Source organism: Haliotis rufescens, unplaced genomic scaffold (assembly GCF_023055435.1).
Source record: "Haliotis rufescens isolate VD_foot unplaced genomic scaffold, xgHalRufe1.0.p SCAF_13, whole genome shotgun sequence".
NCBI lineage: Eukaryota > Metazoa > Mollusca > Gastropoda > Lepetellida > Haliotidae > Haliotis > Haliotis rufescens.
In genome coordinates, this window is record NW_025963813.1 from 14,003,898 (window position 1) to 14,064,845 (window position 60,948).

Genomic DNA, 60,948 nt, shown 5'->3' on the forward strand with positions numbered 1-60,948 from the left:
GTGTGGGCGGGCGGGCGGGCGGCATTTTTGTTTCCTTGTTCAAACTAGTATGTAACCAATAAAGAGTTGGGTCATCAATAAACAATTGTGAACAATCAACCTGGGAAAGGGCCTCCCTACATAAATGTATTCCTTGATGAGTAAAAATATTTAGTACTTGTTATGAATAATTTATATAAATTGTAAAATGGTAAAGTTGTCCATGGACAACTGAAACTGATTTTATTGTTTATGTCCAGTGATGTGACCTTACGAGCTGAGCATTGATTTTCAACACCCCTACCCAGTGTTCCAAGGCAGGCAAAACAATCTTAAGATGAGGTGAGGTGAAATGGGGTAATTTTCAAATCTTTTCATGTTTTGGATAAAGGTGCTCTTCACTGGGCGTTAGCATGTTGTTTGAAATGCAAGTTATATGAGAGGTGGAATCTGATTGGTCAGTAGGAGGGACACAGAAGGGACATAACTCATAATAGCCACTTATGACGCTAAGATCGAACCAAGAAATTCGATCCTAGTTCGGCAAGGGTAGAAACTGGACTGTTATAGTCGGTTAACAAAATACATCAGTTTCACTTTTTTTTACGTCTATACATTTCGGTCAACATGTCTTGAAATTGTTAATTGACAAATTAATAAAATACATGAGGTGAGGTGAAATTGGGTTTAACGTCGCGTCCAAGATTATTGCACTAATATAGCGACGTGCATGCACGTGTATAATAATAATAGGTTTCTGGCGAGACCAAGAGATGCAACTCTGCACAGCGAATTGCTGTCCCTTAGACGACTGGACCACCCATAGCCCCCTTAATAGATGAGGTGAGGTGAAATTGGGTTTAACATCGCGTCCAAGATTATTGCTCATATATAGCAATGTGTATGCACGTGTGTGTGTGTGTGTGTGTGTGTGTGTGCGGCTGCTTGTACTCGTACTGACTGATGCCGATTTATAGTGCTAGCCCACTGAGATACCATGCTCCAGTTTAACGTAAATACCCCACTCAGACACAGAATACTGACAACCAGTCCTTGTTTTAGCCCCTTAATGCCAAGCACCAGACAGGATAACAACAAGTACCATCCTTTAACGTCATTCGGTATGACGCGGCTGGCGATCACACACGAACTTTCCGCTCTCCGGACAGACACTCTACTACTAGACCATGGAGGCGGTCAAATCTTAAGATGATAACCGACTACACATATATAAACCTACCACATGATTTTAAGCGGACATTCTTCTGTTGACTGTCCTCTTCTGTGCTCTTCCGTTTCTCGCCCTTTGCCCTCTCCTCCATGGGAATCTTCGATGATGGCAGATCATCAAACAACCCTTCCCCAGCGTTGCTTGCATTACTGAACAAATCAACTCCACTGCTCTCGACATTCACCTCTACAAATGGACACAAACATTTCATTGAAATTTTAACATTTAATGGACTACTTTATCAAATCTCACACCATGCATTTCTTACTTCTTACAATCCTTCGGAGGAAAGTTTCCAGCTTCTAAAAACAGTTCACCCGAACACATCCCTGCATCACGATGGCCACGACCCAAACAACCGTTTTACACACAATCACCTTCTATTCTGATACTAGAATAACAATACTGAGTTTAGTTCATCGAAAATTAATAGGACGATGAAGTAAATCTATTTCCGTTTCCTTATCAATTCGTAATCTGACATTTTGATCAACATATCTAGGCCACGTTAACACAGCACAATTATTAGCATGAACATTGACTTGCTATCATTCTGCCAATTAAATACTTACGCGAAATGCTTTTGCATTGCATCAAAAATTCCCGAAATGTGCTATCATACAATCGTAAAGCGTCAGTATGTCAGTGTGATGCTGTGTATACATGGGTAACTTGAGCCGATTGGTAATGATGTAGACATCTGGTCAATACGCTAGCTTGCGTCTGGGTAACATGCTGACACTCGAGCAGTCGGCAATAGGTTATAGTCTGCTATTAACGATAACAGACAACACAATGTACTAAAAACAGACCTTGTAAAGTCCTGCTTGCCGGTTCAGGCAAATCTTCAAAGAGGTCCATTTCTCTCGCTTCATCGGTTCGTTCGCTTCCTCTAAACGGAAGTGCGCACAGGGGCTTTCTTGATTAACTCTTTGCCAAATATCAACTATACTGGTAAAGTTGTAAGAGTATCTTACGTATGATACTGCATGCGCAGTTTCTACTTATGTTCATATAGTTGATACTTTTCACTCAGGACGATGGTATTTAAGCGCTGATAAAGCATTATGAAAATATTCTACAATCGTATTTCATTTCTGGTATAATCAAGTACGCCCGTTTTCAATGAGTTAAATTGTGGATCAGGAAACGAAGTTGGATTTCGTAATTAAATATGAGCGTGATTTGAATTACCTGTCAGTGGGTACCTTGGACCAAATGCAACTATCAAAGAAGAACGAACATGTATTTATGCTTTTGGATGTATATCGCTGTATTAAAGAGGAGAATGAATATTTAAACACTCAATTTCATATTTCACAAGTCCGAGCAGCAGCTATAAGGCCTTTTGGGAGAAACAGTGAATTCGAAGCAACTCTAGACACAATCTACGGCGAATTCGTAGACACCTTTTTTATATTGAAATTGAGTTTTCTTTGGCAGGCTCTTTCGTGAATATAGTATTTAAAAAATACGTTAAGTATGATTATTTCTTTTGCAGGATCCATTATTATAAATAAATAATTTGGTTAGAATTCAAAGCCGAGAAGGACAAGAACATTCGGTAAGAAGCGTCGTAGATAGGATTAACTGTATTGATTTTGTTTTGATAGGATTTGCAAGATTCTTTGTAACTACTATCAACAACTCACAAGACACTCCACTCTAAAATCCAATGTCCTCCAATATACAACGAGCACATGTTGAAAACTCCGAAATGAAGTCATAATAGATTTATCTAGTAGCTATCTTATATATACCCTTTATCTAATGACGTGCACTAGATATACCCTTTCTCTGATAAAGAATTGACGTCTGCGGTCCAAAAGTAAAATCCCATGTCCCAACGGTGGCAAAGTATGCACACCGGTTTTTACTTTATAACCCCCTAAAAGCAAAAAGAGTGAGAGTATGGTTTTACGCCGCTTTTAGAAATATTCCAGTAATATCACGGCGGGGGACACCAGAAATGGACTTCACACATTGTACCCATGTCGGGAATCGAACCCGGGTCTTCGGCGTGACGAGCGAACGCTTTAACCACTAGGCTACCCGATCGCCCCAAAAGCAAAAAGAAAAATTTGAAGTCAATAATCAATAATAATAATTTCAAAGCCTGCTTATTTGATCCAAAACATATAAACTGAAGACAACGATATACATGTATACCAAATCCGTTACTCTATTATCAGCCAATTTGAAAACGGTCGTTATAGTTACATGTGCATGGTGAAACATAACGAGGTGAGTGGAAATGGGGTTTAACGTCGCGTCCAAGATTATTGCACTTATATAGCGACGTGCATGCACGTGTATGTGTGTGGCTGCTTGTACTAGTCCGGACTGATGCCGATTTATAGTGCTAGCTCACTGAGATACCATGCCGCAGTTTAACATGAATACCCCACTCAGACACAGTATACTGACACCGAGCCGACCAGTCCTTGTTTTAGCCTCTTAATGTCGAGCCCCAGACAGGGTAACAGCAAGTACCATCTTTTAACGTCTTTTGGTATGACGCGGCTGGGGATCGAACCCCGGATCTTCCGCTCTCCGGGCGGACGCTCTACCATTAGACCACGGAGGCGGTCGAAACATAACGAACGTGTCTTAACTTATGAAGTACTCTTCAGTGCGCCTTCATATAGGGAGTCTGTATATATACGCTTTATGTTATGAAATATTATATTTAGGTTTTATCTTATGATGTACATTGCTTTATATACCCTTTATCTGATTATTTCGACTGTGTATATCTTATGAAGTCAACTATATATCTAATGGTAGACGGTACTATATACGTACATATCTAATGACTTACTCAATTTAAAGCTTTCTATTGTGCACAGGAAAAAAAATATTTAGATCATATTTTTTTTCATTTAAAAAAAGATTATGTATTACGCGTGAGAGTTCGAGCCTTCTTTCTGTATGAAATGAGGTTTAGAGCATTCCAGTTTAAAGGAGTTAAGATACGAGCTTGAGCCTTCGATGTTTTCATGATAAAAACACAAGAGTTAAAAGGCTACAAAATAAGAATGAAAAAGAGAGCGATATTGAAGTTTGAGTGTGGATGGTGTCTGAAGCAAGTACTAAACCATGCGACGATATAAATACTCTCAGAAAGTAATAGCTGATCGATTCCTCGTTTTTAAAGTGCTTGTTTTAAATAAGATAGTATTACCTCACTGAAAATAGCTGAGATCTTTGAAACTTATTGTTTCTCAATCGACCAGCTACCGTGTGATGACAGAGTGAATCGAATCATTGAACGGTTCCGTGTCACAATCAGCAATCTCATCGGTCTGTACCCCATGCCGATACATTATGAACCGAATCACACCAACTTCTTTGATAGGCATTTAGAAGTTGGAGTACTACGTAAGGATAAGAATGTATGCACTTGCTTCATAACGGTGTTAGAACCTACACCGAAACGTCGCTCTTAATTGTAATAAAGAAGTTGTTTATCCATAAATTCTTATCCTTACTTAGTACTCCTTGATAACGGTGTTAGAACCTACACCGAAACGTCGCTCTTAATTGTAATAAAGAAGTTGTTTATCCATAAATTCTTATCCTTACTTAGTACTCCTTGATAACGGTGTTAGAACCTACACCGAAACGTCGCTCTTAATTGTAATAAAGAAGTTGTTTATCCATAAATTCTTATCCTTATTCCGAATCACACCAGTTATATATACAGTACACCAAAGATACAAAAACAATCCATTCTCAAACGATATCTTGTGGAATGGCGGCTACTGTAACTACTTCTCGGTGATCGTGTCACAAGCAGTGACCAGGGCCCCGTTCCACAAAACGATCTTAGTGCTAAGTCGATCGTAACTACCATTCTTTATCACTGACTTACGACAATCATTGCGCTAAGAACGCTTTGTGGAACGGGGCCCTGTTCAGTCTGTACCCCATGCCGATACATCTGAGTGAGTGAGTGAGTGAGTTGGGTTTTACGCCGCTTTCAACAGTATTCCAGTTATATCGCGGCGTGTCAGCTTAATGTGGGAGGAAAGCCCGAAGTGATGCAGGTCTCAGACGTTTATCACTTCGGTGAAACCCATGAGCACGGGTATGGTGCTGACAAACCTAGAAACATAATCGGGGCGAACCGGGATTCGAACCCACAATCATAAGTTTCTGGCGTGCCCAAGGGACGCAACTCTACACAGCGAATCGCGGCGCCTTAGACGACTTGGCCACCCGTGCCCCCCGATACATCTGAACCGAATCCCACCAGTTACACATACAGTACACCAAAGATACAAAAAACAACCCATTCTCACGCGATATCTTGTGGGGCGGTGGCCATTGTAACTATTTCTCAGGGATCAGAATTTCCCAAAAATAATTATAAAACCAGAAAATCATTTCATTTATATATGATATAGTTATGCGGGAACACTTGAAACACACGGACACTGTTTAGTATTTATTCATCTTAATGGTGAGTTATTTCCGAAAGTAACAGCTTTGATCAATCTCATTAAAATCAGATCTTAGTTCTCGCTACCGCTAAACAAATCTCATTAAAATCAGATCTTAGTTCTCGCTACCGCTAAACAAAGATCTGAGGACATCCCATTACGGGTCACGTCAGACCGACCTTGCGCGAACTTTCACCGACAAAAGGAATGGCCAATCAGAAGGCAGCTTACAGCACAAATTTCAATTTGGCGACTACGCTTCGAAACATATTTTGACAAATTCTTGATTACAAATTTGAAACCTGAACAAAAAACCATTCTGGATTGGCTAATATATGGTCTAGATTGTAAGGATTCAGTCGTTAAACACGTTGCTATCGTTCGGAATACCCCGTGTTAAAGTTTTAGAGATTGCATGATTAGAAATCACATTCCGACTGTCACTTTCATAATCTGGTAAGCGACGCACTGATTGGTCGGATGAAAGGTGGTTCTGACGTGACCCCTAATGGGATGTCCTCAGATCTTTGTTTAACGGTAGCGAGAACTACGGTCTGATTTTAATGAGATTGCAGCTTTGATATACCAGAAATATGAAAACTAACATATCTGTAATGAAGATAACAACGTTGTAACAATTAAAATTGATACTTTGTATAATATTTTATTTTCCATCTACATGTATATTTCTGTCCAACATGAGATACGATAACAAACGTCGCTCTCAAAGAGTTAATCCCCATGCGTTGTTGGACAAAAAGAAGATGGTAATATCAAATCGAAACGAAAAAGTTTGAACTCTCTGCCTTGAAACATATGATCGATTAAGACGCAACAACACAAACGACTGCTTTGAGAATATTGATCTGAAGGATATTCGTGACAATATTGTTTTCAAATCAGTACTTATCCCCCTCAAACATCATGCAACGATCAAAGTGCCTTCGAGATATCAGTTATCGTATTCTTATCGAACGTCTTTTGTATCAGAGAATACGCCTAAATATACATTGAACATGCGTAAGCCGTCCGAATATTATCTACTCGTGAAAGCAAGACGGTTACTAATGGGTCTGATGTGTATGGGTAAAAACTCACCTTGTCGAGTTATAGAAATGGGGATTTGGCAATGTTTTATTATTTCGTTGATTTGTTATACAACAACAAATGCTCTGAACTTTTGTTCCGATATTGGAAATATCAATGCTGTACGGAAGAACACAGCTCTCCTGGGCTCAACATTTTTAACTCTACAGAGGACTGGCATCATCGACTGTGCCAAACAGTGTCTGTTGAGAAGACGATGCAAGTCCTTCAACGTCGCCCTTGACAGTTCGGAATGTCAGCTGAATGAGATGTCTACTTCCGGTAGTGTGACCAGCAACATTGTAGGTGTTGAGAACAGTGTGGTCAGTGACATTGACCAGTGGCCAGGACGTGTCATCGGAGCCTGTCAGAATCACTCATGTCCAGACACCTCTGTGTGTAAGATTCACAAAATAGGATCTACTTCTTGTTCAGTTGAGTGTAGTGATCCGTTAAGTCTTGCAAATGGTGCATTCTCACCCACCACAATCGGATATGACGTTGGTGCAACTCTGAGCTACAGTTGCGCGGATGGGTATTTGAAGAGCGGCGAAGCGGTCTGCCAGTCAAATGGAACATGGTCCGACTACAGCTGTGAGATCGGGTGTCAAGGTCTCCCAACAATCGCCAATTCCATAATGGGATCAACCGATAGCCTTGACCAATGGCCAGTCGGCTCCAGTCCCGACATCACATGTTCACCTACTGAAGGACAGATCGGGAAGGTCACATGTCTAGCGGATGGAACATGGTCGAGTATGAAATGTAATCAAGTACGTCCTGGACAACTTCTACAGCCAGAACTCGAGTAGCGCAACAATACCGATCTGTTCGTCCCCGTAACAATCGAAATAGATGACACGCGCAAACCAAATATATAAAAGCTTCCCACGGGGGAATACAAGTTCATGTTTTTCTTTTATTGATCCCACCGAATTATCTGACAGAGTCCATATAATCCCCTCCGAGGTCCACACACTTCTGCCAACGATGGTAGAGTGTCTGCACCCCGCTGGTGTAGAAGGCTTGCTCTTGGGGCTTGGCACAGCGGAAATGACGTCATCATCATTTGCAAAATGATTCCCAGACATCTCCTTCTTCAAATTTCGGAAGAGATGGAAATATGACTGGCCGAATGAATGAATTGACACAGTCATGCATTGCAGCCACATGTGCACAGGTCCGATGTCCTATAGTGAACGCAACCCCCTGTGTTTGTATTGCATGTTTTCAAGAGCTGTCACCCATGTTTCTCCCAGAAATAATCAAGCATGTGATTTGTTGCAATTGAGGTTCAAGGTCATTAAACCGGAAGTGCATATATAATGCTCTTATAAATGTAGCTAGAGGCATGGGAAATCTTCTGTTTCAAAGCCGTACTTCATTTGATGTGTTTTCCTTCACCCGAAGTGAAGTCATTAAACTTTAAGTACGTGAAATTGTCTTCTGTTATGCTACTGGAGGCATGGTTCTTTCTGTTTTGAAGATGTACTTCATTGAACATATGTTTTTCTATACTTGGAGTGAAGACATTAAACCGGAAGAGCATAACACTTTCCTAATAAGGTCGTGTTGAACCGATGATGATGTTATCATTAAATAGGAAGTGTGTATAACTTTTTAATTTATGGAATCACAATGGAAATTGTGTGGTGATTTGAAATGAATTTTTGACTCTTCAAGAGACGGCTGTGAATGGTCGGATTCTGTTTTTTTGTAAAAAAACCAAATACACAATTGCATGTGATTTCTTGACATTTGATTGGTTAACAATGGACTATTTTCTGATTGGCTGATGTCACTGATTTCGTATTGTTGTCCATATTTTTTGTTTGTGTTAATTAATAAATAAGCAGTCTGTGAATTTATTATTCTTGACATGTTTTTAAAAAGAATATTCAATCTTTTCTCGTTAACTACAAAGATATTATATTTCGAATTTAAAGCGGGTTCAAAGGTTCTGTTGGACGGCCTCTAATTTGTTAGATTCCCAGGATGTGAAGTGGTATTTGTACCGACCGAGTATGGTTTAACGCCGCTTTTAGCAATATTCCAGCAATATCACGGCGGGGACACCAGACATGGGCTTCACACATTGTACCCATGTCGGGAATCGAACCCGGGTCTTCGTCGTGACGAGCGAAAGTGGTATTTGTAAAACAAACCTGAATAGAACGTACGTTCATCGCAAACCACCCTAGCTGTCGGGAATCAGGGCTGGGATAGGTACCCATCAACCTATATTTAGCGAATAGTCGGGAGGTCTGACTCAATGACTCAGGATTTTAGGATTTCAGTGGAACAAATAATGTGTCCCCGAAAATCCTCAAAAACAATATTTCTGTTTCCCGTAAAAACTGAAATCAAGAATTCGTTCACTGGATATTATGGGTATTTTGAAAAATAGTGGATTGTTGGGTTTTGGCTCCCCTTTCAGAGAATAACGTCTGAAACAGAAATCTCAATCCCAAGTTCGGTTATCGCAATTTCTGTTTCAGTCTATGTTCAAAGTTTAATGAACATCAGGGACAAAGGGGAACATTTGTGCTGAATTATCTGCCCTTTGATTGATACCGACCCTTGGACTATCAGAGTGACCCAGTTTGGACCTCGTTGTATTGAAAGGTGTGAAAAAGTGTCATATGTCTACTTTAGACCAATCAAATTATGAGAGGTTGCGACCCTTTTCGCCCTTTTTCCCTGGATAGAGGAATTAGGGGAACAGATAACCATCTTAGAAGGTATTTTGTTATGAAAATGAGTATTTACACCGACTAATTGGGATTCGAAGACACAGATCAACAAGGTCAGCGAGTCTGACCATCCGATCCCGTTAGTCGCCTTTTACCCCAAGCAGTCATGGGTTGCTGAAGACCAAAACTAACCCGGACCTTCAGTGGGGATTTCATCGTTCCTGATACGATTCCGGGTACATCAACTTTATAAAGCATAAATTCACAAAAATATGCTCAGACTATGACCTAGTCCAGACCTAATCTGGTCCAGGAGGTGTTCAGTTGGCGACATGTCAGGAGAGCAAGCTGGCCAAGGTGTGTGAATGAGTTAAAATCTTATATCGCATCGGCAATATTACAGCCATATCGCGACGATAACAAGGTAATAATCATTAAATACCTGTGGACAAAGGACAGTAAAACAGTAAGGTAAGTATCACAGTTTAGGTGTAAAAGAAACCAGATCAATATTAAAACAAGTCATTTTTCAGTAGATTATTTGGTATAAATTGAAATCAGGCTTTATTCTCCGGTGACCACAAGCAACCAAAGCTTGACCATCTTGTCATGTGGACCTACGCTGCTTCTGCTTCCTGCGTGGTTCCCAGCAGGATTGATGCATCACCTTGGATACCAGTGCCTGTATGCAATGCTAAACAATATTAAGAAAACAAACTACAATCAATATACTTAAACACCAGTCGATCTTATATACTTTACTTGGACTCACGTGCCACTGTCAGGGGAACAATGATTTTACGCTACTTTAACCCGCTGAGTGGCTCCGTCATCAGTACTCTCCAACTAACTCACTCGCTCTCTCTAAAATTAACTTAATGAATGTTGAAAAATTTACACTCGCAACAAAATCGCAATCATTTGTTTCACTTTACTTGCCCTTTAAACAAAACATGCTTGCCCTTTATTCTCTGATCACAAGGGACAATAAATATGCATTAGTAAAACGTGTATGGCCAATTCGACATCGCCGTAGTACAACTTCATCATGTCTTGAATGGCATCCCACGTAGGTATATCCAACAGTTTGTTTTAATCCATGAAGTTTGTTTATACCGACTTGGGTTTTTCCACTTTGCATTAACTGATATACTCTCCGACAGAGGGTTTAAAACCAGGGTCAACTATCAGAAGAGCAGAGACCTGGCCACTAGAGAGGTCACTGTACAATTCTAAAATGTCAAGTATTAATATACTGAACAACAAAAGTTCCTGTGACATTGAATAAGATTTAATGCAAAGTGATGTTTTTTACCAAATCTGAAACAATTTCGGTTTGCCACATATAAAAGACTCCTGTAAGTGTTCAAATGGTTTAATTTGACATACTGACTTCAGAAAATGCGTGATTTCATAAAAAAAACATGAACATGCCAAAATGTCAATTTACAAATCAATAGCGTGTGTGTCGACCTCTGGTTGCGATGCAAGCAACACTTCTTCGTCTCATGGAATGGACCAGGCGTCGCACAAAGTCCTGTGGGATATCTGTCCATATCTGCTGGAGCATGTTTCGAAGTTCCTGGAGTGTCTGTGGAACACGTGGTTGACGTCGAAGGCGCCGATCTATCTCATCCCACATGTGGTCGATTGGTGAAAGATCCGGGGAGCGAGCCGGCCAGGGGATGACATTCACGTTGTTTTGATGAAGAGAATCCCGAACAAGTCGAGCAATATGAGGCCGGGCGTTATCATGTTGAAAGGTAATGCCTGGGCCATGACGACGCAAAAACGGTAGAACAACAGGGCCGATGATCTCGTCGCGGTAGCGCTGTCCATTGAGATTTCCCTCTACCACTATCAAACGGGTCCTCTGTCTTGCTGTAATCCAACCCCATACCATAACGCTGCCGCCCCCGAGCCGATCTTCTTCCATAACACAATGATTGACGTAACGTTCACCTCGACGTCGGTACACTCGAATTCGTCCATCGCTGTGGCTGAGGTGAAAACGAGACTCGTCAGTGAATAGAACTTGTCCCCACTGTATGGCCGTCCAGCGTAGACTCTGTCTGCGCCACTGCAGACATGCTTGACGGTGGTTTCCTGTCTAAATGGGACGTCTGGCGGGTCTTCTGGCGACAATCCCTGCACATCTGAGGCGACGACGTACGCTTTGTGAAGATATTCGTCGAAGGCCAGGGATGCTTTTCGCTGTCACTGTTGCTGGCTGGAATCGATTTTGTAGGTGTGTTGTTCGAATCCAGTTGTCTTGTCGATTATTGGTTACGCGTGGTCTGCCACTCCGAGGATGGTCTCTGACTGCATTTGTCTGTTGCCAACGTTGCCATAAACACCAAATGGTGTTTCTGTGGACATTAAATTGTCTTGCAACATCACGTTGACTCGATCCTGCTTCAAGCATACCAATGGCTCGCAGACGCTCATTTTCGGACAGGCGTGGCATTTCGTAATGTTGAATAATTGCGTAATTTTGTTGTTTTTCTGAGTGGTTGTTGTCAGCACGATGCTAAACAATGCATATGGAGTCCCGTTAACGCACATGTTTTTATACCCATTCATGGGCAGTGAAATGCATGGGGCTTGCATAAAAGTTAACTTTTGCATGGAATGAATGCTTTTCTGTAGCAGTTGCGTTTTTGTAACTTGATTCCAAACATGTACTACAATATTGAAAACCAAACTTTACTTGTTTGAAAAATACACTAAAATATTGGTGTCACAGGAACTTTTGTTGTTGAGTATAGAAGCATTGGGGATAAATCCCAAAATAAATAAATAAAGTGCCTGAAGACAGGAAAGAGAATCAGCAGATCACGAACTGCTTATATTTTGTTTGCTGATGTATGTATCAGCAGTGAAACTAGAACTGTTGTCAGGTATCCTGGAAGATATAATTTTATGTCGATCGACAGTGGCACTTGAAACCTTGCCACCATCCTTGGATCCATCTGTTAAAATTGAACGATGAGTGTCATGTTTAGTTCGTAACTGCACATATTCCTGTGGACATATTATTTGATTTGTGTCAGATTTTGAGAGAAAGGTCTACTCAAGGTCTGACGAATTGCCAGGGAGGAGGAGTAGACAGAAGCCGGTACGGAGATCTGTGATATGAGGCTTGATCCAAATGGATTTTGTTTCGACAAAACAGTCAGAACAATTCCTCCATACAAGTATGAAACACGCAATGAAAAGTCTGGATTAGATATAGGTTTGTACGTAATTTAGTTATGTGCTGAAGGGATCATTTTAAACGGCGTTGTTTGAGGGAAGGCTCATAGGCCTCCACGTATAACTACGTGGCTTGAGTCCTCATGCTTTAACTGTAATATTTCATGGCAAAACTATACATTATTTCACTACACGTGGATAGAGCAAACTTTATTTCTTAAGTAAGCGGTACCTTGAATTGAAAATCCATTGCATTATTAGGCTGGTCGCAAGGAATTCAGGGTAGGAGAGTAGATAAATTACAGTCGACGTCTTTGAAACATCTTAAAATTCTGACTTCTTGACTCCTGAAGCAATTACGAATACTGTGAGCTGTTTTATACTCATGCTGCACGTGCATTAGCGAATCCATTTTGCACGCAATTCACTGAACAAAAGCAACAAGAAGCTTTTCAGTTGCACCCGTGCCAGCTCCAATCCTCCGATGGGATTTATTTGTTTGTTTTGTTGTTTTACGCCGCACTCAGCAATATTCCAGCTATATGACGGCGGTCTGTAAATAATCGAGTCTGGACCAGACAATCCAGTGATTGACATCATAAACATCGATCCACGCAACTGGAATCGATGACATGCATCAACCAAGTCAGCGAGCCTGACCACCCGATCCCGTTAGTCGCCTTTTACGACAAGCATAGTCGCCTTTTACGGCAAGCATGGGTTGCTGAAGACCTATTCTACCCCGGAATCTTCACGGGTCCGATAGGATTTAAAGTTTTAAGTAACAATATTTTTAAATCGAATCCAAATTCTATATATTCAATTTTGGTGCAGGTTCTTTTGCTCGTTAGTGTATTGGCGACTTAAGTAAAAAAGTTCTGTGAAACCCAGTGTTTTAGCATATACAGCGCCGTACTTAGTTTTATGGCTATTATCGAGGTTTCCTGAATTCAGAATTGAGGTCAAATGGGGTTTAACGTCGCGTCCAAGATTATTGCACTTATATAACGACGTGCACGTGTGTGTGGCTGCTTGTACTAGTCCAGACCGATGCCCATTTATAGTGCCACCCCACTGAGATATCATGCCGCAGTTTAGCATGAATACCCCACTCAGACACAATATACTGACTCCCAGCCGACCAGTCCTTGTTTTAGCCTATAAATATCGAGCACCAGGCAGAGTAACGGCAAGTACAATCTTTTGACGTCTTTTGGTATGACGCGGCCGGGGATCAAACCCCGGACCTTCCGCTCTCCAGGCGGACGCTCTACCACAAGACCACGGAGGCAGTCCCTGAATTCAGATATAACCCACTCAAAATATTGGACACACCTATGCCGCCTCATTTATCTTAGCTAACCCTCAAGAGTTCGATTTTTGTTTTGTCATGGAGAAATGGAAATAGAAAGGACACAAACACACTGATTTATAACATTTAACATAAATTTAACATTTGAAACTTCATTCTGAGCGTCCCGGTCCAAATTCAATTTAGGGGGTGAAATCCACAGGCAACCTAGCTCTTCACTGAAAACAGAATGTTTATATGTCTCTTAAACAAACACAACCATTATAAATCAATACACAGATATTACCAGTACGTGGTGGTGCTGAAGTCGTATTACAAGCAGGACTTGACTATTTCTGAATCTTTTACAAACATCTGAAAACATAATCAGGCGCAATGCCTTACCAAACAGAGTGAGTGAGTGAGTGAGTTATGGTTTTACGCCGCTTTTTAGCAATACTCCAGCAATATCACGGCGGGGGACACCAGGAATGGGCTTCACACATTGTACCAATGTCGGGAATCGAACCCGGGTCTTCGGCGTGACGAGCGAACGCTTTAACCACTAGGCTACCCGACCGCCCCCTTACCAAACAGAACAAAAACAATTATGAAATCCTGAAAGTGTTAAGGCTTGCCAGAAACATATCCCAAAGGTTGAGACAAAGAAAATGTATTGAAAGAATTACCATCAACAAAATCAATAAACACCATGTAAAATAAACCATGTCATATACCGGTTTACCCTATCGGTTCATTTGGTCGAAATCGGTTCATTTGGTCGAAATTATAGAGAATAAGTACTCCTCCGGCAATTTGAGACAGACATTTGTACATGAACCACAACATCAATCAAATGCTTATTTGGGAACATACTTGAATTGTTGGATTGGCATTTCGTAATAGCTGACGGACGACAAAGAAGACTTTGAAGGTTTATTGATAACAGTGACGTTTCTGAAGTTCATTATGCAGTTTTGCTTGACAACAGTATTAGGATCTATTCTGGAACGTCTATATTACAGTATAACAAAGAAGCTATCAATAAACCTTTTTTCTTCTTGGTGGGAACACATTTGATCAACATTCGAGAACTTTCTGATCTCAAATCGATAATCGATTCCCTTCAGCATCGGGTGCAGCAGACAAGCTCCTTTGAAAGCCCCGAGGGGGGTCACTGTTGACTGATTTTGTCCACGTTTTCTTCTTGTTTACACTGCACGCACCAATATTAAATGAGTGAGTGAGTGAGAATGGTTTTACGCTGCTTTTAGCAATATTCCAGCAATATCACGGCGGGGGACACCAGAAATGGGCTTCACACATTGTACCCATGTCGGGAATCGATCCCAGGTCTTTGGTGTGATGAGCTAACGCTTTAACCACTAGGCTACCCAACCGCCCCCAATATTAAATGAAATCAGGACCAGGGAAACTATGCAGTGACTGATATGAGGAACTATTTACTGTTTCTGTCAAGGCAACAATGGGTGGAGACCAGTTTTGTTTTCCGCAGTGATTCTTCTTAGATAAGGGGGATGTAACACTACTCACTCACATTCTGTTGGAGTTCGAAATAATGAAGGTTTGCACCAGTAAATGACATTCCATTTTAAGTTCAAAATATCCCACACATGATGTTAACATGGAGCGCAACCCCACAACTCGATAGCATTCTTTCATCACAGAAACTTTCTTTGGCGAAATCCATTTTCTTTCACAGAAGCAGATGCATTACATAACTGGGGTGGGATGGGGGAGAAAGAGATTGGTCTTTTATGTAACAGGGGTTTTTTTCATGCTGCCCTTCCAATAAATTACCAGTGCCTGAATATCTAAATATTGTTCACATCTTTAAAATATTGTGTTTGGAAAAATTGAACTCTCAGTTTTTCATGCACACCCCCCCTCCCCCATGTGGGACAGTATCTCAGTGATCCGGCACTATAAATCTGTCATTAGTCTGGTTGAGTGCAAGCAAGACACATGTTCACGTACATTGCTTCGTAAGTGCAATAATTATGAACACCACACTAAACCCCATTTCACCTCACCAACATTTGACAGAATAGCATTCTATTCCCACAATGTCATCCTCACAAAGTGACACTATTTCAGATGTATTCTGTACCAACTTTTAAATCTTCAAGTTGATTCAGAAACTTGAATCAGCAATAATAACACAACAAGCAATCTGTTTAAGAACATTTTACTAACAGTTCATCATAAACTTATCACAGTCTTTGCCAACATTATGCTTGTACCATGGTAATTACTTTGACATCTTATCACATGAAATAATAAACTTTTGTCCCATCCTTTAATATTTAGAAATTTGAAGCATTCGTAATGGTTTCAGATTCTTAAAAATCAGATTGAGTATCAAATCCTGACTAATAAACCAAGGAAAACCATTTATGTTCTGGAATAAACACTGGAATATATAGTACACCTTCCCTTCTACAAAATATTAATTTCTGAAACAAACGAAACAGCACTCTTCAAATCCTTGTACGAAATTCGAGAAAGAAAGGTCTTCTTCAGCGCATCGCAAGCTGCTGTGTGTGCCTGGCCGAAGACAGTGGTGAGAGTCAGTTGTGCTGCCAGTAGCACCACCCATTCTTGGATGTCCTGCAGGCAGACTGATCTTCCAGCTTGTATCCACTGCTGCGGCATGAACAGACACAACTGCATCACCGTGGCAGCAACATCCACACTTAGTCGCTGTAATGACAAGTAATGGAATGTTTGTCTTTGTGATGTTACAATGATCAGACATAATCAATGTAATGTACCTGTGTCCATAGTTTATTATATATATAGAGTAAAAAAAAAAATCAGCTTCTTAATCAAAATGTTGAATTTTTCTTTGACCAGTATATAACATGAACAAATGCATGAAGCTTTTCATCAATATTCTGAAAATGTCTGACCAAAATCTTTGACACATACATTCTAAAAAATACAGACAGAACTGTCAACTGATCTTATAATGACTAACAGTACATGGCAGGAGTGAAGATATATATTCACAGACAACAATGTGTTCTCTGAGTCAGGATAATAGTTCAAACAAGCTGACTAGTTTTACTTTAAAATCAAGATACAAAAATTTGAATGTGAAGAGAGTAAAGTGAGTGAGTGAGTATGGTTTTACGCAGCTTTTTGCAATATTCCAGCAATATCACGACAGGAGCATCAGAAATGGCCTTCACACATTGTACCAATGTTGGGAATTGCACATGGCCTTTGACAAGTTAGTTTTCCAAACATCAAAAATGTTACCAAGTCAACATCTTTCCTTTCATGATTAATAAATTGTCAACAAAATATACTGCTCACCTTTAAATAAAGATACCGAGACCAGGCTTAATGTAACAAATCTCAGAGGCAATAATTTATCGAAATGTGAACCTATGTTGACATGAAGCTAAAAGTGCCAGTTCCATGAAAAGTATGAATACTAACTTGTGAATGACAAGCAATCAGTCACATTCAGACACCCTGGTCCAGATTCGATTATTTATATAACGCCATCAAATAGCAGGAATATTGCTGAGGGCAGCTTTGAACAACAAACAACAACAGTCACATACAGCATGTACAGTACCCACATCAAAGGATGAGTAAAAGGTTATCTTCCCCAGGCAAGGGAGTTAACAGGCTATAAAAGTCAAGTTTCCACACTTGCATAGCTCCACCAGTGGTTATTATGAATCATGTCCCTCCTACTGACCAATCAGATTGCACCTCTCGTTTCACTTGCATCTGCGGCACCATGCAGCCGAGACAATCAGATCAAGTTACAGACACCCAGTGCACGTTGATTGTTGCACAACACTTGAGCACGTTGATTAAAAACATGAAAATACTGGAAAATATCTGTCAATGCCAAGTTGAAGTTACATATGATTTGCAAATCCTGGATTCAAACGAAATCTCCAAAGCAGTCACCATGTAGTTTACACACTGGATAACGATTTCATGACGCGATTTTGATCAGACTGTTAGTCCAGCCAAAATATAAGTCCAGCCAATTTCGGCAAGGGATGAAACAGGACTTTTATAGTCAGTTAACTCCCTTGCCTCTGGAAGATGGGGAAAAGGAGACACAACTCTCAACATTTGCAAGGAAAATGCTGACATAAGTGGTCTTTATCGCTTTATCTGAGAAGAGTCTCTGAAGGTTAACTTGCCGAGTCACATGTTGATCATGTGACAAGAGACTATCCTTACCCTTGCAGGATCTCGACAGAGAAGGTTCCTGACCAGATGCTTAATAGCCACAGGGACATCATCTGTTTAACAAAGTTACATTATATGATTAATTAATTATCACATTGTATTTCATAATTAGCATAATCAAAGAAAAGCAAATTCAACTGTTAACTTTGCATCAGCTTTAGACCATAAATAGGAATATTATCAAGTTTACAGTTTCCAAGGACTATCATCTCGTTCATATTAAGACAATTGAAGCTGCATCAATAAGTGCACTCAACATCTAACAAGGTGAGCGAAACATGGCCAACGAAGGCAGTTATTTAGCATTGCTTTCTTCAATCAATCAATCTTTATTTCAAGTACTGAAAAGGGCATAGGCCTATAGTACATATACACATACAGTAGCGATGTGTGCAATAGGAATTACATATATCGTAACTAAATATCACCTCTATAGTACAGAGGATCTGATGTTCATAGCATGATATATATACATGGCAAGATATTTCGTGACCATTTCATTTTGAGATGACATGAGGATATAAAATTTGTCTATTCTAGGATTCAGATAAAAATATGTATGTATGTATTCTTTTCTGATATTTGCATACAATGGACAGACTAGCAAAAAATGGTATTCATCTTCTATCTCTTGGGAAGTACAATATTTACACAATCTGTTTTCCCTTGATATCCCTAAATGTCAACCTTTTTCTATTAGAAAATCATGAGAGCTATATCTGAAACAGGATAATGCTGTTCGAAATTTCTTAACATTTATACCCAAAAGATATTTTTCAGTAAGAATGAATGATTTAAAGCAGGTGTAATGCTTTAACTTATTGTGTAAACATAGTGAAGAGTGCTTTCTACAATAGTGCTATAATCCCACAACACAGGACACCAATGATCCTGTGTAACAGTGAAGGGAACCAAATCCACATACTGTAAAACATGAAATTAATGCGTCTCCAAAAGAATGCAACCGCTGGCCCCTAGCCAAATATGCGACTCAATATGAATGCGACACCCCCTCCTCTCAAGCATTAGTGGATTTATATCTAAACAAAATGTCCTCTGTCAGGTTTACAGGAGAATCCTCACCTTAATCCAACCTTACATTAATCCAATCACACACCAAATAGCACCGCTTATTAGCGCTGAGTAGAGTACGACAGCTAAAACAATATGTGCCCGCTGGCTTGTGTGAGCCTTTGATGCAGTCGCAAAGAGCAAAGACACCGTGTTGGGTGGTGTCTGTCTGGACTTGCAGGTGTGATCAGTGATGACATGAGTGAGTAGAACACTTGTCTTGACCCCAGCAGTGACAATTCACAGGATGTAATTATTGTTTCAATGACATTGTTTATATACTTGTAACAAGTGCTGCTCAATAAACAGTGATAGGGAATACATAGTTGTTTGTTTTCAGTGTATGTCTAAGATGTTTTTTCTGCTATCCAAAATGTCTTATTGTTGATATAAATGCGATGTATAATAATGCGAGCCAAGACCACTCGCATTTTTCGCATTTAATTCACGCTCGCGTTAATATCAAGATTTACAGTATTTCACATGACAGATGGCACTGAAGAACAAGTGACCCAAGGGACTGAGGATAGGGCATGAAATGATCAGCATACCTGGGAGGGGTGGAAGGTCCTCCTCCCTGAACGTTTTGCTGTCCAGCCGGTGTGGGTTGGTCGTGCTGCGGTAGAATGGGTTGTCCTTGCCAAATATCTCGTATGCAAGAGCCCCTACAGCCCACAGGTCTGCCTTGCTGTAATCTAGCATAGAGGACTTGCCCACCCTCGCACAGGCGATCTGAAAATATTGGGTTGTTTATATTTTAATGGTTACAACATTGTTGTCTTCATGTCAATGGTAAAAATATACATTCACAATGAATATCTACTGGCATACACTAGATAAAGATAGATGTGCTGTTATGTGAGTGAGTGAGTGAGTGAGTGAGTGAGTGAGAGTGTATATTTTTACGACACATTTAGCCATATTCCAGCAATATCACGGCAGAGGACTGAGAGTATCTTTCTTGCCCATTTACTGTATGTAAATGTTAATATTACGCTAAGTAGACAAGATAGGTGTATGACACATTTGTTTGGGTGGGGACCATGGTGATGCTGGGATGTGTTCAAGTGAATTGTTTTTTTGGAAGCTGGAAACTTTGTTCAAGCCCGTTTCCACATAGGATTGCAAGAAGAAGGATGAAATGCATAGCGTGAGAAAGGATAAGTAAAAAATCTTAAGAAAGACTGCACTTGGAGGATATTGCATGATATTGACCTACCTCTGGCGCCATGAGTGCAGCATTACCTCCCTTGTTTATTTCACTGGTGTTGTAGGGGACCTGCAGGCTGTCTTCGCACAAACAGCAGCCAAAGTCACTGATCACCAAAGTGGGATTTTCTGCAAAGGCGGTTGCATTAATATCACATCATAAGGGCAACCAAGTATCATATCAACAGCAGACACACGAGGACTACCATGGTGCAGATTGGGAAGGAAACTTTCTTAAAGCCCCCTGCTTACAGTTTTTGTGACTATGGGCAATTGATAATTGCAATGGGCCATAATTGAACATAACTTAATAATGACTGCAGCTGAATAAAACAATTTATGCCCCCTGACAGATTAACTACAGTCATATGAAAAAAGAGTCAATGACAGATTTACTATTGAAAACATTGTATTCTTAACTTCTTTTATGAAGAATATAGCGATGTGCCAACTTAATGTGGAAGGAAAGCTGTAAATGACACAGGTTATAGATGTTTCCTGACACAGGTTATAGATGTTTCCTGACACAGGCTATAGATGTTTCCTGACACAGGTTATAGATGTTTCCTGACACAGGCTATAGATGTTTCCTGACACAGGTTATAGATGTTTCCTGACACAGGTTATAGATGTTTCCTGACACAGGTTATAGATGTTTCCTAACACAGTGTAACCAAGGAGTATGGCATAATGCTAATTCTATCATAGCAATCATGGGTTAGAAATTAATTTTGATTTTTATACTCGTCCACAAAAATGATCTGCTACAGAGATACAATCTGCCTAAAGGTAAAAGTGGATGTCCACAAGGAAATGTCACTAGTCCTGCTACAGAGTTGCCATCTACCTAATGGTGAAAGTGGTAGTCCACAAGGAAATGGACCCTTGAAGATCTGGGGTAGAATAGGTCTTCAGCAACCCATGCTTGCCGTAAAAGGGATCGGGTGGTCAGACTCGCTGACTTGGTTGATGCATGTCATCAATCCCAACTGCATGGATCGATGCTCATGATGTCAATCACTGGATTGTCTGGTCCAGACTCGATTATTTACAGACCGCCGTCATATAGCTGGAATGATGATGCTGGCATTCCTGCTTCATTCTCAATAAATGCAATCATTGCGTACAACAGTTAACACAGTAATCATGGTAAAATCATGGTAATATCATATAATATATATAATTCATGGTAATAGTGTGTTCTTTTCCATTAAGCAAATGAGTACCTGTCCCATTAGATAGATCAAGCAAGAGATTGTCACTCTTCAGATCTCGGTGAGCGATTCTATCATGCTGGAGGCAGACCACACCCTCCAACAGCTGGGCCAGCAGTAGACACCTGGTGGCCATATTGGGCGACTCTTTGTTCAGAAACTCTCTCAGAGTACAGGTGTACCTGGAGACACATAAAAAAAAACACTGAATAACAAAAAACAAAATAATACCCTAATTCTTGGCATTATTTTTGTTCGTTTGTACATTTACGCCTAACTCAGCAATATTCCAGCTTTATGGCAGCAGTATGTCTGGACAAGACAATCAAGTGATTGATATCATGAGTATCGATCCACGCATTTGGGATATGATGAAATGCCTCAACCAAGTCAGCAAGCCTGACCACCCCATGCTGTTAGTTGCCTCTTACAACAAGCATAGACGCCTTTTACGGCATTAAAAACCACCTAACTTGAGGCTCCCTAAACTTTAAGGTAACCAAACAATTATCAAGACACACTGCACATAACAGATGCAATGCCATCTTCTATATGGGTGTATATTTATTACCTAAACAATGAACCATAGAAAAGACGGTCACTTACCATGCTTACCTGCACAAGTAACAAAAAAACTTGTGTTTCAGATAACTCGACCAACCCATTGTTTTACTTCAATCATGTGATACTGCCCCCATGAATGGCATCATCGCATAATTACACCACTAATCTACATGCATCTACAGGACACTCACTTTTTCATGAGGAGGAACATGGTCATGTTTCTTCCAAAGCCATTGGGGTCAATTCTTGTTGGGAGGGCTGCTGGGTAGTGCTGTCTGTTGTCAGGTAGATCGGGCACGCTGTCTACGAACACCCCCTGCATACACACAATGTTCGGGTGCGGAGAGACAGTTTTGTTCTTCACACGGTTCCTGCAATACAACAACAGTTGTATTCTCAAAATGAACATTGTCCTAGTGTGAATAGCCTCAGTACTTTTTCCATGTACGCAACAAGAATCAGGTTGCTGGGGGAGTACTCGATCCCGCGTCCCGACAAATACAGCTACATGATTGTGCGTCACATGAACTTGGGGGAATTTAAGCTGCAGGTCATAAGATAACTCAACTGGTATTGATCTAGATCTGCTAAGAGGCTGATATTTGTCCCTAAATCCGCACTTCCTTTTCCAAAGGGGGCGGTCGGGTAGCCTAGTGGTTAAAGCGTTTGCTCCTCACGCCAAAGACTCGGGTTCGATTCCCGACATGGGTACAATGTGTGAAGCCCAACTGTGGTGTCCCCCGCCGAGATATTGCAGGAATATTGCTAAAAGCGGCGTAAAACTTCACTCACTCGTTCCAAAGTCTGCAGTGACTGTGAAAGTTCCCAAACTGGAATTACAAATTCCAATTTATGTAATCAATCTTATGTTATCGCTTGTAGAAGTGACTTGTATCTCACTGAACAATTTCAGCTAAACAACTAATTGTTTTCTCAAATTGCCTGACAAAGGCACATACCTTAGAATCCTGAATAAGTCCCTGCTCAGGGAGAATCCCAAACACAGGAAAGAAGATGATGACCAAAATGTATTTTTTAGAGTAAAAATATCATTTATACTTATCCTGACTCATACTTATTGCTTATCTCTCTCTCTTCCGAATAGGTAGTGGAAACGTCCTGTGCTGTTCCCAAAGAACAGAGAAAAACAGCTCACCCAAACGCACCCTCACTTGGGGCAATTCTAATATTTCAATCTATGATCAGCAGATCCTGGTCTGACTAAGAGCTGCAACTCTGTAGAACTTTAACCAGTCGGTACCACACTATGCTAACTATGTTTGTGAATTTCTTTTAAATGCAACTGGAGACGATTTCTTTACTTATCTAGTGGGAGTAGGACAGCCTGGGGGTAAAATTGTTCACTCGTCACTTCCAAGGCCCAGGTTCGATTCCCACATGGGTGAAGCCCATTCTGGTGTCACTTATCTTGCAGGAACATTGCAAAAGGCAGCGATAAACCCAACACACTCACTTGCTACAAGTTTAGTGTCGAATTCAGTCTTCATTTTAGAAGTTCAGTCCTATGTCGATGAGATAGTTACCCATTGTGCCAGGAATCCTGTTGCTGGTGAAAATCCGTCATCCTCATGGGCACTGCTTCCTTCTCCATAGCTGTCAATACAGCTTCTGCATTTGATTCCACGTCGTAGTTGAACATCATCTTCAAGGCTAGGTCATATTCACAGGAAGGAGTAGCGTCTAGCTGGGGATCTACAGCAATAATAATCATAACATCACCATCAAATCCAGCAATTGCCCTGTTTGTTATTTTAAAAGCCTCACTAAGCAATATTCCAGCCATACAACAGCAGCCAATAAATAAACAATTCTGTACCAGACAATCCAGTGATTTATATCATTAGCATTGATCCATGCAATCGGGATACTCGGACGTGTGTTCAACCAAGTCAGTAAGTCTGATCACCCAATCCAATTAGTCGCCTCTTATGACAAGCATAGGGAACTCAAGATCCATATTCTTACCCAGAATGCCCTTGGCCTGACACTAGAGACCTGCATATGCAGTTTGATGCAGTAAGCGGGACACACATGCAATTAAGTTACAGCTATTGTCTTACAAAGCTATCCCAGGATCCCCATAGGGTCCCACTTATATCAAACCCAGCAGAAACACAGTACCCAAAGAAATGTACAAAGAAGAAAACAAATGGATATTTGTATTTGATAATTATTTGTGACTGACCTTTATCTTCAGGATCTGATGGCACATCTTGCATCAGCAGCTTCAGATGCTCTTCCACCACCCCAGCCGTACAGCTTCCAGGCGGACCATCATCCTCAAGGATGCTCATGTCGCTGTCAGACTCCTCAGATGCATCTGATGATACCTCCGCACCTGCATCGCCAGTCTTGTATGTCTTCATTATCAAAATGCTGTCATCTTCAACCTCAAGGATGGTGATGTCACTATCAGATTCTTCTTCAGGCACGCTTGGTCCCATCTCTTTGAAGAAAGTTGGCCCCATCTCTTCACACAACTTTGGCGCCAACTCTTCAAAACCAGTGTCTAATGCTCCTGGTTCCTGACCAATACTGCCCAATGAGTCGAGAATGCTGATGTCACTGTCCGACTCATCTATCATCTCTTGATCTGTATCGGTTAGTTCGCCATCTGATGACCAAGCATGACTTTGTTTGAGTTCATCCAATGGTAGGCTGTCTTCTGTATCCAGAATGGTGAAGTCACTGTCCGAGTCTTCAAATACAACTGGCGCCACCTCTCTTTCTGGACTGGACTCAAGAGACATCGGGGAGGCCTCAGGATCGGTCTTGTTTGCAGTTTCATTCCTGGATTCATTGGCAGGTGGTTGGATTGTCATACCATTTGTTGCAAAAGGGGGTCTGATGTCTTCCACTGAAAGGAACAAGTGTGTTTTTATTTTATAATTTTATAGTCAGTTTACTCCCTTGCCTCTGGAAGATGAAATCTACTTTGAGTTCTGAGCCGTCACCAACGACTCAATTTCAATCACACTTATATTTATGAAATACCAACAGATCATTGCAGACTGCCATGTTAAACATGTGACAACAATTACAACACACAAACAAAATGAGATCTCTTCTTACAGATACCTTTTCTTCCTCTTGGGCGTGCTTCGTATACTGCAGCATTGCATCCCTTGTCGATCAAAGGTCCAATGTCCAAATCCTCAAGTCCAAGAATGTGCACTCCGCTCGGCTCAGATACTGTTTTAGACTCATGCAACTCCTGGGGAAAGGTTAACAAAGACAGAGTAAAGAGATTGAAGCCTTCCAGTTGCAGGGCCATTTGTTTGGGTTTTTTTAAATTTCAAGATACTGTTGAAATTTCAAGACCATTATCTTGAAATTTCAACTAAGTATGTATCTTGAAATTTCAACATAACATCTTAAAAATTCAAGTCAGTATCTGGAAATTTCAACGAAAAAACTAAAAAACAAATGGCCCTAAAAGGTTTCCACAGTAAAGACATCCTACATTCATGAAATTGTGTATTGAATGAAAAAAATCTTATGTTGTGATGGCATAAAATCACTGGTAATTATTTCTGCATAAATAACATTCTTTTTATTTGCCATTTAGAATGTGAGTTGAGGTGAGGTGAAATTGAGTTTACATTGCGTCAATGATTATTGCACTTAGATAGCGACTGGAGGTACCACTGATTGTACAACCACAAACTAATTCCAAGTTTATAGTGTCAGACCACTGAGATACCATGCTGCAGTATAACATGAACAGCACACTCAGACACAGTATATGGACCTCGAGCAGTCTTTGTCGGTACATGTGTCAGAGGATCTCGGGTAGAATTATAGGTCTTCAGTAACCTATGCTTGCTGTACGTACATGGCGACTATGCTTGATGTAAGAGGCTACTATTGGGATCTGGTGGTCAAACTCGCTGACTTGGTTGATGCATGTCATCGTGTCCGAACTGCGTGGATCGATGCTCATGATGTCAATCATTTGATTGTCTGGTCCAGACTCGATTATTTACAGATAGCTGTCATATAGCTGCAATACTGCTGAGTGCAGCGTTAAACAACAAACAAACAAACAAACAGCATGAATCAATGTCTAGTAAATGACGGATAGAAGAAACAGCAGTTCATGACCATGACCTTTCAGCTACACTGAAGAATCCTAGTTTATAAGTCAGTGATTAGTTAACTTGTTGTGGCTCTTACAGATGTGGACATCAAAATATTGATATTGAGCATTATATAACAGTGGGGTAGCCAAATATGTACCACTGATACCCTGTCTGATTGTCAAACATCAAGATCAAGTTTGTCCATATCTACCTTGTTTCGGTTGACATAGTATTTCTTTTAATCATGGATCAACTAAATTTCAAAACACGCCCTAAATAGGAGGCTGGCATGAATCAGGAATTATGAACTTGTATTTACTTATAAAATGTACTGGACTCAGAATTAGGTAACTGTGGAAACCATACTTCCGTGTTCTTTCCTGTAGACAATTTTTATTTTGACTTGGCGCCACAGAGCTACGGGCTGTTCACTCTTGTTTTCCAAATAGATTTCTGATTCGGTACATAAAACACTAAGAATACACCATAATCATGATGATAATGTTCATGAATTGTAATCAAACAAAAAATGCACCACAATTTCATTACTTTACAGGACGCTCACATTTTCTGAAGGACACTTGAAATTAGTAATTGCGTGTTAAACTTAAAGGACCCTTAGTTAAAGTCAAGGTAAAAACCCTGATAGGGTAGGCCTAGATCTACCAGAAAAATAACACAACCCACTCTGATTTTAGAAAATACGTTGTCCCTTTCCTCTTGACTTGACAGATTGTTCTTTGTTGAAAATGCCACCGAGACGAAGGCAAACAATGGCAAGTTTCTCCCCCTTCTGCCAATTCCTGCTGAAATCAGTCGCATTGCTGCATCACGACGCAAATTGGCAGCAGCCGTTTTCATGGAACTCTGCGGAAAGATCCCCGTAAAAACTCTCTGGGAGAGACTCTGCTTTTGCACTGCCAATTGGATCTTTTCTGAAACTGGTTTGGTAAATTGTGGCAACTTTTGAAATATTGGTCTCTTTGGCGCCCTTCCTGCTTTCTCAAGGATAGACTCCCATATCTGTCGGCCATGTTGGATGATTCGCTCGGTCCAAACATTTCCTCCGAATATGTCGGCCCCCCTTGTGGCTTTGGACCACAAAGGGGGCGCTAGGTTAAACAACTTTCCGTTCAGGTTGCCGTGTCACTGTCACTAAAACTTGAACAAAATGTCAGCCCAAGAGGGCTCATGAAAGATGTCTCAACTCCACCAACGCAGTGTTGTGATCACGCACCTGCCGCAGTGTGACGTAATTTGTTTTGATCACGTGGTACTGTCAATGTCACGTGACGCATTCCTTCACCTTCTGATCATATGGACAAGCAAGCGTCATTTGAGATTCTGACCAAACGAATATAATTTTGTAACAAAAGACGATACGCTCATTTCTCAATACTATTGGTTCTAAATGGTAACAATATGTACATATTGAATTATGCGTGTTTTGTATATCTTTGAAGCATTTTGTCAAAGGAGCAAACAGTTCTCAAGTCCAGTGAGTGATGGACATACCAGAATGTGTGCTGCATTTGTATGAGGCGCCGTTTTACTATTTAATCCCTATTTCATTTCACCGATAATCCATTAATTGATATCAGAAAATGAGTCATTGAGATCACAAATTCCATTTGTTATTGGTATCAGAAAATATTTGTTGATATTTCAAATTCGATTTGTAGATATCAATAAAAGAATTTATGATATCAAAACAAGTATTATGTGACATCAAACAATGCATTTTATGATATAAACCAATCTAATTAGTGATATTTAAAAATCAGAAGTATTTTTTATATCACAAATTCGATTTAGTGATATCAATTCTTCTTTTTCGTCTTCTTCTTCTTATTATTATTATCATTATTATTATTATCCGACATCGAACTTATGAAGTGGTCCTTAAGGGAAGACAGTTGTGACCAGATTAAAGTTGATATTCAGTGTTTTTAGATGACAATTATTCATATGATACTTGCATTGTTTATTGTTCTTCTTTTTACTTATTATTATTATTATTATTATTATTATTATTATTATTATTATTATTATTATTATTATCCGACATCGTACTTATCCCTAAGGGAAGACAGTTGTGACAAGATTAAAGTTGACATACAGTGTATTTTAGACGACAATTATTCATATGATACTTGCATTGTTTATTGTTCTACATCATTTTCTTCTTCTTCTTCTTCTTCTTCTTCTGTGTGACAAGATTAAAGTTGACTTACAGTGCTTTTTTAGACGACAATTATTCATATGATACTTGCATTGTTCTACATCATTTTATAACGGTACTCTACGGAACATAATGTAATAAATAGGTAGTGTCCGTGAGCCAAGACATGGCTGGATGTTAAACCCCTTATATTGTGCTATGCAATGTTTTAGCTATGTGTGTTTAACTTGTGACACTTAATAAACTGTCTGTCTCTATACAATTCAAAGGGAATTGTTGGACGTGACACTGGTAACAGCAGTGGAAATAGACTTGCACAAGTCTCTAATGCAATAATTATCAATTTAAATCACAATTCTAGAAAATGTAAATAATTAGAACAATTTAAGCTGCCCCAATAAGAGAATGGAGTCCTTATCTAGACCTGCCTATTTGGAGATAGAATTACTGCACATCTATGGACTTATCTTTCAGTACAGCCTTGGAGCAAGGCTACAGTGGAAATAGGACTATTCATGTGTTAATACAATAGATTAAATGGATAGTTGACGGAGTTGATTGACAGTTTACTGCACGTTTATACAGTGAATTCTAAAAGTAAATGTTCATTCCACAAGAGAGGGAACTCCCTGATCACAATTGCGGGATGACTTATCTCGTCTGATCTGATAAGCTTCTTGCAATCTCATTAAAATCAGACCTCAGTTCTCACTACCGCTAAACAAAGATCTGAGGACATCTCCATTAGGGGTCACGTCAGAACGACCCTTTCATCCGACCAATCAGAGCATCGCTTACCAGATTATGAAAGTGACAGTCGGAAAGTGATTTCTGATCATGCAGCCTCGAAAACGTTAACTCCGAACGATAGTTATGGGTTTAACGACTGTATCCATACAATCTAGACCATCTATTAGACATTCCAGAATGTTCTTTTGTTCAGGTTTCAAATTTGTAATCGAGAATTTGTCAAAATATGTTTCGAAGCGTAGTCGCCAATTTGAAATTAGTGCCGTCAAGCACGAGAAAGCTGCCTTCTGATTGGTCATTCCATTGGTCGGTCAAAGTTCGCGCAAGGTCGTTCTGACGTGACCCGCGTAGTGGGATGTCCTCAGATCTTTGTTTAGCGGTAGCGAGAACTTTAAATGAGATTGAGCTTCTTGGAGCTTGCGCTTCCTCCAGTTGTTCATGTTTGTACAAAGGAATTTCGTGTATTGCCAGGAGATGGAGTGGAGTGGAGTGGAGTGGAGTGGAGGCATTGGGATTGTTGATATCTTCAGATATGGCATGAGTTTGGGCAAATTTCCCACGCAAATGCGTTTATATGCCCAAATGTATCCCCAAGGGCAAATTTACGTACGAGGGTAAAAATACCCCCGGGGTAAATCCAATGAAATAGATGCATGTAAACAGGGCTTTGATTACAGACAGCTTCGAGAAAAGACTTGACTTATACCCCGTTCACATGCACAACATTTACTCACATAAGTAATTGTGTACATGTGTAACTATACATACGTTGGTATATGTAAATGTACTATGCGTTCACATGAAAATCAATTAATGTGTGAATGAAGTATACATGTAAATGCTGTAAGGCACACATATTCATCAGTCTTTTCACGACGTTCAACGTGACAAGGTTGTTTTCCCCAAAAGTCACATGAGAAGAGAGTTACGTCACAGAAATCTTCACATGAAGCAATATGTGTTTGATTTAAGCTGCACATAATTTGTTCTCTCCTTGAAACCCAAAGAAAACACGGTCCACCCAGCTCTGAATGTCCTGATAAAGTCGGTATTGCTGTGTACTGAACAGCGTCAACTTCAGAATACACAAGTGTGGTCGATTTTTTTGGTGTTGGAAAATCAACAGCTATATTAATTAGATCATCCTCTGGCAGCATACAGCAACTTCAAGTCAGCAAATGCAAGACAAATACACTGAATTATGGAGGCGATCACCATGACATGTCCTACATTAAGAAAGATACTTCCAAAAAAATTAAGTGTTATGTTATTCTGAAGGAAGAAATAAAAAGACTTACACCTCGTCAGCAATATAATTGTTATAACAATGCAGACTGTGATTGATAGGATGGGAAAGATTAACTGTGATGAACACTTGTGTTTTTTTAATAATATTTCTGGTTGTGAGGCTCAAACGATCCAAGTAAAACAAATTGCCAAAAGTCCAAAACATTACAACATTCAACTTATCACTCAGTGAACACTGATGAACACAATTTGGTACAACAACATTGACTTGATAGATAGAAACAATTGTACCTATTTTTCATATATTTTTGTGTTTAAAATATTCTGCCAATAAAGCCAAATTAAACAAATGAGGTGACTGACATTTCACATTTTCCAGTATTTATATGGACCAATCTGTTTGAAGATTACTGGTCTAGAATAATGTGTATTGGCTATTGTCCAATGAATCAGTGTATTTGCATTCTGAACCCTTATACAGTCGATGCAAAATCAAGACATGTTGATATTTCAACAAAGAATTAATTACCTAAAGCAACAACTGCTAATCCTTTGGTTATGTTTAATATTCATTGGTGGGCATCTGATGTATTTTCTAGGAAGATTTTGACCCATACACTGAAAAACTATTATCATACATTGCTTTGTTATGATATTATATTCAATATCAATTCAGTATCATGGCTGATACCATAAATGTTTAAAAAAAACCTCTCTTTTGTATGGCATTATCCACACTTAAAAACAATAAAAAAGCTATAGATTTATTCAGTAATTTTATTACCAGGTCATGATTACTCTCAAAATATTAAACATTCTTGTCAAATATTCTCAAAAGCCAAGCCTGAACAAATTACTGTGCAAGTGTGAATTGGAATATTTTCAACAGCATGCATTGTCACTAGCGTCAGTATCTAGATTCACACTGGACTTTATATGAGAGTCCAAAGCTGTTCTGCATCACCATGAAACTCCCAAAAATTTCAGCCAGTCCACAGGACTGGCTAGCTGAAATACTTGCCAGCCCTGACCAAAACCTGCCTGCCCACTATAATCATATGTTTCTCAGGATAAGCTAACGGGGTTTCTTTTTGGTTACATTTTATCATTCATCTTTACATGTGAATTAATGCTTATCATCGGGAAATATTTAGAATATTTTCACATATGAAATATAACCCGACCGTCGGGCAGGGGAATTTGAAAATCTGGCAGCCCGAGTTGAAATCAACCCGTCTCGGACGGTCGGGCAGGCAGGTATTTCGAACACTGGTGTACATGGTATATTCTGATGGTCACGGAAATCATTTACAGAACCAGTACTTCAGATAAGACTTTAATATGTTCACAACTGTATACACAACAAGAGTTGTTCCTTCATAGGCAATGTATTGCTTGACCACAAGCTTGACCGCGAAATCTGTTACAGTCCGAGTTGCTTTCTCCCCTCAAACATGGAAAGCTGGTCCAACTGCAAAAGATAGATAACTCTTATGATAAGATATAACATATACTTCTAAAATACCAACAATTTCTTGCAATGCCTACATCGAGATATAATAAATAAATTAAGCATGTACATTGTATCATCAACTGAATATGCTAAACAAATGCTAAATGGGGTTGTAATGATCAAGTCTATTCACATCATACAGAATGCATTTAAGTGAGGTCACCTTTCAGAGATCTTAAAAACAAACATTGCAAGGATTTAATCATCATTATTTACGAATTAGATCAATAGTTTGTTTGTCAAAAAAACCTGATTTTTCCGTGTACATAACATTATCATCATGATATTGGCACATATCTTTTTTATTAACACCAGAGTATGGGCGGCCATTCGGTCAAAAAATACAAAGTTGAAAAAAGGACAAAAGTACACAATAAAGGTCAAATATTTCGAATAAAGAACTAAATGTTACTAATAAAGGTCAAAATACAAAACAACAGACGCCGGTTAAACAAATACAAATTTGAAACAAAGGTCGAAAGTATTAATATCAATAGTCAAATGCTACGAAAAGACGTCATAAGAAAAGAAAAAAACAATGTGTTCGAAAGAACGTCCATGAGCACGAAAGGACGTTTACAATAAAGACCGTCAGTGAACACGAAGGACGTTTACAATATAGAACGTCAGTGAGCACGAAATTACGTTGACAATAAAGAACCTCAGTGAGCACGAAAGGACGTTGACAATAAAGTACGTCAGTAAGCACGAAAAGACGTTTTCAATAAAGAACGTCAGTGAGCACGAAAGGACGTTTACAATAAAGAACGTCAGTGAGCACGAAAGGACGTTTACAATAAAGAACGTCAGTGAGCACGAAAGGACGTTGACAATAAAGTACGTCAGTAAGCACGAAAAGACGTTTTCAATAAAGAACGTCAGTGAGCACGAAAGGACGTTTACAATAAAGAACGTCAGTGAGCACGAAAGGACGTTTACAATAAAGAACGTCAGTGAGCACGAAAGGACGTTTACAATAAAGAACGTCAGTGAGCACGAAAGGACGTTTACAATAAAGAACGTCAGTGAGCACGAAAGGACGTTGACAATAAAGTACGTCAGTAAGCACGAAAAGACGTTTTCAATAAAGAACGTCAGTGAGCACGAAAGGACGTTTACAATAAAGAACGTCAGTGAGCACGAAAGGACGTTTACAATAAAGAACGTCAGTGAGCACGAAAGGACGTTTACAATAAAGAACGTCAGTGAGCACGAAAGGACGTTTACAATAAAGAACGTCAGTGAGCACGAAAGGACGTTGACAATAAAGTACGTCAGTAAGCACGAAAAGACGTTTTCAATAAAGAACGTCAGTGAGCACGAAAGGACGTTTACAATAAAGAACGTCAGTGAGCACGAAAGGACGTTTACAATAAAGAACGTCAGTGAGCACGAAAGGACGTTTACAATAAAGAACGTCAGTGAGCACGAAAGGACGTTTACAATAAAGAACGTCAGTGAGCACGAAAGGACGTTTACAATAAAGAACGTCAGTGAGCACGAAAGGACGTTTACAATAAAGAACGTCAGTGAGCACGAAAGGACGTTTACAATAAAGAACGTCAGTGAGCACGAAAGGACGTTGACAATAAAGTACGTCAGTAAGCACGAAAAGACGTTTTCAATAAAGAACGTCAGTGAGCACGAAAGGACGTTTACAATAAAGAACGTCAGTGAGCACGAAAGGACGTTTACAATAAAGAACGTCAGTGAGCACGAAAGGACGTTTACAATAAAGAACGTCAGTGAGCACGAAAGGACGTTTACAATAAAGAACGTCAGTGAGCACGAAAGGACGTTGACAATAAAGAACGTCAGTAAGCACGAAAGGACGTTTACAATAAAGAACGTCAGTGAGCACGAAAGGACGTTTACAATAAAGAACGTCAGTGAGCACGAAAGGACGTTTACAATAAAGAACGTCAGTGAGCACGAAAGGACGTTTACAATAAAGAACGTCAGTGAGCACGAAAGGACGTTTACAATAAAGAACGTCAGTGAGCACGAAAGGACGTTTACAATAAAGAACGTCAGTGAGCACGAAAGGACGTTTACAATAAAGAACGTCAGTGAGCACGAAAGGACGTTTACAATAAAGAACGTCAGTGAGCACGAAAGGACGTTTACAATAAAGAACGTCAGTGAGCACGAAAGGACGTTTACAATAAAGAACGTCAGTGAGCACGAAAGGACGTTTACAATAAAGAACGCCAGATACCAGAACTATTCACTTGTTTCATAAAATTGGTATTACACGGGAGCTCGTTTAGTATTCTATATTTCTCGCACACTGTTCAGATGTTATGACAATATATGCGTCTGAAACAAGTCTCGGCATCATAGCACCGTGCATGAACAGTTAATTGGATCTTTGTAGATTAATCCTAGTTTAGCGTTAAATGAATGTTTTTTGAAGGTTGTATACAAAATACATGTTCTAATTAGGCAGATGTTGGATTACACAGTATACTGTATTTATGAAAAGGCCCTTGGCCGGTGACGATGCTTAAACGCAACATGTATATACACAATGTGTACATTATACATTATACATTATGTATACTAGTATATATGACGTCAACGGCGAGTGCACGAGGATAGACGTAATACACTGTGCACCACGGCATGCATTCAGTTATCATATACACGGCGGAACAAGCCGATTAAACTCGGAATGTTTTACAAATTGCAGCGCCATCTGGCGTTCTTTATTGTAAACGTCCTTTCGTGCTCACTGACGTTCTTTATTGTAAACGTCCTTTCGTGCGCACTGACGTTCTTTCGTACACATTGTTCTTTCTTTTCTTATGACGTCTTTTCGTAACATTTGACTATTAATATTGTGTACTTTTGACCTTTATTACAACTTTTTATTTTTTACCCGGCGTCTCATTGTTTTGTATTTTGACCTTTATTAGTAACATTTAGTTCTTTATTCGTAATATTTGACCTTTATTGTGTACTTTTGTCCTTTTTTTAACTTTGTATTTTTTAACCGAATGGCCGCCTATACCAGAGACCATATCTATTTTATGGTCTCTGTTAACACAGGCACCCCTATAAGTCTCTTTGTAAAACACATTATTATTTAGATATAGTACAAGTATTGACAAAAAATCATAACAACTTATATTGCCAACATGCACATTATAGGCAGACAGACTTTGCTTTGCTTTGATTTTGACTGTCGAACGCGCAGCATAATTTCTAAGGTAAAATTTGTTAGCGCTCTTCGTAATAATTTCTTAGTGGGTTGCAAATCATTCGCACTGACCTTCGAACCATTCATCCGGGGGACTTTATGAACCGAAAGTACGTTTCTTTGAAAGTCGACAAGAGCTTGACAGAAGACGAGATTTCCCCCGGCCATAGAGTCATTCTTGAGAACTTCGAAAAGGTAGATTATTTGTTTTGAAGAATCTTCATATTACAATTGCAAACAGTTTGTACTCTCCATACGTTTAAGGGAGGCAACTCTGGATAAGCGTTAACATATGTTGCCTCCCACTTACACAAAGCGATTGTAAGCTAAGATCATTGTAAGCTACAATCGAAACTTACAATTGGTCCGGACCAATCCTAAAAGGGGCACTGATCTAAAGTAATTCCCTGGGAATGGCTGTTGCCTTTGTTATTGTTTTTCCCCCTTGATTACCCGGATGATATATATCAGAAACCTAGACTAGTTCGCGACCTGTGTAAGCGCATTTGTCACTTTTATTGATAGTATAAGGGCGTATGGTCACATTGATCTACAAAATGAAATACAGTTTTGGAAATAATAAGGAAATGTAGGTATCTTTGTGGGTAGCATCGGTAATGGTGACGAAGTTTTGATAAGTCACTTGCTTGGTAATTGTGCGATTTTCGTTTACATTATTTTGACTTGCAACACAAAGTAAATATTTCTCCTGAGCATTGCTTATTTTATCGTGTTTATATTTTTACAGTCAAAATGTGCAAAATTTTCACTTAGGAATTTTATTAAACGCCTGAATATTCAGTTATTTTAAAAATTGACTGAAAAATATGTCCATCTATATTTTTATGACAACGAATTCAAAACATGTTTATGTTTAATATGATCACCAAGAGACTGAAAATGTTACGATGAAAAGTACATTTCTATATTGTTTGGCTTCTAATCCTACATAATAATCTATTATGATGTTTTTAGGCCCTTTTGATCGTCATAATCAATTTTAGTCCCTCTGTTAATGAAATGGACAGATTTTTCAGTCAAAATGAGTGAAATATTTACACATTTTATAAATTACCTGAGAGAATCGAATTTTGCAAATTGACTGTAATATATACAAATGAAGGAAATTGCAAATATCATAATTACAACCGGGTGCAGGCTAAAACGGCACCTCAGCAAAACGGCACCGATTTCTCTGGCGAAAATGGCACCGCATTTGGCGAAAACGGCTACCATGTGTCGGGCGAAAACGGCACCTCTATTTTTAATAATGATAAGAACGATTTTTGTAGTAATATATATGGTTTATTTACATGGTATTTGGTGTATTTACATGTTATTGGATGTATGTGATTATGTTATTCTGAGAATTTATACAATAGCATTATGTAGTTTATTTTATTATTAGTAGTACCTCAAAGTCCAAAGTCCCCGGCTGTTTGGGGCGCAACAGTTCCCTGGTTCAGTTCGCCATGTGAATGAGGGTTGATACTGGCGATACTGGCGCCCGATTTGTAGATGTTTTCAACAGCTTGTTCCTTTACCTAAAACATAATATGTTCAATTACTCTACTGTTACAATAAACTTTTCAACATGTAATTGAGAGCTTATTGTAAATTACCGAGAACAATTACACCAATCAGTTATAACAACAATATCAATACCTCAACTCGGACTTGAATTGCTGTTAACACTGTCCTGGTACCTGGTTTGGTTTTCTCATTTCTTCTGCATCTTCTGATTGGAAACTGACATCAAAGTTACCGATCACCTTTTCAATGATCGGATCTACGCATCTCAAACAGCGGAAAGGGAAGTCTTCTTCTGTCCGGCAAATTTCTTTTTTTAAGGGCCATCATGATACAGCATGTTGATTTTTTCTGACATTCTTCTCGCATGCAACACATCGAAAGGCCATTATGAATAATTGTGATCTGACAGCTCCATGTTTGGCCTCTTAAATACAGTTTCAGCTTAAATTGAGTAAAAATACTTAAAACTTCAAAGCGTATTGTGTTTTTACAATAAGTTAACTGCGCCTACCAATCAGAGTCGGCGAGTAAATTGGAGAAGGGGTCTAATTTCTTAGTTGTTTTATGTAAGTTTATTATCATTTATTTGACCAAGGTGTACAAAAATAAGGTGCCGTTTTCGCCAGGCAATAGTAGCCGTTTTCGCTTGAGTCGAGGTGCCGTTTTCGCCCGGTGACGTTTTGCTGAGGTGCCGTTTTCGCTATAACCCATTACAACATACCAAATTTATGTGTATTATTTTAGGCAGCTTCCTTGTTCGAGGAATGTATCCGTGAATATCCACACAAAGGAACAATATCCCACACGTCTGCAGCTGTACAAAGAAACTTATTCGATGTCACGTGTCTCTATAACAATCAAATATTTTAAAATATATATATCGTTTCGGGATATTATAACCCGTGTTCATTTCTCAACTGATCACTTAGATTATTTCAGGTGTTTCACATAGGTGTCAAATCTCAAAGGTCAGCTGAGAAAGCCCACGTGACAACTATTTTCATAATGTCCACGGTTCCTAAAAAACTCCATTGAGTTAGATAACAATGAGCAATCAATCAACGTATTATCGGTTAACCCTTTGAACAAAGTATGTTGTTTTTACGTCGGCAATACACGCCATGATATGAGTGTATTCCCTTTGTTTTAGTAAACCTAGACATGTGAACTCACTTTTGACATATCCACTGTGCAAGATAACAGTGATTAATCAATCAATGTATTTTCTGTTAATCCCTTGATGACTAAGAACGATCCGTTGATTTACAAAAAAGTAAATCAACTGAACATTCATCTCTTGCTGGACTACCACGTGCATACTACATAACACACATTTCACCTCACTTCAAACCGTTTATAATTACCCCAGACACAATAAATGCCAAATAGGAACCTCTGTCAGGTATTCTGAGTGGTGCTACCACTAATTATACCTGTAATAAATTCATTAACTGTGCATCAAGTGAATGACGACAAATACACAAGTGTAGGGTTATACCAGAAAACGTGGATGATAATAATGGAGTAGTAATCGTATTATCGACGCAATCCGATATCCGAAAATGCTTTTACTGCATGGATACTATTACTAAACTATGACAATCAGGGGTATTTCCAAATAACGACATCCGATGAGCTCCACTTTTCTTTTTGTGTTTGTTTAGGCTGAAGAAATTAATTAAATTGCATGATCAACCAATCAGTGTTCAAAAATGAGTAAAACAAATATTGCCTCCAAATTTATTTAGCTGTCTTTGCAGACGGTAGCCCAGTCTCTTGTCACGCTCAGTTGCGTTGCGTATCATCCGGGTACTCAAGGGGAAAAAACAATAACAAAGGCAACAACCAGTCCCGGGGAATTGCTTTAGATCAGTGCCCCTTTAAGTAGCTAAGATCGTTGTAGTCCCTGAATAAACTTGACAAGATGGCATCCAAGACTTGGTCTGTTTCACATAAATAATCTGCTTTACGTTCAAACATTGCCTCCCTATTTTGATTTTGAACTTTATGATTCGAATCTACACTTTAACAACATGAAAAACGCACCACAGATTCAACGTCAGAAATATCGTTAATTGCAATAGTTAAGCATATAATTATCGAGTCGATAGCTGAAAGGAATATTCCCATCCAACTAAAAGCTGAAAGAAGTGTGAAACAACATTCCTTTTCGCTAAACAAGGGAAGACCTAAGTCGTCTGCAAGCGATTTGTAACGTCCGTGACCTTTTGGATGAATCAAGGGCAGCTTATCTTAGTTCATACTCTAGATGGGAGTGGTTTCCCTTTGTATAAGCCCGTAGAGTACAATCTACCTTACCCAGTGTATTAATGTTGTTGAATCGCTGAGCTCCCGCTATATTTCTTTTGGGTCACATTCGTGTCAGTTATTTTGTCTTTCGTTTATCATTAAATTAATAGACAAATACAAGTTGTAGAGCAAAACCATACATGTTTCAATCTAAAATCGAATTGGACGGGGATGAGAGGTTTTAATATCTGAATTTAAAAGAAATAAAATGCAAGTATTCATCAAACAAGCATATACCCATATGAGACATTTGAAATTTGTGTGAAATATCCCGTAAACAGCAAACGTAAATATCACACTTTCAAGAAAATAATTATCAATATAATTAATACCCATTGAATACATATTAAACAACTGCTTTCTCGAAACAAAATAATATTCATTATTCTTATTTCCCGTCCATGCATTCTTGAAATTCTCCGTCTTTCTGTTTTGAAAAGGTAGGCATAACATCCTTTGTTATAGCAACGAAACGAAAACATGAAGGATATATTTCGGATTTGACGAAAAGCTCCCCCAAATAGATGAAGATCATACATTTATGTGGTATGTTAGGACATATTATTATTATTCATTTAAATTTTCATAGTAATTATGTCACTAAATAACGTATTTATTCGTAATTTAAATACTTTTGATAAAACACGATTAGGTATTTCTCCAGTATGGATCTACGCTGCTTTTAGCAATATTCCAGCAATATCACAGCGGGGGACACCAGAAATGGGCTTCACACAATGTACCCATGTTGGGAATCGAAACTGGGTCTGCAGTGTGACAAGCGAACGCTTTAACCACGAGGCTACCCGACCGCCCCTCAGGCCTTTGTGATATCCCCATGCAGTTGTATATTGCTGACAGTCTTCTCAACTATTGCAGGCATGAAAAGCACTCAGTCGTGCTTGATGTTATGTTACGTGCCTCAACAGTCTTAAGTATACCAGTTATCTCCCTTTGTTAAATGATTACCCTGTTGTTGTACATCAGTGTGTGATATCAAATGGTTGCCCCTTTAAGGGAGGGTCCTGATGAGGGGGGTATTCATTAATTTTTCAGCTTAGTCAGCAAAACGGTCGCGAATCAGTCTTCTGTATCATTTTGAGTCTGTTTATTTGAAAAGTATTTTAAAAGGTATTATATTTTTCATAACTTTGTGTATTAGCTTGGTGTCTATACATGCAGTACTGCAGCAGAATATATCTGCATGAAGGAAAGCAGAACTTTTGTGAATCATTCACCTGAATAGAAATCCAATACTAGTAGTTATATATAGTATTCACGACCGTCCGTCCGTCCGTCCGTACGTCCGTCCGTACGTCACACCTGTTTGTTGCCGCGATATCTCAAGAACTAAACACTGGATTGTCTTCATATTTGGAACTATGGTGTATATACAGACTCCGCAGACACCAGTCGGTTTTGGTGACCTTGACCCCATTTTCAAGGTCACAGCAGGCATATCTGCTTTTGGAGTTGGAAAACGGTGTTGCCGCGATATCTCAAGAACTAAACACTGGATTGTCTTCATATTTGGAACTATGGTGTATATACAGACTCCGCAGACACCAGTCGGTTTTGGTGACCTTGATCCCATTTTCAAGGTCACAGCAGACAAATCTGCTTTTAGAGTTGGAAAACGGTGTTGCCGCGATATCTCAAGAACTAAACACTGGATTATCTTCATATTTGGAACTATGGTGTATATACAGACTCCGCAGACACCAGTCGGTTTTGGTGACCTTGATCCCATTTTCAAGGTCACAGCAGACAAATCTGCTTTTACAGTTGGAAAACGGTGTTGCCGCAATATCTCAAGAACTAAACACTGGATTGTCTTCATATTTGGAACTATGGTGTATATACAGACACCGCAGACACCAGTCGGTTTTGGTGACCTTGACCCCATTTTCAAGGTCACAGCAGGCAAATCTGCTTTTGGAGTTGGAAAACGGTGTTGCCGCGATATCTCAAGAACTAAACACTGGATTGTCTTCATATTTGGAACTTTGGTGTATATACAGACTCCGCAGACACCAGTCGGTTTTGGTGACCTTGATCCCATTTTCAAGGTCACAGCAGGCAAATCTGCTTTTGGAGTTGGAAAACGGTGTTGCCGCGATATCTCAAGAACTAAACACTGGATTGTCTTCATATTTGGAACTATGGTGTATATACAGACATCGCAGACACCAGTCGGTTTTGGTGACCTTGACCCCATTTTCAAGGTCACAGCAGGCAAATCTGCTTTTGGAGTAAGAAAACGGTGTTGCCGCGATATCTCAAGAACTAATCGCTGGATTGTCTTCATATTTGGAACTATGGTGTATATACAGACACCGCATACACCTGTCAGATTTGGTGACCTTGACCCCATTTTCAAGGTCACAGCAGGCAAATCTGTTTTTGGAGTTGGAAAACGGTGTTGCCACAATATCTCAAGAACATATTTGGTACTATGGTGTATATACAGGCGGGGGATATTTCGTCACTCTGTGACAAATACTTGTTGTGTATGACATCTATGAGATTTTAGCACGATTACGATAAATTGTTTTAATTTAAGCTGAGCATTTATTTATGGACATCTTATGGTAAAAAAATTGACTTGTTTTATGTTTATGGGGTTTTTTTTCGTTGTTTTACGCTAAACAATACACCCCCCATCAGGACCGTCTTTAAGGGGTTCTAATCATGATCCTAAATTTTGAAAATAAGGGACAACATCTGATTGCAAATTCACCCCCATTATGTTTCTAGGTTTGGCAGCATCTGCCTGTGCTCATGGGTTTCACCGAAGTGGTAAACGTCTGACACCTTCATCACTTCAGCCTTTCCTCCCACATTAAGCTGACACTCCGTGATATAACTGGAATACTGTTAAAAGCTGCGTTAAATCCAACTCACTCACACACTCACTCACTCACATTAAGGGATGAATATATTCCATTGACTGGTGCCAACTTTCAGTTTAGGTCTAGACATTGCAGTTAGAACTCTGTGTGAAACGCACATGTTGTTTCAGTGTAATACAGGTCTTTTGTAACTCCTTGATTATAGTACATAGTGAAATTTGAGTTGTAAACAACTTGAATCAACTATGCTTGTCCTAAGAGGCGACTAAAAGGATCGGGTGGTCAGGCTTGCTGACTTGGTTGATGCATATCATCGTATCTCAATTGCCTGGATCGATGCTCATGCTCAATCACTGGATTGTCTTGTCCAGACTCGATTATTTATCCGCCGTCATATAGGTGGAATATTGTGGCGTAAAACAACAAACATTGTGGCATTGAACCCAATTCACTCATTTCCAGAAGAAAATATGGTTGTCTGAGAGTTCAGTTCATGTGATTAGGACAAAGAAAGTGTTAAGGGATTGATCTTTGAAGTAACTCCTCCATATACCTTTCATTCAGTCAGTAATCATTAGTGATACAAGATCAATTGTACCGGTACATAAAAGTCATTGTGATTGAGTATGTAGTGGACATGGGTTTTAATAGTCTCTCTCTGTTTTTAAGGTAACAAGGTATGTCTGAAGAGCCTGAAAATGGTGGTGGCAAGGGAAGGGGGAAGAAGAAAAAAGGACCAACTCCTGGTGGACCTCCAAAGGGAAAACAAGATCAAGGGCCGTCAAGAGGGAAGCATGGTCCATCTCAAGGTCCAACAAGACCAGCTGCTCCACAAGGGTCTAATCAAGGACATCCTCGTGGACCAGGAGGTCATCAATACGCTCGTGGATCACCACAAGGAGGTTATCAAGGTCCTCCACAAAGAGGTTATCAAGGTCCTCCTCGTGGACCCCCACCAGGAGGTCATCAATATCCTCCGCAAGGGCCCCCACAAAGAGGTTATCAAGGTCCTCCTCGTGGACCCCCACCAGGAGGTCATCAATATCCTCCGCAAGGGCCCCCACAAAGAGGTTATCAAGGTCCTCCTCAGGGACCCCCACAAGGAGGTTATCAAGGTCCTCCTCAGGGACCCCCACAAAGAGGTTATCAAGGTCCTCCTCAGGGACCCCCACAAGGAGGATATCAAGGTCCAGGTTCTGGAATGGCTTACAATAACCCCCATCAGTCTGGGCCATCCTTGCTTGGCCAGGTGCCGGGTTATGATGCAGGCGCTTGTTTTATGCAGCCTGGACACATGCCAGGACCTGGCCCTCATGGCAATATGCAAGGTCAAGGCTATCCTCCTCCAGATTCACGTAACTTGTCAGACCGTGGGGAACGGGGACGGGAAGGGGAAAGAGGTAGTAGAAGAGGACAAAGAGGTGGAAGAGGAGGTGGGCAGGGGAAATATGATGATTCAGGTAGAAGAGAGTTTGGAAGTCAGTCTTCTCTCAATTCTGATAATAGAGGAAGAGGCAGAGGAAGGGGGCAGCCATTTCGAGGAAACCGTGGAGGTAGAGGAAGGGAATATGCATCAAGAGAAAATCTTTCCAGCAGTACTGCAAGCATACCATCCATTCTTGACCTTGACTTACAAACTAGAGAGACTAGCCAGACTCATGGTGATGATAGAGGAAGAGGAAGGGCAAGAGGTAGAGGAAGAGGTAGGGGTAGAGGCAGAGGTGAAGGCAGAGGCAGAGGCAGAGGCAGAGGCAGAGGCAACAGGGGCAATTCCAACCGAGGAAACTATTCCCGAAATGCCAATTTGAACAGAGAGGTATCTACAAGTACATTGAGTGTGGCATCATCTGTTGATGCATGGGAAGATGAAGAAGAGGATGAACAAGATGAACTATTGCAAATTGTTGAGTCATATATAAAAAAGAAGAGAAATCGAAGAAGACGCACTAGGGATAACAGTAGAGACGCCACACCTTCTAAGAGTATATTTGAAATTGATGATGAGGGAAATGCTGTTGCATCCGGATCTTCGGAAAGTGCTTTCAGAGGCTCGTCAAGGTCGAGAGGTAGTGTAAGAGGAAGAGGGGTGAATGTTCACATGAGAGGAAGAGGTAGGGGTGGGTATGTCAGAGGAAGAGGAGGAGTCAGGAGTATAGGAGAAACAACACATCCTGAGAAGTCAGAGAAATCAATTTCAAGAAGCCGATTGTCAATGCAGCAGGAAGAAGCAGCAGGCCAGACACTTGAAGAAGATGAGGCTTATTCAACTACTGATGAAGATGCCAAGTCTGAGGTTCACTACAAACCAATCAGTGCTAAGAAGAAAGGCCACGTTCCAGCAAAGTTTGTAACAACTGGCAAGTTTAATAAAGCAGGAAGAGGGAAAGTATCAGTCAGGAAATCTAAGGTGGCATCATCTGAGATATTTGGCAGCCTGTTAAAGGATATGCCCACTGATCCAGGAGAGGAGCTGCCTGGAGGGTGTGGAGTGAATAATATTCTAATGGGACTGCTGAAGAAGTATGATAGTGGCAGCGAGGAGTGTGTTCTGGATCTAGAGAAGACCAGTGAACTTGTTGGAAGGGAAGGAGCCTTTGGAAGAGATGATGGTTCAGGAGAAGCTACAGAAGGCTTGCTGAAGAAGAAGAAAAGGCTTAGGAAGAAGAAAACTCCTGACCGAATAAGAACTAGCAGTGAAAGAAGTAGTGCTTCTGATGGAGGCTGTCAAACTCGGGGAAAGACCGCACAATCAAGAGCTGATGAGGATGAAGATGAAGAAGTCAGTGATGTACAGAAAGCTTTCAGAAATTTGCTGACTCAGTTTGGTGGTAGAGCAAAGATGACTGAATTGTTGAAGCAGGAAGAAAAGTTTCCAAAGTCTTTCTTTGACCCTGACTGGCTACAAAAGCATAGCAAAAAGTTTCTCATATTTAAGAAAAAGGGATTGATAGAGTATGTGTCAGCGTACTTTCGTGAAGCAAAGTTGTGTGTATACTATAACAGTCCAAAAGGCTGCACCAATCAAGAGTGTGATTATTTTCACGTGTGCAGTGGCTTTGTTACAGAGTCTTGCAAGCCACACCTTCAAAAATGCCCCCGCACCCACAATTTCTTTGAGAAGGAAAATGGTGTATTAGTTGCAAAGCTTGGCCTGAAGGATTTTAAAAACAAAGAAATTGCTAAAATTGTACGCTGTACAGTTCCTGAGACTTGTAAAGAATATAACCATGGAACCTGCAGAGATGATTACTGCCCTTTTCTTCATGTTTGTGATCAGTTTCCTTGCAAATGCAAGTCATGTCAGTTGGAGCATGAGTGCCTCTCCTCAGACCACAACAAATGGGTCTTGACTTGCTTCCGTATTGTCCATTTCAAAGAATACAACCTCATCAGAATGGTTCTTGGTAAAAACAAACCAGTGGAGCTTGCATCGACTCCTAGTGTGTCATGTGGACAAAAAGAGCCCAGTCTCACAACTCCGATTGAACCGACCACAAGAGCCCAATATGAACCTGAAAGTAGGGTTCACAATGAACCAACCCCAAGATCACAATATCAACCAGAAATTAATCTTGAACCATTATCCAGAGCTAGTCCTGAACCAGCACCAAGAGCTCCCCCTGAACCAGTTCCAAGAACATACCCTGAACCAGCTCCAAGAACTTACCCTGAACCAGCTCCAAGAACTCGCACTGAACCATTATCTAGAGCTCCCTCTGAACCAGCTCCAAGAACATACCCTGAACCAGCTCCAAGAACTTACCCTGAACAAGCTCCCCAAGGTCGATATGAACTTGATCCTAGAACTCACACTGAACCAGCTCCACAAGTTAGGTATGAACCAGATCCTAGAGCTAACCCTGAACAATCTCCGAGAGTGTACCCTGAACCAGCTCAAAGAGCTCGGTATGAACCAGCTCCAAGAGCATACCCTGAACCAGCTCCACAGGCTCAGTATGAACCAACTCAAGGAGCTCGGTATGAACCAGCTCCAAGAGCGTACCCTGAACCAGCTCCACAGGCTCAGTATGAACCAACCCAAGGAGCTCGGTATGAACCAGATCCTAGAGCTAACCCTGAACAATCTCCGAGAGTGTACCCTGAACCAGCTCAAAGAGCTCGGTATGAACCAGCTCCAAGAGCATACCCTGAACCAGCTCCACAGGCTCAGTATGAACCAACTCAAGGAGCTCGGTATGAACCAGCTCCAAGAGCGTACCCTGAACCAGCTCCACAGGCTCAGTATGAACCAACCCAAGGAGCTCGGTATGAACCAGATCCTAGAGCTAACCCTGAACAATCTCCGAGAGTGTACCCTGAACCAGCTCAAAGAGCTCGGTATGAACCAGCTCCAAGAGCATACCCTGAACCAGCTCCACAGGCTCAGTATGAACCAACTCAAGGAGCTCGGTATGAACCAGCTCCAAGAGCGTACCCTGAACCAGCTCCACAGGCTCAGTATGAACCAACCCAAGGAGCTCGGTATGAACCAGACCCAAGAGCTTACCCTGAACCAACACCAAGAACTTATCCTGAACCAGCCCCTCGGGCTAGGTATGAACCAGACCCTAGATCTCAAACTGAACCAGTTCCACGAGCTCAGTATGAACCAACTCAAGGAGCTCGGTATGAACCAGACCCAAGAGCTTACCCTGAACCAGCTCCAAGAGCTGAACCAGCCCCAAGACCTTACCCTGAACCAGCTCAAAGAGCTGAATCAGTCCATGTAACTCACCATGAACCAACACCTAGGGTTTATGAAGCAGTCCCAATGGCTCAGCACCAAGCATCACCTCGTGTTGAAGCAGGCCCTTCCGGGAGTGTTGTAGGTGTTGAAGCAGGCCCTTCAGGGAGTGTTGTAGAGATTGGTGAGGGTCAGTACCTGTGTGAGCAGCACACCTGGGACACCTGTAAGAAGGGGCATGCATGCCCCTATTACCATGCCAGTAGAAGAATGCCCTACCAGTGGCAGGTGGAGCTGAAAAAGGACTCCTGGACCAACTTCCCTGACATGGCCAATGAAAGATGCGAGAAGGCCTTCTGCAATCTGGAGTTGAGTGTAAACAGGATGTTTGTAAGACATTTTCAGTATAGTCTTCTTTTGTTCTTTGAACAATGAGAATAGGTCCCAAGCTTGTGTCCCTCAGGGGGTTCTAGACAGAATAGGTCCCCAAGCTTGTCTGCTCAGGGGGTTCTAGACAGAATAGGTCCCCAATACCTCATGCTTATCTCCCTATGGGGATTCTAGGCAGAATAGGTCCCCAGTACCTCATGCTTGTCTCCCTATAGGGATTCTAGGCAGAATAGGTCCCCAGTACCTCATGCTTATCTCCCTATGGGGATTCTAGGCAGAATAGGTCCCCAGTACCTCATGCTTGTCTCCCTATAGGGATTCTAGGCAGAATAGGTCCCCAATACCTCATGCTTATCTCCCTATAGGGATTCTAGGCAGAATAGGTCCCCAGTACCTCATGCTTGTCTCCCTAAAGGGATTCTAGGCAGAATAGGTCCCTAGTACCTCATGCTTGTGTCCCTATAGGGATTCTAGGCAGAATAGGTCCCCAGTACCTCATGCTTGTCTCCCTATCAGGATTCTAGGCAGAATAGGTCCCCAGTACCTCATGCTTGTCTCCCTATAGGGATTCTAGGCAGAATAGGTCCCCAGTACCTCATGCTTGTCACCCTATAGGGATTCTAGGCAGAATAGGTCCCCAGTACCTCATGCTTGTCTCCCTATAGGTCTTCTAGGCAGAATAGGTCCCCAGTACCTCATGCTTGTCTCCCTATAGGGATTCTAGGCAGAATAGGTCCCCAGTACCTCATGCTTGTCTCGCTATGGGGATTCTAGGCAGAATAGGTCCCTAGTACCTCATGCTTATCTCCCTATGGGGATTCTAGGCAGAATAGGTCCCCAGTATCTCATGCTTGTCTCCCTATAGGGATTCTAGGCAGAATAAACCCCCAGTATCTCATGCTTGTCTCCCTATAGGGATTCTAGGCAGAATAGGTCCCCAGTACCTCATGCTTGTCTCCCTATAGGGATTCTAGGCAGAATAGGTCCCCAGTACCTCATGCTTGTCTCCCTATAGGGATTCTAGGCAGAATACGCCCCCAGTACCTCATGCTTGTCTCCCTATAGAGATTCTAGGCAGAATAGGCCCCCAGTACCTCATGCTTGTCTCCCTATGGGGATTCTAGGCAGAATACGCCCCCAGTACCTCATGTTTGTTGCCCTATAGGGATTCTAGGCAGAATAGGTCCCCAGTACCTCATACTTGTCTCCCTATGGGGATTCTAGGCAGAATAGGTCCCCAGTATCTCATGCTTGTCTCCCTATAGGGATTCTAGGCAGAATACGCCCCCAGTACCTCATGCTTGTCTCCCTATAGAGATTCTAGGCAGAATACGCCCCCAGTACCTCATGCTTGTCTCCCTATGGGGATTCTAGGCAGAATACGCCCCCAGTACCTCATGCTTGTCTCCCTATAGAGATTCTAGGCAGAATACGCCCCCAGTACCTCATACTTGTCTCCCTATGGGGATTCTAGGCAGAATACGCCCCCAGTACCTCATGCTTGTCTCCCTATAGGGATTCTAGGCAGAATACGCCCCCAGTACCTCATGTTTGTTGCCCTATAGGGATTCTAGGCAGAATACGCCCCCAGTACCTCATGTTTGTTGCCCTATAGGGATTCTAGGCAGAATAGGTCCCCAGTATCTCACGTTTTTACATAATTTTACCATTTCTTTTTACCTTATGAACAGTGGATGATTTATACTTTTGAAAAGAAATTCAGGACCACCTGATTCTTTCGTCTTTATCTGTCATGCCATGACAGATTGACACTGGTAATGTGTAAGAATCGGGTGGTCTTATCTTCTTTGGAGTTGCTTGAACTGACTGATCCGCTCGTTAATTACTTAATTGCACAGAAAGCTTGAATATTGCAGAGTATACCATAAACAACAAACAAACTGAAGTTCTGACACTTTTATACTGCACATGGGGCGGTCGGGTAGCCTAGTGGTTAAAGCGTTCGCTCGTCACGCCGAAGACCCCGGTTCTATTCCCGACATGGGTACAATGTGTGAAGCCCATTTCCTGTGTCCCCCGCCGTGATATTGCTGGAATATTGCTAAAAGCGGCGTAAAACCAAACTCACTCACTCACTCTTCACGGGTAATATTGTGTTTCAGCTGAGCAGCATTATTGTTGATATTAATCTGGACAAGATGACGGCAAGCCTGACCCTCAATGACCCGACCAGCACAGTGGTCACAGACGATGTGAATGTCCGCCGACTCTCCACGCGGTCCTACTGTGAGGGGGAAGGGGTGTTGTCCTACTTCACCTTCTGGTGCTGGTACTGGCTGGACAACGGACTCAGGTGGAATCTATATGAGCCGGTCAGTTTAGGAGAGCTTTGCTTTCTTTGTTCTTTTCTGTTAAATATCTTGGTCGGTTGGTAAAAATAAAAAATCATTTCAGATTTCATTTCAGTTCTTCCAAAGTTTGATTGCAGCGTTTGAAATTGGCACTTGTCCTGTAGTCCTTGCCAAACATCCCAATAGTAAAGGTATCCTTAGGACTAGTAGATATTTGCCATTTTTAAGGGTTTTGCTATGTTATCATTACAAGGACTAGTGGACTAAAATTGTTAGTTTCCACCCCTGGATTGTTGCATGTTTACTAACCATCTGAAGTATGCAGTTTTTTTCTAAAAGGCATTTACCGTATTCGACGTAATAAGCGCCCAGGGCGCTCTCAAAATTAGAAATAGGGGCTCTTACCAGAATATTATTTTGGGGAAAAAAACTGAGTTGAAAGATAAATATCGTTATTTATGCTGAAATATTTATGTACGACAGATATATTTTTCCATAATTCAATTACCCCTAATTAAGGGTGCATATAACACATGAGTGCTTATTATATGCGAATAAATAAGTCTTGTGAACATTGATCAATCCGAAGGGGTGCTAATTGGCATTGTTCACTAGCCAATATATTAGCAAATATCGCCGTCGGCGCTTATTAGAGCGGGGCGCTTATTACGTCGAGTACGGTAAATAGAATGAATACATGCAAGACATAAACCTGTGAAAGGTTTCTTGTGTTCTGTTATGACCCAGACAAAAAGTTATATCACCTTGTAACTGACGTTGTTGTGATGGAAGTTTGTTGTTGTTGGTTTGTTGTTTAACGCCGCACTCAGCAATATTCCAGCTATATGACGGCGGTCTGTAAATAATCGAGTCTAGACCAAACAATTCAGTGATCGATATCATGAGCATCGACCCACGCAATTGGGATCGATGACACGCATCAACCAAGTCAGCGAGCCTGACCACCCGATCCTGTTAGTCGCCTCTTACGACAAGCATAGTCACCTTTTACGGCAAGCATGTGTTGCTGAAGACCTATTCTACCCCGGAATCTTCACGGGTCTGTGATGGAAGTGAAAGTTAGTTTGAGTTCCTGAAATAGCAAAATATGTCAAACTATGTTTTTAACGAACACGCTTTTAACGAACTGACTGATGTAACAAACTTATTTTTTAGTCCCGGTCCTTTGTTGTAACAAACTCAAAGGGACCACTTATTTTTATTTTTTTAAGTTTCCATGGCAACAAGTTGGATTAGAGTTTTAATATAGGGTGGGTTCACTTTTCCCAAACTCAAAGGGACCAATTATTTTAGTTTGTTATAACCGTAGTTCGTTTAAGATACCAGAAGCATTGGTTGGTTGGTTGGTTGTTTAATGCCGCACTCAGCAATATTCCAGCTATATGACGGCTCCAGAAGCATTGATTCCACTGCAGCTGTGATAGGGAAAGTGTAGGAATAGGTATTCAGTAACCCATGCATGCCGTAAAAGATGACTACGCTTGTCGTTAGAGGCGACTAACGGGATCGGGTGGTCAGGCTCGCTGACTTGGTTGATGCATGTCATCGTATCCAAAATGCTCATGATGTTAATGACTGGATTGTCTGGTCCAGACAAAATTATTATCCCCCCGGCATATAATGCGGAGGGATATAGCTGTGGGCATGTCCGTCTGTCTGTCCATCTGTCAGAATCGTTTCCGGAGCAGAGCTCGAAAACCGTTCAATATTTCTTCATCAAACTTTGCATTTATATCACCTTAGCGGTGAAGTTGTGCCTTTTGCTATTTTGGAATTTTTCCAATTTTTTTATTTTTATTTTTTACGTTTCCATGGCAACAAGTTGGATTATAGTTTTAATATAGGGTGGGTTCACTTATGGAGTATAACAAATAAACTGTTAAATATTTCCTTGCCAAACATTGCATGTCTATATATAAAGCACATACTGAACTGGTGCCATTTGAAATTAAGGGGTTTTAGAAATGTTTATTTTAGAATTTCCATTGCAGCTTTTTTGGCATGGGTTAAGAGAAATGTTGGGTCAATTACCTGGTTTGGGACTATAACGTGTTAAAATGGGCGGGGGATATAGATGACTTCGTTGACTATACACTTGGTTAGTTATTGTTTCTTGTAATTTGTCATTTGTTTGCATAAAAAAACCCACAGAAACACACTTGTTTTACTCTCCATTTCATATGGATGCGACCATGGTGGATCTTTTGTGGGTAAACAATGTATGCTTCTTCAAGAACATTCAACTCTTGACTCATTACATACAGAATTGCACATTTACTTGTGGTTGCTTTACAGACAGTTGCCGGGGGATATGTCATCTTTCTGATGACTCTTGTTTACAGACCACTGTCATATACCGGTAGTTGGAATATTGCTAAGTGCAGCGTTAAACAACAAACAAACAAACAGTCACAAACAAACAAACAGTCACAAACAGATCAGTGTTGGTCGACTGGAGCTGCTTTCTTCACTTGGGTTGTTAGAACAGCACTGGTCATGTAGAATGTTTCTAACCTGTAGCTAGTGATGGACATTATAGTGATTATTCATAAATGTATCGAAACAGGACCATGACCCAGTGCTAGCCCAGACACAGTGATTTGTGTGACATTGAGATCATTTTGATTTATTATTATTTCGATAATAATTGTAAAATATTTTCTTCAATTTCAGGATAAAAGACAGTACACGCTTGAGAAGAAGCTGCTGTACGGTCAGTCAGAATATTATTTTGAAAATGTGCTCGAGAATAGCATATTCCATTACCAACTAACTTTCGCAATGAATGGAATGGTGCAGAAGAACTTGGAGACTGGAAACGTCCGTCGGGTCATCAGGCGGCCTTTATTTGTAGCCCAGAGAGACGTGGAGGACAAAATTGTTCTGTAAGTGTGGTAGATATCCAATCGAATTAAAAGATGAAATCACGTTAGAAATAGGGGGCTCTTATTAGAATATTATTTTGGTGAAAAACAACAGAATTGAAAGATCGTAAATTTCGTGGTTTATGCTGACAGCCTGAAATGTTATACGACGGATATATTTTTGCCAGAATTTAATTTCCCGTAATTAAGAATACATATAACATACGTATCATACACGAATAAATAAGTCCTGTGTACATTGATCAATCTGAAGGGGTGCTAATTGGGATTGTTCACTAGTCAATATATAAGCAAATCTCGCCGTGGGCGCTTATTAGAGCGGGGCGCTTATTACGTCGAATACGGTTTCCTTTTTGGGTGAAGATGCCATGGTGCTCAGAAACAACAGGGTGTATAAAATATCCACATCAATATAATGGTGTAGCCTTTATTATTTCCATTCAGAATAGGCCGAATATTCTCATATTCTCATGGTACCAAAAATCAGATATGCTGGTCTGAATGTTTGACTCTTTTGTGCCGAGAATTTAGAAGCCTCAACACTGATTGGTTGATTAGACAGTTTGTAGTAATTAGTAGTGGGGCTCATCATGTGTGTTTCGGTTTTTGTTGTGTGTTAAATTTGACCTTTATTTGACGACTGCACTTTGACCTTTGCACTCACACTGTTAGCATCATCTCCTCAGAAACCACTACAACCGTGAAGCTGAAAGTATCCCCACCAATGATGACACCCAAATTTGTTAAAGAGAATCTAATTTGATTTTCAATATGGCCACCACGGCAGCCATATTGAAGAAAGCTATTTGTAGCCATTACTCAGTCAGTTTTGGTAAATGTAAAGAAGTTTGGTATTTGGTTTGTTTGTTGTGAGATTCAACTCATTTCCTACATATTTTTTACATTTGACAATTATTTTGGACCTTGTTTGACCTTGTTTTTAAATTCTCTCAAAATGCACTTGTGGCTCTGTAAGCAAGGTAAATCTTCTATTATCATGTGTCACACTTTTGCATTATGTCTCTTTTTTGTCAAACTAAACATGGATCTCTCTCCCAATTCCCCCCTTTTTCTCTGGCCACAGGTTACCCAGGCCAGTAATTAATCTAAGGCACTGCATTTCACTATGCTGAGATGGCTCTCTTTAGAGTTTTTCAAATCTATCATTGAAGGTTCCGGAGCTACAGATAAGCAACGTATTTGCGTAAAATACCCCCTCCCAAATATTCAAAACAAATTACTTTCAATTAACTTGCATACAGAGCTTCATGCATTAAATGAAAAACTCAAATATACAAAAGCAGCTCACGTAAATACCCAATGAAGCTTTTTTTTCAACATGCGTACAAAGGAGCTCATTTCCGAAACACAATTAAGAGGTAATTTACTTTCCGAGTCAAGCCTATAAATTTAGAACAGTTATATACATCTAAAACATTACTTCATATTATTTTAATCTTAAAATGTTCATTAATTATTGGAGAAACCTAATAGAGCCATGAATAGATGAGTGAAAAAATATTGGTTACCAAATGAAAAATGTTATAACCTAATTGAAATAGAAACCCTAGAGTAAAAAACTCAATTGCTCAAAAACTTATCCGGAGCACTGAGGTTCTAGTGACTACCGTATTTCCTCTATTAGACGCCCGGGCTTCTATTTATTTCCGACAAGCCTTTGACCCGGTGTCAATTAGAGGCCCAGCGTCTATTGAAGGCCCAGCTTCTATTTATACCCCCATTTCACTATGACCATGAATGTCCCGGATCATTAATTGTATCAATTGATCGACCCGGCATCTATTGGAGGCCCGGCTTCTATTAATACCCCCATTTCACTATGACCACGAATGTCCCGGATCATTAATTGTATCAATTGATCGACCCGGCATCTATTGGAGGCCCGGCTTCTATTAATACCCCATTTCACTATGACCACAAATGTCCCGGATCATTAATTGTATCAATTGATCGACCCGGGTCTATTGGAGGCCCGGCTTCTATTAATACCCCATTTCACTATGACCACAAATGTCCCGGATCATTAATTGTATCAATTGATCGACCCGGCATCTATTGGAGGCCCGGCTTCTATTAATACCCCATTTCACTATGACCACGAATGTCCCGGATCATTAATTGTATCAATTGATCGACCCGGCGTCTATTAGAGGCCTGGCTTCTATTTTTTGCTCTGAACAATTGACCCGGCTTCTATTAGAGGCCCAGCGTCTAATAGAGGAAATACGGTAGTTTCTAAACTTAAATAGTGTCTAAAGAGGCATCACACTCATCCTTTCTGTTATTCACACCTCAGCTCCCACCCTGACCTCCTGCAACAAGCTCCCAAGTTGCCTCGCGACATGCCCACACACTGGACACCCCTGGACCTGGTCCAGTCCTTCGAACTGGTCAGTCTGGACGTGGAGGCCAACATGTACTTGCAGGTCAAGAGGAGGTTATACGCCACAATGCCCCAGAATCAGTACCGCATCACGGCCATCTACCAGGTGCAGAACCCAACCATGTGGGACAAGCACCTCAGGTGAGACAGCTTCATCATCCTGAATGTCATCTCTTTTCATGAGGAACTTGAGGAAATGTTTGTAAGTGAGGTGAAATTGGGTTTAACGTCGCGTCCAAGATTATTGCACTTACATAGCGACGTGCATGTGTGTGTTTGTGTGGCTGCTTGTACTCGTCCGGACTGATGCCAATTTATAGTGCTAGCTCACCGAGATACCACGCCATAGTTTTAACACAAATACCCCACTCAGACACAGTATACTGACTCCGAGCCGACCAGTCCTTGTTTTAGCCCCTTAATGCCGAGTGCCAGGCAGGGTAACAACAAGTACCATATTTTAACTCTTTTGGCGTGATGCGACCGGGGTCAAACCCCGGGCCGTCCACTCTCCGGGCAGACGCTCTACCACAAGACTACGGAGGCGGTCGAAATGTTTGTAAGTCAGTGAAATAGTATGAACAGGTTCTCAATTAAAGAATGTCTGAGTATGGGTCCTTTAATTTGGAAGGGAAAGTGGGGGAAAAAGTATCATTTATCAAGTCTCAAACAAGAAGCATTTGTTTCCCGCCAAAACTCTACAGCTAGTGAATATCCTGAATGGTGCTATTGGGGCGGTTGGGTAGCCTAGTGGTTAAAGCGTTTGCTCGTCATGCCAAAACCCCGGGTTCGATTCCCAACATGGGTACAATGTGTGAAGCCCATTTCTGGTGTCCCCCGCCGTGATATTGCTAGAATATTGCTAAAATCGGCTTAAACCATACTCAATCACTCGAGACTATAATTTGCTATTACTGTTTTTCGAAATTACAAACACATTTACACTAACAACCTGACCTAATGTATCCAAAAAAGGAGTGGATCGATGCTCATGATATTAATCACTGGATTGTCTGGTCCAGACTCGATTATTTACAGACCGCTGCCATATAGCTGGAATATTGCTGAGTGCAGCGTTACACAACAAACCAACCAACCAACCAACTTAGGGTTTAAGCAGAATCAGGGGCAGTCGGGTAGCCTTATGTTTAAAGCATTTGATCGTCACAACGATGACCCGGGTTCGATTCTCGATATTGGTACAATGTGCGAAGCCCATTTCTGGTGTCCCCTGCCGTGATATTGCTGGAATATTGCTAAGAATGGGGTAAAGACATTGTCACTCGATTACTTACCCTTTGCAGAATTAGCAGAACCCTAACGGGCACTTAGAGGTTATATTTTTATATCAGCTGACACGCCGTGATATAACTGGAATACTGTTAAAAGCGGCATTAAACCAAACTCACTCACACTCTTATTTTCTTAAATTCAGAAGACTTTTCATATGGTATACTAACATTACATTCAATGCAATAATGTAAAGCTAAAAATGAAAGCCTCTTCTGTATTGGCCCTGTTATCAGTGAAATACAAGTCACCTCTACAGAGTCATACCTTGAGATTGGACCTGCTTAATTGGGAATTTGACTGGCATAAATTTTGCTGCCGACTTGGACCGAATATTGGCCTCGGAGCATGTCTTGATAAATCTCTGATATCATTAGCTTTTGCCTGTTGTGTATCAAAAATATCTGTGACATGTTAACAGCATCTGGAAGATCTGGGTAAGAACTGGTCTTCAGCAACCCATGCTTGTCGTAAGAGGCGACTAACGGGATGATGTGGTCAGGCTTGTTGACAAGTTGATGCATGTCTTGCGTATGTCAATGCTAATGATGTCAATCACTGGATTTTCGGGTCCAGACATAATTATTTACAGACTGACGCCATTTAGCTGAAATATTGCTGAGTGCGGCATTAAACAACAACAACAAACAAACAAACAGCATATAAACAACCTGTTAATTCAAGTTGAATTTTTCATTTTTTTACTTACCACTTTTATTGCTTTATGTGTGACAGTTTCTTCAGTTTCTTTCTGTAGATTTCAGTCATCGGTTACCTTTCAAATCACTGATCCAGATCCTTAAACTGTTATCCATTTTTCAGCCACAAGCGCTCAATGGAACATACTGCTCAGAGAGAAGGCTTGACTGAGCCTATTAATGAACAACAGCTGTTTCATGGCACTGATTCGGAGGAAGTTGTTCGCGGCATCTGCGTCAACGGCTTTGACTTTCGTGTAAGTGGCAAGAATGGTACCGTGTATGGAAAGGGGGCATACTTTGCGAGAGACGCCTCCTACAGCAACAACTACACCAACATCAGGGGCAAGAGGTACATGTTTCAGGCCAAGGTACTGGTTGGTCGCTTCACGAAGGGCACGGCCGACATGACACGACCTCCACCGAGGGCAGGTCACGTGCTGTACGACTCGTGCGTCAATGACATTAATCAACCAACCATTTTTGTCACCTTTGACCAAAATCAGTCGTACCCAGAGTTCCTGATTGAATATGAAGACATGTCGCCAGGGGCAAGGGTACCAGCACCCCAACCCACCCACCCATCACCGTCAGCGCAAGTACCGCTGTCACCATCAGCGCAAGTACCGCCGTCACCGTCAGCGCAAGTACCGCTGTCACCATCAGCGCAAGTACCGCTGTCACCAACAGCGCAACAACCGCTAGCTTACCCTGCGTCCTACAGTATGCCTGCCTACCCCCACCACACATACAATCCTCCACCCCCAACGAGTCCAGGAAGAAGGACACCCAGACTGACGTCGCAACCCAAAAAGTCTTCTGATAGCTGTGCTGTAATGTAACTTAGGGCATGGGGACACATGTCCTACTTCAACAGGACGCACACACACACACACACACACACACACACACACACACACACACACACACACACACACACACACACACACACGTCTATCTTGAGTGTATGTGGAACAGTGATATATATACCAATACACAAAGGAATATAACTCCCCACTCATTGTTTGTTTACCACTAATATGGTTAATCTGGATAACTCCACTAAAAACTGTGTGCTGTGTAGATTAACAGAGATTCACTGCATATGCGATGTGGTGACTGATGCAGTGGTTATATATAATTTCTATGCTGATGGGTTAAATTGACACAATGAGTTACAATGACACAATGAGTTAAAATGACACAATGAGGTAAAATGACACAATGCGTTAAAATGACACAAATAGTTAAAATGACACGATGGGTTAAAATGACACCATGCGTTAAAATGACACAAATAGTTAAAATGACACAATGAGTTCAAACGACACAATGAGTTAAAATGACACAATGAGTTAAAATGACACAACCAATCAGATGGTGACAATGGTTGCCATTGCGCACACACACAAAACATCCAGAATGCAAGAATGACAAAGAAAAGCAGGATCTTGTTTTGTTGTGTGACTTATCACAATCTTCCTAAGATGGACATGTGATGTCCTGATGTAGCATTCCATGTCTCATTACTGAACTGAAACCAAGGCTGTCATGTAATTTGAAGGCGCACCTGTTTGCTTGGTTTGAAAATGAGCAATAGTGTTCTGAGGTTATGAATTCTCGACCAATTATTTGTTTCAATTAATCAGTTTGGGATCAGTGGATCTGAGTGATTACGTACAGCCTCAATAAATGTTGGCTCAAGCCTGAAGATGGACAGCAAGTGTCTCATATGTAATATTGGGAGTCAGCAGCCTTCAATAGAGACTGCTTCAACAGCAGGAAATTTCAGAGATATTTTATACTATACTGGCAAGAGTCTTTGACCCAACTCTTTTGGTATGGAACCCTTGTAATCTGAGAATCTCGGTGTCAAACAACAGCATGTGCTGTGCCACCATGGGGGACATATTTTTGTAGATCCACAGAAATGGTTTGGAGGTCAGCTCACGTTACGAAGTGAAGGTTTACTCTATGATGGCCTTTCTGGCATGCAAGGCAATGCCATTGAGATAGTAATGTCATATGGGATCCTTTTGGGAAAATAGTTATATGTGGGCAAGCCTCCAGACTTGGTTAAGTGGAGAAACTCTTGTCATCCCTGGTTAGTATTTCCACTGGGCACAGATTTTCTGTGCATTTTTCTGGATTTATCTAGCCTACTCTGGTGGTTTTTCAGCAGCTAAAACATGCTTGAAGGGCGGTATTCATTGCAGGGTAGTTTGGGGCTTTGAGGAAGGCTTCATTCTGTTCCGTTTTGACTGTACTGCATCTTCGTGAGACTTAGAGAGGGTTTTGTCCTCAGTGTCAGGCTATGTCATGATGGATTCTTTGGATTGTCTGAATGTCCAGGCTTCTGAGAAAATTTCATGATTGATTATTTGGATTGTCAGGTGTGGACAGAGGTACCTCTCAATTCTAGGTATGGATAGTGGTATCTCTCAATCCTAGGTGTGGACAGTGGTACCTCTCAATTATTGGTATTGACAGTGGTACCTCTCAATTCTAGGTAAGGACAGTGGTACCTCTCAATCCTAGGTGTGGACAGTGGTACCTCTCAATTATAGGTAAGGACAGTGGTACCTCTCAATTATAGGTAAGGATTGTCTGAACTTTCAGCCTTCTGAGAATATTTTACGATTGAGGCTATTTCATGATTGTTTTCATTGCTTTCATTGCTTGTCTCGGCGATCACTAATTCAATCTTGATACATGTGCCATTGACAGACCTTTGTTCATGTTTTGCTCACATTTCTGCAAGTTTGTTTTATTTAGTGATGAATCCTTTGGCGCCAAGGAAAACAGCATCATGTATACTGACACATCAAGGTCACTGTTGAATCCATAATCTCATAATTGATATACTTGATTATTAACATTATGATACAGTGTTTCAATTGATGGTGGAATTGTTCCACCCTTCTTTGAATGGGATAAAATTAATAGATTTTGTGTGACCTCTGTATAAGGTCAAGGTCACTACAGGCTGCTCATGAAGTGCTCTTGATTGGCATGGATATGTTTGAGATCCTGTGGCAAGGTGTTATGAGCTATTCTACCCAGGATCTTCAGGGGTCTGTTGGTGACAGCAGAGACCATATAATATTATATGGTCTCTGGTGACAGAGAGTAGGTGGATGGGTGACCTGCCCCGCACTGAAACACAGGGTTCTGTTGTGTCACATTTGGCAAAAGACTTCAAAATATCCAGCTGTTCACCCAGCAGTGAATGGGTACCTGGTAGGATATGATGGTAAAGTGACTGTAAATCTCCTTGTGCCTCAAAGGCAGCTTGGGTCCGAAGACCGGGGTTATAATAATGTAGGACCCTAAGCAATGACTTGGTGAATGGAATATGGCCCGTTATAAATGGACTATTATTATTGTTGTTGTTATTGTTGTTAAAAAACAAAGACGTGTAAGTGTGGTTAAGTTCACAGGTTATGTGAGGTTGGTTGGATTACCACTCGGAGACCATGAAGTGGGACCCCATGGTTGCCTCAATATTCTGCTGTGGTAGCTCTCAATCCTAGGTGTGGACAGTGGTACCTCCCAATTCTAGGTGTGGACAGTGGTACCTCTCAATTCTAGGTGTGGACAGTGGTACCTCCCAATTCTAGGTGTGGACAGTGGTACCTCCCAATTCTAGGTAAGGACAGTGGTACCTCTCAATCCTAGGTGTGGACAGAGGTATCTCTCAATTCTAGGTGTGGACAGTGGTACTTCTCAATCCTAGATGTGGACAGTGGTACCTCTCAATCCTAGGTGTGGACAGTGGTACCTCTCAATCCTAGATGTGGACAGTGGTACCTCTCAATTCTAGGTAAGGACAGTTGTACCTCTCAATCCTAGGTGTGGACAGTTGGTACCTCTCAATCCTAGGTGTGGACAGTGGTACCTCTCAATCCTAGGTATGGACAGTGGTACCTACTCATTTCTAGGTAAGGACAGTGGTACTTCTCAATTCTAGGTGTGGACAGTGGTACCTCTCAATCCTAGGTGTGGACAGTGGTAGCTCTCAATCCTAGGTGTGGACAGTGGTACCTCCCAATTCTAGGTAAGGACAGTGGTACCTCTCAATCCTAGGTGTGGACAGAGGTATCTCTCAATTCTAGGTGTGGACAGTGGTACTTCTCAATCCTAGATGTGGACAGTGGTACTTCTCAATCCTAGGTGTGGACAGTGGTACCTCTCAATCCTAGATGTGGACAGTGGTACCTCTCAATTCTAGGTAAGGACAGTTGTACCTCTCAATCCTAGGTGTGGACAGTTGGTACCTCTCAATCCTAGGTGTGGACAGTGGTACCTCTCAATCCTAGGTATGGACAGTGGTACCTACTCATTTCTA

At 40.8% G+C, this 60,948-nt stretch overlaps 3 protein-coding genes across 7 annotated transcripts in view; 1 reads left to right on the forward strand and 2 right to left on the reverse strand.

Annotated features, from left to right (window-relative positions):
* LOC124111197 (integrin-linked kinase-associated serine/threonine phosphatase 2C-like) overlaps positions 1 to 2,260 on the reverse strand; it is a 16,652-nt gene extending 14,392 nt beyond the window's left edge. The window contains exons 1-2 of the mRNA XM_048394214.1: positions 2,023 to 2,260; positions 1,220 to 1,396 (exon numbers count right to left, since the gene is read on the reverse strand). Of these exons, the coding sequence (XP_048250171.1) occupies positions 1,220 to 1,396; positions 2,023 to 2,071 (226 nt within the window). The 5' untranslated portion in view covers positions 2,072 to 2,260. The remainder of the gene's footprint in view (positions 1 to 1,219; positions 1,397 to 2,022) is intronic.
* Positions 2,261 to 16,113: 13,853 nt separating this feature from the next.
* Positions 16,114 to 27,583, reverse strand: LOC124111198 (serine/threonine-protein kinase Pink1, mitochondrial-like). Its single transcript, XM_046470817.2, has 10 exons — positions 27,014 to 27,583; positions 25,323 to 25,458; positions 24,430 to 25,101; positions 23,768 to 23,936; positions 22,415 to 22,594; positions 21,672 to 21,841; positions 20,456 to 20,574; positions 19,788 to 19,968; positions 18,157 to 18,218; positions 16,114 to 16,644 (listed from the first exon to the last, which is right to left on the reverse strand). Exons 1-10 carry the CDS (start codon positions 27,185 to 27,187, stop codon positions 16,381 to 16,383), a joined length of 2,127 nt encoding a protein of 708 aa, XP_046326773.2. The 5' UTR covers positions 27,188 to 27,583; the 3' UTR covers positions 16,114 to 16,380.
* Positions 27,584 to 35,293: 7,710 nt separating this feature from the next.
* On the forward strand, positions 35,294 to 59,995 carry LOC124133205. 5 transcript variants are annotated; one of them, XM_048394216.1, is made up of 7 exons: positions 35,294 to 35,416; positions 42,586 to 46,712; positions 46,746 to 46,990; positions 49,114 to 49,323; positions 51,997 to 52,208; positions 54,526 to 54,753; positions 56,725 to 59,995. In XM_048394216.1, the coding sequence occupies exons 2-7, from the start codon at positions 42,596 to 42,598 to the stop codon at positions 57,440 to 57,442; spliced, it is 5,730 nt and encodes a 1,909-aa protein (XP_048250173.1). In that variant the 5' UTR covers positions 35,294 to 35,416; positions 42,586 to 42,595; the 3' UTR covers positions 57,443 to 59,995. The 5 variants fall into 5 exon arrangements, with proteins under 5 accessions (XP_048250173.1, XP_048250176.1, XP_048250175.1 ...); XM_048394219.1 differs by having other exon boundaries at positions 42,586 to 45,761; positions 45,978 to 46,990; XM_048394218.1 differs by having other exon boundaries at positions 42,586 to 43,022; positions 43,095 to 46,990.
* The last annotated feature ends 953 nt before the right edge of the window (positions 59,996 to 60,948 follow it).

Coding starts and splice junctions, on each gene's coding strand:
- LOC124133205 (XM_048394215.1), top strand. CDS start 42,596: ATGTCTGAAGAGCCTGAAAATGGTGGTGGCAAGGGAAGGGGGAAGAAG. Junction 49,324..51,996: donor GGTGGAATCTATATGAGCCG/GTCAGTTTAGGA, acceptor CTTCAATTTCAG/GATAAAAGACAGTACACGCT. Junction 52,209..54,525: donor GTGGAGGACAAAATTGTTCT/GTAAGTGTGGTA, acceptor TTCACACCTCAG/CTCCCACCCTGACCTCCTGC.
- LOC124111198 (XM_046470817.2), bottom strand. CDS start 27,187: ATGAAAACGGCTGCTGCCAATTTGCGTCGTGATGCAGCAATGCGACTG. Junction 25,459..27,013: donor ACGTATTTTCTAAAATCAGA/GTGGGTTGTGTT, acceptor ACCTTTCCCCAG/GAGTTGCATGAGTCTAAAAC. Junction 18,219..19,787: donor GGACCTTCCACCCCTCCCAG/GTATGCTGATCA, acceptor TTTGTTAAACAG/ATGATGTCCCTGTGGCTATT.